Source organism: Chenopodium quinoa, unplaced genomic scaffold, assembly GCF_001683475.1.
Source record: "Chenopodium quinoa cultivar QQ74 unplaced genomic scaffold, ASM168347v1, whole genome shotgun sequence".
Taxonomy (NCBI): Eukaryota; Viridiplantae; Streptophyta; class Magnoliopsida; order Caryophyllales; family Amaranthaceae; genus Chenopodium; species Chenopodium quinoa.
The window spans coordinates 1,526-73,614 of record NW_018744907.1 but is presented as its reverse complement, the minus strand read 5'-3'; the positions used below and the strand labels follow the sequence as shown (position 1 = coordinate 73,614).

At 36.4% G+C, this 72,089-nt stretch overlaps 2 protein-coding genes and 2 long non-coding RNA genes across 5 annotated transcripts; 2 read left to right on the top strand and 2 right to left on the bottom strand.

Moving 5' to 3' along the window:
* Window positions 1–29,159: 29,159 nt before the first annotated feature.
* Window positions 29,160–30,236, bottom strand: LOC110706149. The gene is made up of 2 exons (XR_002508244.1): window positions 29,985–30,236; window positions 29,160–29,425 (listed from the first exon to the last, which is right to left on the bottom strand). It is a non-coding gene; the product is annotated as an uncharacterized LOC110706149 (long non-coding RNA).
* A 2,721-nt stretch (window positions 30,237–32,957) lies between these two features.
* LOC110706153 (splicing factor 3A subunit 2-like) lies at window positions 32,958–39,698 on the top strand. The gene is made up of 7 exons (XM_021884058.1): window positions 32,958–33,157; window positions 33,247–33,416; window positions 38,034–38,110; window positions 38,209–38,274; window positions 38,358–38,432; window positions 38,537–38,611; window positions 39,106–39,698. The coding sequence occupies exons 1-7, from the start codon at window positions 33,006–33,008 to the stop codon at window positions 39,508–39,510; spliced, it is 1,020 nt and encodes a 339-aa protein (XP_021739750.1). The 5' UTR covers window positions 32,958–33,005; the 3' UTR covers window positions 39,511–39,698.
* Window positions 39,699–41,765: 2,067 nt separating this feature from the next.
* Window positions 41,766–48,120, top strand: LOC110706152 (ras-related protein RABC2a-like). Its single transcript, XM_021884056.1, has 6 exons — window positions 41,766–42,366; window positions 43,256–43,324; window positions 43,943–44,008; window positions 44,714–44,835; window positions 45,343–45,471; window positions 47,634–48,120. Exons 1-6 carry the CDS (start codon window positions 42,222–42,224, stop codon window positions 47,745–47,747), a joined length of 645 nt encoding a protein of 214 aa, XP_021739748.1. The 5' UTR covers window positions 41,766–42,221; the 3' UTR covers window positions 47,748–48,120.
* Window positions 48,121–67,335: 19,215 nt separating this feature from the next.
* LOC110706151 lies at window positions 67,336–71,245 on the bottom strand. Of its 2 annotated transcripts, none has more exons than XR_002508245.1 (5): window positions 71,201–71,245; window positions 70,995–71,093; window positions 69,440–69,529; window positions 69,096–69,180; window positions 67,336–67,447 (listed from the first exon to the last, which is right to left on the bottom strand). It is a non-coding gene; the product is annotated as an uncharacterized LOC110706151 (long non-coding RNA). The 2 variants fall into 2 exon arrangements; XR_002508246.1 differs by lacking the exon at window positions 67,336–67,447 and adding an exon at window positions 68,306–68,598.
* Between the last annotated feature and the right edge of the window lie 844 nt (window positions 71,246–72,089).

The window sequence follows — 72,089 nt, the reverse complement described above, 5'->3', positions numbered from 1 at the left end:
ATGACTTGAAATTGTAGCTATAAGCTATGTGACATGATACTTTGGTTTTTAATGAATCTGGAACCTGTCTTGGTTTAATTGTTTCATTGTCGTGAATCATGTGGATTTGTTAGTTATTTATCATGTGTTTGAATCTATTACTCTTTATGAGTGGTAAGTTTTACCAGTTAGATTGTGCTAGGATGAGCTTGTCTCTTAATGTCATTTGTCCAGTTGTTTTCTGAGCAGGGATTGATGAAGGTTCTTAAGTGAGTTAAGACCTTTAGCCCAGTGGCTCTTGAAACAGGATTGATAATGACACCAAAAGGGTTGAACTTTTGTTCTTAATGTTCTAATTCCATTGCATGTAATTCTCTGGTTTGTAAGGTGCTTAAATGTGTTTAAGCCTACTGGGAAAGACCTTTGAATTTGCTAGGAATGTGTGTGTATAACACATAGGTTGAAACACCTACGTGAGTACGAGGGGTGGCCTCCTTCAAGGGAAGACTGGAGTATAGTTTTTCTGAAGTACTCATGAGAGCCCAAGTGTTGGCCAAGATTGGCAGAGTTGCTTAAGCTCTAAAGTCAAGGTATGTGTATGCAAGGTCCCTTCCTCGCTCCTAGGAGTTAAAAATCTTAGGATGTCATGTTTTTAATTAATTCCTTTATTGTTATGGTTTATCATCTACTACCTACAAAGTTAAACCCAAGTAATTGAATTCCTTTACTTTTTTTTATTTTTATTTTTTTTATAAAGTAAATCTACTATAATATGAGTGATCTCATTTTCAACTTTATTTCCTTTTTTGTTACAACATAATATTATATATATATATATATATATATATATATATATATATATATATATATATATTTGGCACTCACGAAAAAAAATGGATTATTACATACCCACTTACAATTGCAGGCATAAAATATATTGCCATACATAATTTATATTAGTAATAGTATGTGTAAATATATTCATCCTGACACTGCACACAAAATGTTTATAATTTATTTAATTACTAAGTATAACATATAGTTGTCTCACATTCGTAAATCATCTTGATCTGATTCAATAAACTTACTTAGTAAATAATTCAAGAGTGCATCGAAAAAGCTTCCATTGTGCCCCTTTTTGCCAAATGATTGATTTTGTACAATGATCATCTGATCGTAGTCTAACATTGATATTTTTATTATTTGTCATTTATCTATTTATAATTTAGTAGTTTCACTTATCTTTCAACTATTATATTTGATAATTCGTTCATTAATTGTTACTTTCTCTTCTAAGATACATGTGTTGTCATAATTTTTTTTTTTTTTTATATAATAAAGGATCTATCACTAAATTAAACAATCTTAGATTCTATGTATTAGTATATGCAATATTAATTTTATATATTAATACAAAGATATATGCGATAAATATATACATTATTAGGGTGGTGTGCTCTAAAAGATAACGTAAATAAAGTCAAAATGTGTCAATTATTATAGAGATGGGGCATTATGAAATACTCATTAGTAATCGTAAAATACTTCGTATCTAACATCACATAAAAAAAAAAGGACAAGTAAAAAACTTTCAAGCACTAGTAGAAAAATACAAAAAGGCAACCCCCAAAAGGCACTGGTTCAGGCCAAACCGGTGCCAAATACCTGCCAAAAATGGGCGGAATTTCAGACCAAGAACAATGGCACCGGTTCAGCTCAAACCGGTGCCAAAAATACAAAGGGCACCAGTTTGAACCGGTGCCACTAAACCGGTTCATCTATATAATTTTTTTTTAAAAAAAACCGCCCCATATAAACCCAAGAAAACCCTAATCTCCCTCACTTCCTCAGCCGCTCCTCCTTCTCTTTCTCTCTCCTCCTCTTTCTCTCTCCTCCTTCTATCTCTGTTCGATCTCATCTCCTTCGATCTCATCTCCTTCTCTCTCTCTTTCTCCTCTTTCGTTCTTCCTAGATTATCCTCCCCTTCTCACTCGTTTCCACCACCAAAGGCCACCACCTAAGAGGCGAAGACCACCACCAAGACCAACAACCAAGACCACCGTTTCGTTCTTCCCAAATTAATCGAGTTCTGGGTTAATTTTCGATTTTATTTTCGATTTTTGTTGGTTAATTAATCGAGTTCTGGGTTATGGCTAGCATTTCAATTTTTCTTGGTTAATTTTCGATTAAAATAATCGTTATTTTGGGTTCATACATGCGTTTTTGGGGTTGTTTTCTGGGTTTTGTTTTTAGATTTTGAATTTTTTTCGATTTCAAGTTTTTTTTTCTGTGTTTTTTCGATTTAAATTTTTCCTGGGTTTGAGTATTTTTTCAATTTTTGGGATTATTATTTATTTTTCGATTTTGATTCATTTTTCGATTATTATTTGTTTTTTCGATTTCTGGGTTAATTTTCGATTTTTTTTTCGATTTTCTGGGTTTTAATTTAATTTTTTCTTCATTTTCTGGATTTTCTGGATTTTCTTGGTTTTAACTAATTTTCGATTTTAATTTTTTCGATTTTCTGGGTTTTAATTTTTTTTCTATTTTAATTTTTTCGATTTTTTTTTAATTTTCTGGGTTTTTAACTAATTTTCGCAACTATTACATTTTAATTGGATTTGTTGGATGAACTAATTGGCGCAGGTATACTATTTGCTTTGCAAGCCCAAAATATTGCACATAATTCGAAGAATCAAGAATCAAGGATCAAAAATATTGATTTACATGTTTGGGTTTTTTTTTTATTGTGATGTTGTAATATTTTTTTTTTATTTATATTGTAGTTCTTTTTTATTTATTTATATTGTAGTTCTTTTTTATTTATTTATATGTTGTAATTGTTTAATTTTATAATTCGTATATTGTAATTTTTTCTTGATTATATACTGTAAATTTCGGTTATATTCTCAATGATATTCGATTAATATGTTGTTGTTTTTATTTATTTTAGTCAATTTAATTTTTAAGTGAAAAATGACAACAAAAAAAAAAAAATTATTGTTGGGGGGTTTTTGGCACCGGTTAACCGGTGCCAAAAACTTTGAAATAATTTCATGTGGGCCTTTTTGGCACCGGTTAACCGGTGCCAATTTCGATTTTTGGCACCGGTTTGAACCGGTGCCTTTTTAAACCCCTTTTTGGCACCCCCCAAATTGGCACCGGTTCAAACCGGTGCCTTAGGCCGGGTTTGAACCGGTGTCAAATTCATTTTTTCACGTAGTGAAGTGCTTACCTCAAACACGAATAAAAAATCGTGTTCACTAACTTGCGATCAATTTTACAGAGTATTATTATGTAATACACAACATAATATAAAGATGGGAGAGGATACAGAGGATAAGCATTACCGAAATCAAAAGATTTATAAGAGTTTAAAAGATAGAGATGAAGAGTAGGGGGGGGACACGGAGGGTGTTATCCTAAAAGGTTGCGCAGTGACATAACCTATTAAATACATAACTTACTTTTGACGACATGTACAAGTATAATGCATATGAAGTAACTAAAAATCGATACTCCCTCTGTACTTAAATAATAAGTGAATTGAAACGTTTTAAATATTTAATTTAATTCACTTTGACTAATGTTTGTGATTTATACATAAGAATAAATATAATATTGTAGGTATTTGTTAGAATCATCTCATTGAATAGGTTATTAATATGCAATCACTAGTAGAAAAAACATTATGGGAAGCGGTTCAAAACCCCAAATGGGAAGCGGTTTTGAACCGCATGGGTTTAGGGGGCTTCCCAATTGCCATGTAAATGGCAAGCGGTTCATAACCGCTTACCATTTGGGGGGTATGGCAAGCGGTTTGGCGCCAAAACCGCTTGCCATTTGCACTGCACATAACATTATGTCCAGTGCAAATGGCAAGCGGTTTTGGCGCCAAACCGCTTCCCATTTGTAATTTTTTTTTATATATAATAATTAATAATAATAATATTACTAGTGACCTGTTTTGATATGCACATTAATCTGTAATTTAAAAATTATTATTATTATTATTAATTAATATTAATAATTAATAATAATTAATTAAAAATATTACAAATTTTGGAATAATAATAATTCAATAAAAATAAAATGCATAATAATAATAAGATATATAAAACTTATAAATAATGTATAGTACAAATTACAAATAAGTAATATAATGTACATATGGATTTAATTAAAAAAGATATAGTAACTAAATATTAATTGTTCATAAATTAAAAAAAAAAAAATCAATCTCATTCATTATCTAACTAACACATATATATTATATATTCTACCTAGATGCCATCAAATGTCACAAAAAAAATCCCACATGTCGCGAATTTCATCAACTTCTTCCTTTGTCAAAGGGTCTTCCCTTTGAATCTTACAAACCTTTGAAAAGAAAAAAATACCAAACATTAAACATAATCATTCATATATTACATAAAATTCAAACTAATAATTTAAAAATAATAATGTATATATGTTAAATATTTCAAACATCGTTCAAACTTGCCCGATTTAGCATTCTACTAAGTTTTAGGACGGCTTTTACCAAAAATCGCCTATTTCACTACTACTTTGCCCGTTTTCTACATTTCTTATCTAATGAGCTATTAAGCTATCATAACATGTCAATTACAACTAGTCTTAGGTGTCTAATGTTTGAAATCATAGCAAATTAGCATTCTACTAAGTTTTAGGACGACTTTTACCCGAAATCACCTATTTCACTACTACTTTGCCCGTTTTTTACATTTCTTATCTAATGAGCTATTTATCTATCATAACATGTCAATTAAAACTAGTCTTAGTTGTCTAATGTTTGAAATCATAGCAAATTAGCATTCTACTAAGTTTTAGGACGACTTTTACCCGAAATCGCCTATTTCACCACTACTTTGCCCGTTTTCTACATTTCTTATCTAATGAGCTATTTATCTGTCATAACATGTCAATTACAACTAGTCTTAGGTGTCTAATGTTTGAAATCATAGCAAATTAGCATTCTACTAAGTTTTAGGACGACTTTTACCCGAAATCGCCTATTTCACTACTACTTTGCCCATTTTCTACATTTCTTATCTAATGAGCTATTTATCTATCATAACATGTCAATTACAACTAGTCTTAGGTTTCTAATGTTTGAAATCATAGAAAATTAGCATTCTACTAAGTTTTAGCATTCTACTAATATTTTTATTTAATTAGTTGAAGTTTTGCATTGACATACATGCAAAAGAGAATCGTTTCACTTACTTATATACGGAGAGCGTAAATTCATAAAAGCCTCTCTCCTCCTTCTTCTCTCCAAACCCTAGCCTCCAATCCTCCATTGTTGAATTTTGAAGGGTTTCCATCGATTTTTCGACCTCTTTTCGAAATACAAGGTTTATCTCCTCTTTTCAGGGGAGAAATTTCTTAGTTATAAATCCATGATATTATATCTAATGGATTGTCGTGAAATTATTTCTTTGGTGAAAAAGTTATCAAGTTTTCAAATGCAGACAGATGAATCAGAAGAAAAAATTCTCACGGCTACAAAGGATCTAAATTGTCCCTCCAACAAGGCTGTATTTTCCAGCGATATAAGCGGGAGATGTTCCACAGTGCAAGATCTACTCGTCGGTCGTAGTTTTTATGATGGAAAATTTTATTTGATTTAATATCTTATGTATTTGTTAAAGTCGAATCTCTATTGTAGATGCCGTATGACTTTTAATTAATGAAATATTTTTGCTATTCCAAAAAAAAAACGAAGAGAGTAGTATAAGGTTTATTCAAAAAAAAAAATTACAAAATGGTGCTCCATCCGTTTCGTAATAATCGCAACACTTTTCTTTTACATACGTTTCATAATAATTGCAAAACTTCTAATTTGGTAAGGGTCTACCACTATTTTATTATTTTTCTCTTCCACTAACTCCCACTTGCATAAATATTTTATTATTTCTCTCTCCTACTAACCCAACGTACACTACTTTTGAACGATTAACTAGTGAGTGGCCCGGGCGATGCCTCGGGTTGCTACCTTTGTTATCGTGCTATTGTACTGAGATTTTTTTTAAAGGATTTTGAAATATAAAATCAACATATTGAATGTGTTTTTTTTTCTTCTAATAATTGAATTATGTGGTTTAAACTTATATACATTTCTTTTTCATATCTATAACATGTTTGATGATGGGCTAAGATGGTTAGATAGCCAACTTTTTCATAAGTGGTTGAGTGTTCGAATCCCCTTAACCTTATATTTTTATATGAAGTAAAATGGTTACTTAGGTAACGTGATGTGGCATCATGAAATGCTTGTAAATGACGTGGCGTAATTTAAAAGGATTTACGTGCCACATGGACGTTTTATAAACGCCTTTTAATATATTAGTATAGATTTACGTACCACATGGACGTTTTATAAACACCTTTTAATATATTACTATAGATGTATATAATCATCAACATGTAATATATTAATAAATTGTTTATATTAGTAATAAATAAAATCAACATTGAGGCAAATTAAATGAGAACATGTATATAATTAATATTGGTAAATTAAAATGGATAATATAGTGTTTCTTTTTAAATATAATTTTTCTAATGTTAAATTAAAGATATTTGCATCCATTAAACGTAAATGAGAAAATAATTGTGAATTAAGGGAAGTAGTATTTATCTACATATCTATATCCAATTTTAATTATATCTGTTGATGTGAAATTAGAGATATATACATTAATAAATGTAAATGGCCGGGAAATTAATTGTGAGTCAACACAACAATTTTTCGGGTTTGGTCAAGAGGGACAAAAGAGAAATGCTTTCCATAAGTCAAAAGCGGCGACATGAAACCAATCTGAAAGCGACTTATTTAGATAAAGTAGTCAAATTATGTTTATCTTACATGTACTTAGTTTTGATAGATTTAGTGAACAACAAGAAATTGACATGAGACCAAACGAGAACATGACACAAATTTTTGTCAGTCGTACTCAAAAGTAAAAGGTTAATTTTTTCTTATGATAACAAAACATAAAAAAAAAATTACGTTATTTTTTATAATGTTTAGGGTAAAAATACCCTAGACACGTGGACCAACGAGAGGAGGCCACGTGTCGAGTTCAGGATGGCCCACTTGGCTTAATATCCTATTGACACATGACCCCCTTAGATACATCCCTGAAATGGCGGCCTTCAAGGGCCCAAATCCCAGGAAGCGCCGTAAAACGGCGCAGCCCACTGAAATCTAGGTCAAGTGACCTAGATAGGGGCACGTCCTCCAATGATCATATAAATAGGGAGATATTTCCCCATTTTGGGGACATATTCAATCATTTATTACACCTACATTCTCTCTCATCAGAGAAACACCTGAGCTTGGAATCCAAGCAGATCCCCACCTAAATTTCCGTACTCTTTATTTCCTTTCAAGTTACTAACTTGACCTTCGGAGGCGGAGCTCCAACCACCCAGAGTCTCCGTTTTTTTACAGGTACAACTCAATCGGACCAGAGTTCGTGACGTAACTCTCCCAAGGGACAAAAACACCCAAAACATTTGGCGCCGTCTGTGGGGAGAGTACCTCGAAGATGGCTCAAGAGTCTGTACCACCCCCTAAGCATCTGGGCGATGACCTGGAAGTTTTTACGGACCAGGAGGATGAAGATCCTCAATTTGAAACCTATGCAGCCGATGATGGCTCTCTAATAACTAAGCGCATCCGACACAGAGACACTCTGGAGCAGGGTGCCACCCAGGCGGGTACAAATCGACCCCCTGGGCAGCCGGAAAGGGAAACCCATAAGGCAGGTGGATCAGCTCCCGTCACCCGAGACGAACTCATGAGGTTCATGACAAGTTTCAAGGGTGAAATCAAAAATCTGATCACTCAGATCCGAACTGGCCCAAGTAGGGAAGACTCCTCTGGAAAAGGGGAAGTCAGTCAGAGATCGGCAGCCAACTCCTCATCCAAAGGAGAAGGCATCCGGGACCATTGATTGGTCCAAAATTCTTCTTCCTAAGAGGAATACCAATAACACCCGCCGGACTCAACAGCCGGTGGGAAGCAAAAAAATCAACTCTTGATGCCCGGGAGATCATCAACCGGAAGAGAAATCAACAGTTGTCTGAGTCGGCTTCTACGTCGAATTTTCCAGACAGCTTCAACAATACTTCTTCAGGGAATGCACTTTTCTTGCATGAGAGTTAGACAGGCGGTAATACTGTCCACTCTGGCCCTCAGATGATCGGGACTGCACCGTATGTACCTTCTCAGGTCTACGGCCAGTACCCACCTTACTATATGCAGCCGACCTTCTTTGGAGGTCAGGCAGCAAATCATAATGTCCAGCCACTGGACTGACAGCTCCGTCTGCTTCGCTTGGGTGAACAACCTTCTGCGTTCACTCGAGAGATAACCGAGGCGGCACAACCGGCCAAGGTTAAGAATGTATTGGTAGGTACCTATGATGGTACCGCCAACCCGGAAGATCACCTCATGGCTTACACCAACCTCATGTACTTACAAGGGTTGGATGATGCCACTTGGTGTCGATGCTTCCCGGCTACGTTGAAGGGCATTGCCCAACAATGGTTTGGCAATTTGCCAGCCGGGTGCATTGATAGTTTCAGGAAGCTTGCCTTCCTATTTGCTTCCAACTTCTCAATGAACATCCCTTCTAAGAAAACAAGCCTTGACTTGAGCACCATTAAGCATGGGGAGAGAGAAGGGCTGCGCTCCTATGTTGGGCGGTTCATTCTGATTAGAATTCGGATTCAAGGACTGTCTGATGAGGTAGCTTTTATAGACTTTTTCAAGGGTCTGAGAGACGGGTCGACTTTTAAGTTCGACCTAGTCAGAAAAGGGGCTTTCACTTTACAGGTGGCCCTGAGGGAGGCGGAAAGCTATATTCAAGCAACCGACCTCTGTACCCCTGGTAATTAGTCGGACTCCAAGAAGTCTGACAAACAGAAAGACAGCCGGCCTGCTCAGCCGACCAAAAAGAAAGAAGAGAGCAAGAAAAGAAAAGAAGTCTGGGCGGTTAGTGACTCTGATCAGCCATCCCAGAAGAAGAAGAAAGAATTTAAACCGTACGTCCCTAAGTACGAGTTTAACAAGGACTGGAACTCCATCCTCATGGAAATTAAGGACCAGTTGTCCCTAGAGAAGCCGAATCCAATGAAAAGTTCCATTCAATCAAGGAACAAAAACAAATTCTGCCAATATCATGAGGAAGTTGGCCATGACACCAACGACTGCTTCAGCCTTCAACGGGGGTTGGATCGTCTGGATGACAAGGGGATGTTAAAGTCCTAAATTTCTAAGTCCAAAGGGACTAATAAGAAGAATCTAGGGCAGTCGTCTAAGACCTCCCAGCCTGCTAGTATTTCGGACACTGACAAGGAACCGGTCTACACAATAGCAGGCGGGTTCTCATGCGGTGGCCCTACCATCCGGGGCACCAAGAGCCATCTGCGAAAGATGGACAAAGATGATGATGAGCAGGCGTCTGCAAGATCCTCCTTCCCAAACGTCCTGATCACTGAGAAGGACAGGGGCAGCATCCGCTGTCCGCATGATGACCCGGTCGTCATTGAATGTAAGGTTGCCAACCAGCTGGTTGGACGGATCCTTATTGACACCGGAAACTCATCAGACATCATCAGCCTCCGGTGCCTGCAAAAGCTGAAATACAATGACAGCAGCATGCATCCGATTTCCCACCCCTTGGTTGGTTTTGGGGGTGGAATGGTTTACCCAGTCGGAAGGGTTGATTTACCAATCCGGCTGGGTGAGAAAGGAAAAGAGCGACACCTGGTTGTCAAGTTCTTGATCGTTGAGGAGCTGACCGCCTACAACATTATTTTGGGCCGACCAACCCTCAACGAAGCCAAGGCCGTAATCATCCCTTCCCTCATGCTCATCAAGTATGAGAGGGATGACGGCTCTGTTGGTTCCTTGAATGGGGATCAGAAGAAGGCCCGGGAATGCTATCTCTCAGCCGTCAAAGATAATGTGGCCCCAGCCGGCCAGGAACCAATAGACCTTGACAATGTCAAGGATGCCGACCCAGTACCAGCCCCACCAGCAGCTGGGAAGAAAAGAAAGGCACCTCAGCTGGTGGAGGTGAAGAAAGAGAAAAAATAGCAATCACTGACCGGTGAACGGTCAGATGAGCTCCGTCCCTAACCGGCTGGAGAGCATGTTGATATACCTCTGGACGACAGCCGTCCAGAGCGTACTGTGAAGGTTGGGACGGTTGCTTATGCTAAGTTGGGTGCAGACTTGCACCTTCTGCTGAAAGAATTCAAAGACATTTTTGCCTTTGAAGTGGAAGAGATGCCAGGCGTCATCCCGGATCTTGCTGTCCACAAACTCGCCGTGGACCCTAAAAAGAAGCCCATCTGGAAAAAGAAAAGAAATCATGGCGAGGAAAGAAGTCAGGCGGCAGCTGCCGAAGTTAAAAAGCTGTTGGACGCTGGGTTCATTCGGCCATGTAATTTCCCCTACTGGGTGGAGAATGTTGTGCTTGTAAAGAAGCCGAATGGTACCTGGCGTATGTGTGTTCATTACACAGACCTCAACAAGGCATGTCCCAAAGACAGTTATCCGCTTCCTAAGATCGACAGTCCGGTTGATTCGACAGTCGGGCATGCCTTGATGAGTTTTATGGATGCCTACTCCGCCTTCCATCAAATACCCCTGTGGAAGAAAGATCAAGAAAAGACGGTCTTCGTCACTAATCAGGGGTTATTCTGTTACACTGTGATGTCGTTTGGCTTGAAAAATGCGTCGGCTACATTCCAACGGATGATTAATACAGTCTTTATTAATCAAATTAGGAGGAATGTAGAGGCGTACATTGATGACATGATAGTCAAATCCAAGCAGCAGGCGGATCACCTTGCTGATCTCCGAGAAACCTTCACCACACTTAGGCGGCACAAGGTTATGTTAAATCCTAAGAAATGCGTCTTTGGTGTTGAATCTGGAAAGTTTCTCGGATTCCTGATTGATCAAAGGGGGATAGAGGCTAACCCCGAGAAGATACAAGCGGTAATTGACATGAAGTCACCCAGCACTGTCAAGGAAGCGCAAAGACTAACCGGTTTCCTGGCGGCATTGGGGAGGTTCCTCAGCCGGTCAGGTTACAAATGCCTTTACTTCTTCCAAGCAATCAGGAAGAAGACCAGATTTGAGTGGGGGGTGATGCTGAGGCGGCTTTTCAACGGCTAAAAGAACACTTGCACTCTTTGCCAAGACTTGTTAGTCCACTGCCTAAAGAGGTGTTATACATGTACCTAGCCGTTTCAGATCATGCCATCAGTGTTGTTCTCCTTGCTGAGAGAGACGGCGTTCAGCTCCCGGTCTATTTCATTAGCCATGTTCTAAAAAATGCTGAGCTCCGGTACCCCATGGTAGAAAAATTTGGCCTTGCCCTGTATATGGCTTTCAAGAAATTGAAACCGTATTTTCTGGCTCATCCGGTGGTGTAGGGAATAGTTTCAAGCCTTTAAAAATCCCACTAGCTTGAACCCCACTGTGATCATACACTAAAGTACGGTGGCGTCCAAAAGGGAAGAAGATAAAGCAAAAGAGTCGCCAACAAGTTTTTAAGGAACTTGTAAACCGTTCACGAGGTGAAGGTTACACCCCTTAACGATCCAAGAGATCGCCAACTCCATAAGGTCATGAACCAAATAAGGGTTCGGGGATGAAGGTACAAATCCAACCTAAAAGAGACTGAACCTGCCCCAATAATAGGCCTCTACTTTATTCTGATCGTATTCATGTGCGCTTTCTGATTAACATGCAATCAATAGGATTAACCCTAAACCTGTTTAAACTATGTTGGTTGAATTTAATGCACAAATAAACTATTATTGGTGATCACTTGAATTATAATCACAATTAACCTAACAAGATTATTAAATATCTTATTAAGCGTGATTGCAAATACCAATTCCCTTTAACCTGCAATAAAAGGTGATCAAGCAATAAAGAATAAATAATATGCATATTAAGCAACATAATAAATAATAATAATAAATCATAATCATAATAATCATAAATATTAGGGAGAATATAGATAGGAAGCATCGTACTTTATCGTACTTAATATTAAAAGTACCCTAGACATGATACTAGGAATATCATAAATAACAATCTAAGCATGATATCTACATCATAAATCAATTAAACCATTAAAGTACTTACTTGGATGCCTCGTACCTCTTTCTAATAACAAAATACACACGTTAGTAACTTCAAGGAAAAATAATAATCAAAATAATTAAATTAAATAATTGAAAGAGAAATTTGGGACCAAACCCTCAGAAATTAAAACCTTTTACGTCTAGGGCGAAGGCAACTTCGAATATGGCTAGGTGTTTCTAGATCTTGTGAATGCGGAATTTTGTGTTAAAAAGCAAGGAAGAAAGAATACTAAAGAATTAATGTTATTGAAAGTTGATGAATGAATGATGTAGATGATGAATGGAGAAAGTTGATTATTGGTGATGAAGATAGTTGATGAAAAATTAAGAATAAAAAGAATTGGTGGACGATAGATGTAGATGATGATTGGTAATTGATAGTTGGTAGATGATGAATGAAGAGAATTAATGAATGATAATTGATGACGAAAACGGAGTTTATGATACGATATTTATAGAGAAAAACATCCAAAAAAGATAATTTATCAAAACAGAGTCTGAAGATCGAAAAACCAACTTGGCGCCAGCCCTGGCTCATTGGCGCCGGGACCAGTGGCTAGCGTCAGGCGCCAATGGCTGGCGTCTGGCGCCAATCCTGATTCCAGGCGCCAAGGCCTGGGGTTGGACCCCTGTAGGGAATAATTTCAAGCCTTAAAAATCCCACTAGCTTGAACCCCACTGTGATCATACACTAAAGTACGGTGGCGTCCAAAAGGGAAGAAGATAGAGCAAAAGAGTCGCCAACAAGTTTTTAAGGAACTTGTAAACCGTTCACGAGGTGAAGGTTACACCCACTAACGATCCAAGAGATCGTCAACTCCATAAGGTCATGAACCAAATAAGGGTTCGGGGATAATGGTACAAATCCAACCTAAAAAAGATTGAACCTGCCCTAATAATAGGCCTCTACTTTATTCTGCTCGTATTCATGTGCGCTTTCTGACTAACATACAATCAATAGGATTAACCCTAAACCTGTTTAATCTATGTTGGTTGAATTTAATGCACAAATAAACTATTATTGGCGATCACTTGAATTATAATCACAATTAACCTAACAAGATTATTAATATCTTATCAAGCGTGATTGCAAATACCAATTCCCTTTAACCTGCAATAAAAGGTGATCAAGCAATAACAATATATAATAATACACATCAAGCAACATAATAAATATCATCATCAATAATAATAATATTACTAATCATAATCATAATCATCATAATCATGTTAAAGCACAGCAAGATCCTAGGCATGATACTAATAAGATTAATAACAAACCCTATCATGTCACTAAGCAATAAAAATCAAATCTTTAGCCCTAACATGATACTAACAATCATAAATATTAGGAAGAGAATAAAAGGCATCATAGAAATCATATTTGATATTAAAATTAACCTAGACATGATAATAGGAATATCATAATAACAATATAAACATGATTTCTACATCATAATATCAATTAATTAATTAAAGAACTTACTTTGATGCCTCGTACCTCTTTCTAATAACAAAATACACACGTTAGTAACTTCAAGGAAAATAATAAACAAAGCAATTAAATTAAATAATTGAAAGAGAAATTTGGGACCAAACCCTCAGAAATTAAAACCTTTCACGTCTAGGGCGAAGGCAACTTCGAATATGGCTAGGTGTATCAAGATCTTGTGAATGCGGAATTTGTGTTAAAGAATAAAGTTTAAAAAGAATGAATGAAAGATTAATGATTCATAAACTAATTTGTTGACGATTAAAGATTGTAGATTATGAATGAAAACGGAATTTATTAAAACATAAGAATAAAAGAAGTGGTGAATGATAGATGATAATCCGTCCCTCAAAACGGAGTTTTTGATACGATATTTATAGAGAAAATCAGCCAAAAAAGATAATTTATCAAAACAGAGTCTGAAGATCGCAAAAACAACTTGGCGCCAGCCCTGGCTCATTGGCGCCAGGACCAGTGGCAAGCGCCAGGCGCCAATGGCTGGCGTCTGGCGCCAAGGCCTGGGGTTGGACGCCAAACCAGCTTTTAACACGTTTTCGAAAATCTGATAATTTTACCGTACTGGAAGACAAAATAATATAATTTCAGTCGAAAATGCTATTTGATCTAATTAAAACTCTAAAGAATCCTAATTGAATTAAGAATGATAAGAACCTTCTAGAATGTTCTAGAAGACCAAAATCATTCCTAATTACATTAGGAATGATAAATCATATCCCCTAGATCATTGGGCCGTACTTAAAACTCAAACTGGACCCAGTTTAGTAAATTAGCCATAAATTCCTTAATATTCATCGGAATTGGGCTTATAATATATCGTTGGAAAGGTCTTTGCAAGCCCCATCTAACTGTACTACTATTGGACCCATATCATGGACCAACCAAACTGGATTGGTTGTTTTCTTAAAATAAAGTTTTCAAAAACAGAGAGAAGAGAAAATAAAAGAAATAAAACTTTCCGCAACACTAGACCTTTCCACACTTTAGTTTCATTCGATTATGATTCGGCGTGAAAGGCACTCATCACTGGGTTTGGTTTTGGGGAGACACAAATGGGAGTCTACAACGCCAAACCGGATTTCAACGCGTTTTCGAAAATCTGATAATTTTATTGTACTGGAAGATAAAATAATATAATTTCAGTCGAAAATGCTATTTGATCTAATTAAAATTCTGAAGAATCCTAATTGAATTAAGAATGATAAGACCTTCTACAATGTTCTAGAAGACCAAAACCATTCCTAATTACATTAGAAATGATAAATCATATTAGGCCCTCCCCTAGATCATTGGGTCGTACTTAAAGCTCAAACCGGGCCCAGTTTAGTAAATTGGCCATAAATTCCTCAATATTCATCGGAATTGGGCTTATAATATATCGTTGGAAAGGTCTTTGCAAACCCCATCCAACTACACCACTATTGGACCCATATCATGGACCAACCAAACTAGATTATCTGTTTTCTTAAAATAAAGTTTTCAAAACAGAGAGAAGAGAAAAGAAAAGAAATAAAACTTTCCGCAACACTAGACCTTTCCACACTTTCGTTTCATTCGATTATGATTCGACGTGAAAGGTACTCATCACTGGGTTTGGTTTTGGGGAGACACAAATGGGTATCTACAAGTGGTAATTTACACCGATCAGCCCCTCAAGCGGCCAATGTCTACCTTGGAGTCATCCGGCAGAATGTTGAAATGGGCTATTGAAATGCAAAGTCTTGAAATCACTTTTGAACTTAGAAAGGCAGTGAAAGGTCAGGCGTTTGCCGACTTCATTGTTGAAATGACACGACCGGTGCAACCGGATAACATTGACCAGGTTTGGAAAGTGTATTTAGACGGAAGCTCAACGAAGAACGGCTGCGGTGCAGGAATTATATATGAGTCCCCTGATGGGGAAAAATTTGAATATGCACTGCGGTTTAAGTTTCAAGCCTCAAATAACGAGGCAGAGTACGAAGCCCTGCTATCCGGAATCCGCATGTGTAAGGCAGCAGGGGCAACTAAAATTGACGCCTACTCTGATTCACAGTTGGTCGTTAGCTAGTATGAGGGAAAATATGAGGCAACTCATCCGTCTATGATCAAATACCTTCAGGCAGTCAAAGAAGAGGCTGGGGCACTTGAGGAATTCCATCTGAATCAAGTGCCTAGGTCGGATAACAATCAGGCGGATGCGTTGTCCAAATTGGCTTCATCCGCCTGCTGTGATACGCCTCGGTCGATCTTTTGGGAAGTTCTTGAAAAGAGAAGCATATATGAAGAGCCCATTGGAATTCTTGACCGAATCTCTACCTGGATGGATGGCATTCGGGCATATTTAGCAGACGACATACTCCCTGATTCACCACAGGAAGCAACCGTTATTGAAGAAGCGAGCAGCAAACTTCGAGTTGAGAAACGGAGAGCTCTTCAAGGCGGGTTTCCTTAAACCTCTATTGAAGTGTGTTACCCCAGATAAGGGAAAAGAAGTTCTCGAAGAATTGCATGTTGGGTACTGTGCCTCTCATATAGGCGGCACGTCCCTAGCCGTCAGAGCCAGGCGACATTACTTTTGGCCTACTCTTAAAGCAGACGCAAAAGAGTTGGTGAAGAGATGTGATAAATGCCAGAGGTTTGGCAAACTTATTCACCACTCGGTTACTGACCTGACGGCAATCCACAGCCCAGTCCCATTTGCTAAATGGGGAATGGATATCTTGGGTCCTTATACGCCTGCTCCAGGCGGAAAGCGCTACATTTTGGTGGCTGTGGATTATTTCACCAAATAGGTAGAAGCTGAGCCGGTTAAGAACATCAAGACAAAGGATGTCATCTCTTTCATCTGGAAGAACATCATCACCCGGTTTGGGGTACCTATGTCTATGGTGTTTGATAATGGTCCTCAGTTTAAAACCCCTCTTCTCAAGACTTGGTTGGGAGATCAGGGTATCTCACATTGTTTTGCATCAGTCGACCGACCCCAAGCAAACGGCCAGGTTGAAGCCTTCAACAAACTCATCTTAGACGCCATAAAAAAGAAAATTAAAAGAGCCGGTGGCTTATGGGCAGAAGAGTTAATTCATGTCCTATGGGCCATCCGGACTACTGCTAAAGGGGCAACCGGAGAAACCCCATTTCTTATGGTATACGGTGCTGAAGCCGTCTTGCCCATTGAACACTACGAGCCAACTCTCAGAGTCATGCTTTATGATGGAGAGGAAAATTGGGAGGCCATGCGGCTGGCATTGGACTCCCTCCTGGAACGCAAGGGCAACGCTGCCCTGCGCCATGAGATATACCGTCTGAGCATGACCAGAGCCTACAATAAGAAAGTGCACAAGCGTCCTTTGAAAGTTGACGACTTTGTGTTGCGAAAAATGGAAGCAATCGGTAGGGCCAATGAGGCTGGGAAGTTAACCCCTAATTGGGAAGGCCCCTACCGAATTTATGAAGAAGTCAGGGATGGCACCTACCATCTGGAAACCCCAGATGGTCGGCGTCTGCCTAGAACTTAGAATGTAGATAACTTAAAAAGTACTACTTCGGAGAAATGTAAATTTTTGTACACAGTAAGTCAATTAATGAGAATTCAGATTTTGATTGCAAAATTATTTTGCCATTTTTATTGTTTGTCCGCCTGGGTAACACTCAGACGGACCCTTTGTTTAACTAACTAAGTTTGATACTTAGTTCAATTTAATGTTATAATTGCTTGTTTGCCTGGGTAAAACTCAGATGGACTCTTTCTTTAAATAACTAAGTTTGATACTTAGTGTAATTTAATAATTGCTAGTCCGCCTGGGTAAAACTCAGACAGACTCTTTGTTTAATTAACTACGTTAGATACTTAGTGTAATTTAATAATTTCTTGTTGATAATTTGTATATTGAGCGTGTTTTTAGAGTTCATTTAGGTAGTTTTCAAGCTTAGATTAATTGTTCATAGCTTATTTTAGCTTGTTTTGATTTGGTTGTGATCATGTTGTGCTTTTATTTGTAGTTTCGTTGTTTTTGATGTATTTCAGGATGAACGAGACTAATTTGGATGGTCACAAGAGTTTGTTAAGATGGAAGAGTGATGATACCCGTGTCCGCCCTGGCAGGGCAACATTGCCCTGGCAGCCAGGGCAAAGGAAGGAGAAGAGAAGAGAAAAGTAGTACATAGATGTATCTTACCCCCATCGCCCTGGAGGGCAACATTGCCCTGGCAGCCAGGGTGAAGAAGAAAAGAAGTGAAGATTTCAACTCCTATCCGCCTGGACCGGGCGGGCAGAGTATTGTGCGAGGAGGCGAGTTTGTGTGTCGCGCCCGACCAGGCAGAGTTTCGCGAAGCCCGTTTTCTTATTTTTCGGGATTTCTTATATAGGGGATATAAATGCCCATTTTAAACCCCGATTAAACACACTTAGTTATTATTTTGCAGCTTTTAAACATTCATTAGAACCCTAATATTCTCTCTAGATCTAGATTACATTTCACTTTCAAGTTTTAATCTTTATTCATCAACAATTGGTACTTTTCTTCATTCAAGTATTTGGTATTCATCTTTACTTTCTCTTTTACTTTTAATTGCCTATTAATCATGTTTTCTTCATTGATTATTGTTTTTGCTTTCATTAATATGTGTGAGTAGTTTCTTTATTCCAAGATCTAGCAGAACCCGATTATGATTAATGCATGATTTAATTCTTTAAATTCTCTAATAATAATTGTAATTGATATGCTTAGTTGATTATGCTTATGCCAATACTAGATTAGGGATAATTGGTATTGTTATTAATCCTTTGTTTTAATCGCAACGGGAGTTGGGTTTTGACGGATTTGAATAGATCAATTAAGGGTTTGAAGTTCATCACGGGAGTAGTTGAATGGATGATTAGGAAGTTAGAGTAATGTGCTTAAGGTCTTTAATTTACATGAATCCACGGAAGTAGGCTTGATTGTGATTAGAGAAGCCATTGATAACTCGGGAGAGACCATTGGTATTATTCATGGATTACTTTTCCTCTTTAATCAATTAGATTACGTGTTAGGGGTAGAACGACTATTGCATTAATTGTATTCGTGGTGAAGCTTGATCTTGGATGTTTTTAGCATTGATTTGTCATATTATTTTGATTTAATCGTTTTAATTAGTTCTTTAGTTATTGATTCTCATTCATTTGATTTGGTTACTTGCTTAGTAATTGCTTGAGTCTATTTAATTAGTTGAACCATAGTCTCTTGGGATCCGACCCTTGCTTTCCCGTCTACATAGTAGTGGTCTAGTTAGGTTTATTTTTGTTAGGTACGCGACACGCCTATCACTTGTCCGCCTGGGTAATACTCAGACGGACTATTCGTTCAACCAACTAAGTTCGATATTTAGTGTAAATTCAATGTTGTAATAATGCTCGGCCAATGGTCCGATTAAAAACTAAACACAAAAATGCTTAGTGGCTATACAACCGGTCTCAAACAAGACCAAAGGACAATATGGCCGAATGGTTTCTTATTTTATAAAACCGCCTGTCCCAACATGGACAAAGGCGTCCGGCGACACCCCTCCGGGTGCAATCGTCGCAGAGAACAGACTATTCGTCGGTTCTACGTACCTATGCAGATGGCGAAAATTGAACGACCAAATTGGTCAGCTCATAGCCGTATGACAAGAATAATCTATGAAGAACGATTAAGTTACCGAATACAGGATGCCCTGGGGCATCAGTCAGTCACCGGTTGAAGTTTTCACTTAGGTTATTTATTCCAAAGTTGCACTCACTCTCCCTACTGGGGAAAAATATTTTGTGTAATGGCTATGTGTTAACCCCAGACGGAATATAACCGCCTAGGTAAGAAGCTCAAAGCACCCGCTCTAATGGCCGGCTGTACACTTGGTTTGGGGCAATCACCATTGTGATTGATTGGCATAAAAACACTCCATACTTCTCCTAATATCAAGTGTTTTCAAGCCAATCAATCAATTTGAAATAAAACCAACCACACAGCCGCCCAGGGGCCAGGGCACCCGGATTGCAAATTGTCGCATGCTTTGTTAAGTTCGGAAAAGTATTAAAGAATTGCAAACAGACGCAAAATTCAAATTGAAAAACTCAAACACAAACAATTATAAACAACCGACTGAGTCAGAATACTTCATTAAATATTTAAAATGGCTCAAAGGCCAGAAGTTGTGTTAACCGGAGTTACACCCGGTGAAGAAATAAAAAATAAATTGTTAACCCAACCCCATGGTTGGTAAAGATACAACAAAACACGGCATACAATCCGGTAAAGAAACAGAATGGCATACTGCAGCAGAAAGTTGGGAGGCCCGCCTATGGCTGAGGTGGATGTTGCTGCTCCGGCTGAGTTTGGCTGGTTTGGCCCTCATTTCGCTCATCCGCCGCCGGCTCCTCGTTATGATAGACTTCATATCCCTACTCAGCAGCCCAATCTTTAAAGCGAGGCGGTGGAGCATCACCCAGTAGCTGGGCATCATACACCTCAGTGGCGTAATCATACCTTAGCTTATAGACCTCAAAGTTTATATTTGGGTAGAGGAGGCTCCAAGTGATCTTCAGCCGGGCCAGATTATCACGCTCATTCTCCTCCGTCGGCCGCTTTTGCTCTTGGGCTAGCTCGTCCAACTGCTTGTTTCGCAGATTGACAAGCTCAACCCCCAGGCGGGAAACGTCTGCTCGAAGTTGAGTGTTTTCTTGATCAGCCTCTTCTAATGCCTTGAGCTCAGACTTGGCATCCTTCAGTTTCTGATCAAGATCATCAGCCGGGCGGTTAGCTTCGTCGTTCGCAGCCGTCAAACTCCGGATCAGCTCTTCCTGTTTCAACTCTACTGCTTTAATATTTAAATCACACATATAATTAGCATATTCATCAGAGTTAAGGTTTTCAAGGGCCCTCCGTTTGGCGTCATTTACCTCTTCTTGTTTCCGCCTAAAGGGGCCCCGGGGGCCATCCACTCTCAGCATCACCTGAGAAAAGAGCAGCCGGATTATGATAAGCTTAGTTCAAATAAAGGAAACGTATTGGGGTTGTGGGATTTTTTACCTCAGCCAGTTGGCCCATTATCCGATCGAAGTCCACCACCTGCAGGTCAGGTATGGAGTTCTTCTCCGACCGGGTGAGGGTCCTCACCATCCGTTTGGTGAAACCCGCAAGATCCAGCTCGCCGGATGTCAGATATGCACCAAAAGTAGTACTCTGTGAGTAAGAGGCAGCATAGGTGGCACTCATCCGTTGCCGGCTACTGATTGAACCCCCAGAGGGTCTACCTTAGTCTTGACTCTCATAAAGTCAAGTGGCCAAGGTATTTCAATCCTTCCCTTACCTTGGGTATCCGGATGGGGCGCAGGCTTCTGCTCCTCCCCAGTTGTTGTCGCACCGTCTGCAACATTAGGTGGCTCGCCACCCTTCGATGCCGTAGAGGCATCCGGCGCTTTCTGCTGAAAGCGTTCTGAGCTTTCGCTCAAAATCTTCATCGCAGCAGGCGATTTGCCTCTGGTCGTTGGACGATCGGATTTGGAAGAATAATGTGTCTGGGGAGGGGGATCCTTCCTGGCGGCCTTCGCAGCCGGAGCTTTCTCCAGATCATCTCCTTGCCTTTTGAGAAGCTTGGAGAAGGATCGTGGAATTCGCTTTGTAGAGTCATGAGAAATGAACAAGGGTAAGTATACCCAACCGACAAATTATTTTTTAAAAATAAAAAAAAAATGGATGAATGAAAATGTATACACATAAAAAGTCAGGCGGTCTTACCCCGCCTTTCTTAGAGTCCTTGGCTTCGACGGCTGCTTTCTTGGCGAGTGCAGCCTCTTTGCGCAGCAGCGCCGCCGACTTAGCCGGTGTCTTTGTCGGGTCGACCATTTTCAAGGCGTCGGCTGCATGAACAGAATTCAAGGTTAGAAGAAATTATGGCAAGTTTGCAATAAAAATAAAAATAACAAACACTCCGGATGTAAGGTATTCTACCCTTGGGAAACGGTACTCAGCCCGCAGGCGGACAAGAAGCACTCATCCTTGAAGAAATACGGATGGGGGATCCAGTTCTTGGGAACTATAATGTGAGTCCCATCCCCCATGGGCTTGGTGGTTGTTTCAAAAAGTCTCGGCTCTATTATTTGCTCCCGGGCCTTAGTAGATAGCGCCGGGAAAGGGCACTTCCTTCCTAAAAGAGCCGGCTCAGTGTTGTACCGGCGCAGTGTCCGGTTATGTCTCAAAGTATGGGAAGAAATCAAGTAAAACTTGTCTTTCCACCCGGACCATTTGGACACCTTGTCCAAAGTCATCAAATATTGGGGCAAGGTAGTCAGAGTATACCATGCCCCATGGCCGCCTGGGGCCTTGCTCAAATAATGCATGTGAGCGAAGGCGGAGAAGCTTGGATTTATATTCTGGAGCTCGCAGGCGGCGATGTAACTAAGAATATTCACCCATGAATTGGGGGTGAGCTGCCAAACCCCTACATCGTACCCCTTTAGGATTTTCCTAATCCCGGGGTGGAGGGGGAACCGAAGGCCGGCTTCAATGACCACCTCGTAGCAGACGAAGTAATGGTCTACATTATCAATATCGTCTCTCCAGGCCATTACAGCGTTAGCCGGTGGAACGATGATGTCCCAGCCCTTTCCAAAGGGGTGCTTTTCCTTAAAAGCCCTAAAGCCGCTCTTAAGTAGGGCGATGTTACCCGGCAGCATCCTAGTCCGTTTGGGGTTGGGTAGGTCGACGACCTTAGGCGGCTGCTGATAGTCAGCCGCAAAGTTATCTTGGTCAGAGCCTGAAGATCCGACCCTTGACCCTTCGCCGGCTTCATTAGAGGAGGCGGCTCCCTCGCCATCTACCTCTCGTACCCCCGAGCTCCCGGAAGTAGAGGGAGCCTCTTCATCAGATCCACTCTCCTCCAAATCCCTCTGTTCCCCGTCGGGAACAACCTCATCGGCTTGCACTTCTATAGTGCGCCGGCTCCTAGACCTTTTGGTCGTCTATTTCGTTCTGGCCATTGTGTCCTGCACAGACACAGAGAGGGAGGAATTCGGAGATGAGCATATCGGTTCTGACAGTCCAGAAAAGGCACCCCCTGTTCTAGACTCAGCCGTTCCGGGGGACCGACTGAGTGTCCTAGGCAGTGCCGAGTGAGTGGATTGAGAATTCATCTATATTTTCTAAGAAACTATGTATACAGGCGGAGAAAGAATTGTATACAAGTTGAAAAAGAGGAAAGCTAAAATGGTACAGGCGGTTACCTTACTTTTACTCTGAAAAATCTGAAAACCGCTACAACCGGTAAACCGGGTGTTGAACTTCTAGCACACGGAAACTTGAAACTGCTTTGATGCAGACGGAGGTAGAGAATCTCTCTTTTTCTCTCTCTCTAAAAAGTCAAATGTGAATAAGGTGAAGAAAAAGGGGGAGGTAAATTTCTATTTATAGAAGGTGAAAACGGGGGAAATCCTTGTTTGAAATTCAAATTTTACTACCCGTTACCGTTCCCCTTTAATAGGTGGACACGTGTCACAGGCCTCACGTGATATGCACGTGAGCCCTGTGAGGGGAAAATGTTTAGGGTAAAAATACCCTAGACACGTGGACCAATGATAGGAGGCCACGTGTCGAGTTCAGGATGGCCCACGTGGCTTAATATCCTCTTGACACATGGCCCCCTTGGATACATCCCTGAAATGGCGGCCTTCAAGGGCCCAAATCCCAGGAAGCGCCGTAAAATGGCGCAGCCCACTGAAATCTAGGTCAAGTGACCTAGATAGGGGCACGTCCTCCAATGACCCTATAAATAGGGAGATATTTCCCCATTTTGGGGACATATTCAATCATTTATTACACCTACATTCTCTCTCATCAGAGAAACACCTGAGCTTGGAATCCAAGCAGATCCCCACCTAAATTTTCGTACTCTTTATTTCCTTTCAAGTTACTAACTTGACCTTCGGAGGCGGAGCTCCAACTACCCGGAGTCTCCGTTGTTTTGCAGGTACAACTCAGCCGAACCAGACTTCGTGACGTAACTCTCCTTAGGGACAAAAACACCCAAAACCGATAAAATTATAGAGCAATACAAAATTGACACGAGAACAAATACGAACATGTCACAAATTTTTGCTAGACTTACTCGAAAACCAAAAGGTATAGGCAAAAAGGATGAAGCTTAAAAAAAAAGAAAAAAATGTGATGCAATTAAATAAGGGAAATTCCCTGTTTCTCATGGTGAGAAACGAAATTTGTTTCTCATGGGAGCATTTTCATGAATAAATCAACAACTTTTTCATTATTGTGGGCTCCACAGTTGAATAAAATTGTTGGTTTATTTACGAAAATGTCATGTGAGAAACAAAATCATGAGAGAATGGGGCATCCTCGTTAAATACTACGTAAATAAGAATACAAAACAAGCAAATTGACATGGGGTGTCAGGTGTGGCTCTATTTCTCACCCACCAAACTAAAAAAAAAAAGGGAAAGAATTATGAGAATTGGGACATAGAGGGAATTATATGAAAATAGATTACTGTAACAATACCCTTTAAGCCCAAAGCATGTTTTCTCTTTTAGAATGTTATAGGTGTATGCAGTAATTGTAGAGAGATATAATATTAAGATAAAACAAAGTTTTAAAAAAAATCAGGTGTACAATAATTATTATACATTCATTATAAAAATAACATAGAGTGAAAATTACCCCTAAAATGAATAAAAGTTATCCATATGCATAAAAGTAACCCATTACAAATAAAAATTATCTACACTTTATTAGTAAATAATTACATTTTAAATGACTAAAATTAATTATTAGTGATTGAATGTAATTAAATCACCTTTATAAAACTTTTTTGTTGTCTATTTATATAAAAATTATATTAGGTTTATAGTTATCCAAAAAAAAAAAGCTACAAGTTACCCTTATATTGCTCGATATACACTAATATTAATGTAAACCGGGTGTATACAAAAGTTTTTGTAATTTTTATGAATAACATAGGAACATTTATATTCCCAAAAAAAAATGTTCTTTTACATATTTGCCCCTATTTGATTTCAAAAGCCTTAAAACAGTCTCATGAATTCTCTAAATTGATTAATATTTTATATATAAATAAATAGTTTTATTTCAATAATTAAATCCATCTTTTACTCTCTTCATTTCTTTTTGTTTTTCCTATTTGTAATTAAAGAGGCTTTTAATTAATTTTACTGGAGTACAAGAATTATGTAATTGTGAGATGTCTTGTTTAATTTAATCAATCTGTCCCAATACTTAAAATTTATTAGACATTTATTTTTGTAGAACTCGATATTTTTTTTATGTTCTCTTGCTAAACAAAAAAGTAGATTTACTAAAATCTTGAACATTGCACAGCTACATAACATATAATCCATTAATCACCTATATACCTGTAGACACCAAATTTTGATCCCCTATTTTCCATAAATTTTTTTTAACTTTCAATTAACTAATAAATTTCGTGTAATTTCATAATTATGATAACAAATTTAATTTTGCTAACGACAACCGCAATAATTAGACATAAGAGACAAATTCAAGTAGTGTTTATTTATAATTTTGGAGTATACAAAACCCTTACAATTTGTACTCCTAATTTACGAACAAAACACGAGGTTAATTTGTAGCACAACTCGAACCTTGTACACTTCGTGCCGGAAACTTCAAGTCGTCATTTATTCATGATTATGAAACTCATTAACGCCATTAGTAGCACCACTAACGCCATAATCAAAGCTAAATATAAATTTTGCACTCGAAAATGCTCGTCGAACGGAGATGGGGCTTGACGGTTTTGGTTACCGGGAGCCATGGAAACCGAAGAGGAAAAGGCAAGGGGTGTGTTTTTTTTTGGGTAAAGGGTGATTTCGGATAAGGGAAATCTCCCTTATAGGGGATAAATCTTATCCGTATTCTTATCATATCCCAATTGTGTAACCGCTTAGTCTATAATAGTAGTAAGTGTATCTTTTACAAATAAAATAAAATAAAAACAATGTTGTTACCACTGACGTATGTAATAATTATGTCGTTTGACATATCCTAGTCAAGAGTATCAAATATTAACCCTTTAATCTGTACAATTTTAAAACTGTGATCGTTTTTATAGTATCACTCTCTAAACCCGGATGAAGTTTAGCACTACTGATTTCATGTATCCTATTGTTATTATTACTCTAATATTTTCAATCACCTTTTAATATATAATTAATTAATGAAAAAAAAAAAAGAATTTAAAAATGTGCATGAAAATATGCATGCATACAATTACCAATGCTAAAGTCACGGTTTAATAACAATGATAAGATAATAATAAATGACAATCACTAAAACACAAAACATGCATGTAATGCATGCATGGTAATTGGCAATTGCCATAAGTCACGGCTCCCTTTGTATTTTTTTTTTTTTATTATTATAACTTGTTTTAGTTCCACCATTTTGCATTGCTTTGTTAATAACGTAATACTACTACTTCATATTTCATCTTCTTCCTTCCTTTCAACTTCCCACCAAAACACCATTACCATTGTACCTTCATGAGTCATATTTTCTCTGTTTCATACAATAAAAAATAACAAGTGTAAGTATGCATGCTATTTCTCGTCATGGTTATTGCAATGACGTCAATATTTGACATTGAAAGAGTGACTCTAAGCAAAGATACCTCTGCCATTACCACTCATTTGATATGTCAAATCTCTGCAGAAAAAGAAAACGGTAAGCCATGTTGGTAATTTAGCAACGAAAATCAGAAAATAGTGTGATATGACAATACGTTGTATCACTGAGTTGTGTTTCTTCCCAAACGGTAAGGTGATATGACTACCCACAATCAATAGCAAACAACATTTTTCTCCTTGTTATTTTCTGATAAGTTGGTTTTGCAATAGTGTGATTCTGCTAATGGTAAGTCTGAAATACGAAGAGTAAGCACAAGGAAATACACTATTCAAATGGAAGTAGTACCAATTAACCATTGTATTAAAATTATATTGGTACTTTTAATTATTTTAAGTCATTAATAATATTGTCTTTTGTTCAGTCAATAGTATTTAAGTTTTACATAAAGTAGTAGGCTATTCTATTTGTCCTCTACCTCATTAAGACGAATTTTGGTTACAATTTCTACCTAACTCTTGTATTCGTAGGTATTTATTTTGTATAACAGTATATTCTTTGTATTTTGTATTTTAGCTCCCATTTGCTCCCATATATATACCACCCCACTCTTCACAAGAAAAAACGGAAAAAAAGATCGAAGAGAACAACTAAAAAAAAAAAAAAAAAACTCATAAAAGAAGTCTAAATTATTTCAGCACTATTATTAGATTAAAAAAAGTAATAAAATTTTTTTATTTTCGGTATATATATATATATATATATATATATATATATATATATATATATATATATATATATATATATATATTGTAGAAAGACTTGGCCTAAAATTAAATCGATCATTTTAACATTACCTTGATTAATTCCTCAAGATAGCTACTCAAAGCCAAAGGTAATATCTTCTTTCTTTTTATTTGTGATTTCATATTGTTTTTTACATACATTTACTAACTTTTCTACTTTTGTGTGTTCCATAACCTCATAGGGCATTATATGTGCCAATTTCCTAATTTGGAAACCAAGTAGAATTTGACTGACCGCGAGTAAGTTTGAGAGTGAGTATACATGGTTTGTTTGATTTTTTTCTTGTATGTATCATCATTATGTAGAGTATGAAATGGAAGTAATGATAATTGTACAAAATGCATAAGGAATCTCCAAAGAATGAATGATGGAATTCTAGCAAGATAGCAATTTCGACCACTTTATTTTTTATTATGTAAAAAATCGTTTTTCATAATAAAATTAAGAAATAAAATGTTTACAGTAACTTTATGTATTTAGGAGTGTATGAGACTTGGAATTTTATAAAAATAAATTTTAACCAACCCACAAAAAATCAGACATTAAGGCTTAGTAATACCATAAATTTCTTACTACAGGTCTGTCCATTCTCCAATTTCGACCAACATTCTTTTTTAGGGGTGAAAGTTCGGTTTGCGGTTTGGATTATAGCCAAAACGGAATCCAATCCGAATTAATTTGGTTTCGAAAATCTCAATCCGAATCCAAACCGAATTAATTTGGTTTCGAAAATCTCAATCCGAATCCAAACCGAATTAAAATTCAATCCAATCCAATCCAAACCGAATTAATTCGGTTTTTCAAATTAGAATCCAATCCAAACCGAAATTTGTTCCCTTCTTTTGCAACATTCAAATCTGAAACTCGAACTTCACCCTGAAAATTCCTACAATCATTCCATGTTAACTACATTCTTTGTGAGAGAGTAAGATATTGAGAAATGAGAATTGAGAATTAGGTTCTTTTTTTAAGTTTATATATGAAAGGGGAAAGTGGTTGGATACTTTGAAAAAGAAAATGGGTTTAAAGTATTGGGTCGAAATTCAGTTTGTAATTCGATTTTCGGTTTTTTTAAACCCCAAACCGAATCCAATCTGTAATCTATATTTTTTAATTTTTCCAATCCGATCCAATCCGAATTCAAAAAAATACAAACCGAATTACTAATTTGGTTTGGTTTTCGGTTTGGTTCGATTTTAATCCGAATTACTTTCACCCCTATTCTTTTTTAATAATAAAATTTGAATTGACTACCTAGAAATTAGGTTCCTTAAGCTTTATAAATTGCGGTCACATGTTCTCATAGGATGAATACTCTATTTTTAATGATTTTGACAATACTAGGTATTAAAATGTCAAACTGATTAGAGGCTTTTTTCCCAACCAAGAATACTTTTTTTATTTGGCAAATCAAATGACTTCTAAAAAAGGAGAATTTTCTACAGAGCATCTGAATGTTTGTCCTTAACATACCATTAAAAGGATCATGCTAATTTCGAAGTACTTTGACCATTATCACCCAATTCCCCATGAACGTCCCAAACCGGAGTGTTGTTACAGAAAATTCATTATCATTCATTTCAACCGTTGGATGAATCCCAATTTTTTATATGTTATAGAAGACTTGTGTACCTTTCCAAAGACCTATCATATGCGCAAATTCGATCGTTAAAACATGAGTTATGGTGTCCGAAATATTAGAGACACTTTAAACCCTTACGATATTTAAGGAAGAATAGAATGAACATTATTATATAATTTGTGTCACCCTATTATATATACCTCTGGTATTTTTTTAAAAAAAATATTTTAATTTAAGTCATTTGAGGAAGCTATAATGCCTCAAGTTGATATTAATTAGGGGTGAAAGTTCGGATTTCGGTTTGGATTATTGGCCAAACCGAATCCAAACCGAATTATTTCGGTTTTGGATTTTTGGAACCGAATCCAACCGAATATGGATTGGATCCAATCCAATCCAAACTGAAATAATTGGGTTTTCAGAAATGAATCCAATCCAAAACGAATATTTGTTGGGCTGTCTATTTGGGCCTAAAAAATTGGGCCTATTGTTTTGGCCCTTAAAATAGCTTAATATTTGCCAAAATTAGGATATAGCATAATAGAAAAAAAAAAAAAAAAAAAGACCAGCCATTAGAATAAATTTTCAAATTACAAAAGTCTTAAAAATGCAATAAAATTCAACTAATAAATTCAACATGGCACATGGCAGCTTCAACATAGCAACAGATTCAACATAATGGCGGCAGCTTCGGCATCTTCAACTCTTCAAACCTTCAAAGAGTTTATACTGCATAGAACATACATGTCACTAAGGCATTGATATTTGAAAGATTTACTATGGCCATATATAGAGAAGTAAAAAAGCTTGAATACATCAAACTTAAATTCATATAAACACCTAAGAACAACATATAATACAACAAACTTAAAAATCAGAACAACATATAATCTAACTTAAAGTTCCAAACTTAAAATACAGAACAACCCAACCAAAACAATTAAATTAAAGTATTAATTATGATATATAACAATAACAGCAAATTTGGGACTAATAAAAAACAGAAAATCAATCAACAAAATTAAGGCTCATAAATCAATTGAACATAACAGAACATCATATATGCATGCTTTTCGAACCGAACACAACTATTCACTAACTCAAACATAATATAACAAAATATCATTATAGTATTCACCAATTGACAAAGAAAGTTAGAAACAAAGGAATATCACCAAGTCGAACAGAATATAACATCAAATTCCCAATTCAAACAGAATAAAACATCAAATTCACCAATATAATTCGAAGAGAAGCAGGAAAAGAGGAATGAAATAAGAATTCTTACCTTTGAGTGACTGAGAGAGGTAGTGGCGGAGGAAGGTGGTGGCGCGCCGCGGATTTGAGGGAGTACGAACACCGGATCTGACGGAAGGAACTGAGATACGAACAAGGAAACACCGGAACTGAAGGAATGAACTGAGATATGGTGGTCGGAGTGAGGTGATGAGGGACGAACTGAGGAACTGAAGGGTTTTGGTGAGGAACTGAGGAATGAAGATGGGCGAAAGTCAGAAAAAATGAAGGAGGAAATTAGGGTTTGCTATATATATGTAGGGGAATTGGACTGGAAATCTCGATGGGCTTAAATATTTCGGTTTTCAGTTTTTTGGCACCGAATCCAAACCGAAAAAACTGATCCGAATTTCTAGTTCGGTTCGGTTTTCGGTTTTTGTCCAAACTACTTCCACCCCTAATATTAATCCAAAAAAGAGACACATATGTATCACTTTAAGACTAACACTTTTATTTAAAAAAGGTTTTCTTCATCCTATGGCTATATGAAAGGAGCATTTTAAATAATTCATTTAGTTTGGAATAGAATGTCTTATACTTTTTAAATAAATCTAGTTTAAGTTTTAATTCCATCACCGTTCGGAAGAGCAAAATTTCCTTATGCGTTTCTTAATAAAGAGACAACTAACTTTTAATTAAGCAAAATATGGTCTTGCATGCTTGTATCATTTCATTAATAAAATAAATCTTTCGAGTTATGGTTTATGGCTTATATTTAAATAAGAGGGTAAAATTGAATATTCAATCATGATAGGTTATAAGATGATCTATTTGCTGCAATTATCTCTGATAGATCGCTTACGTAATCTAACATGATTAAGGTTTTCAATATATACTACCTATCATTTAGATTTAAGCCATATGGAATGTCCATTCTGCATAAGTTAATTTCATACAATTCAAATACATTTCCTTCGTATTCTTCTCGATTCATACCATATAAAATTCCCTTTTTAGCACACTCAAATAAGCCCACACAATCTCTTTTTAGAAGTTGGTCAACTCTAAATAAAGTCGTTAATTGAAACGCATTTTACAAACAAAATCATTCTCCTCAAAGAAACTCCTATGGTGTCGCTGATTCTAGTGACTTCCTCAAACTTGATAAATTGACCTCCATCTTGAAAGCAAAATTGCTCAGCCTCATTCAAATGACCCTATACGGATCGACCACCTCTCCCAAAAAAAATAAAATATAAACCATCTTGAAACCTCTTATGAAATTTTGACCATGTATAAATGGACGTTCGTAAGAACTACGTAGGGTTTGATCCGGGAGTGGATTCAAATCCCACAATGAACGGTACGTAGGACAACTTTAATGCTCAAACCCACCATATATTTAATTCACTTTTATTTTAAATTTGAGTGTGACTGACAATGTGGAAATTTTCATGTTTTTGTGCATTAGTTTAAGGAAAAGTATGTGAATAATCATAACTAATTAACAACGTACTAGTAAGAGCCTGTTCGTCAGAACAGAGGAAGAGACGAGTTCCAAACGTTCGATCTTCCTAACTTATACCCCGTACCTAGATCTCTAATTTTTCTAAGACCATACTTATATAGTGCCTCACCTAATGGAGTCAATGTCGTTTTCTATTTTCTATTTGAAAACGATCATAAACAAAAAGAACGTTTCTATTCGGGCAAAAATAGAGTGGCGACTCTAATTTTTTTAGTCAAATTATCGACTTATGTGGGATTTTGACTTCTAATTTTAATTAGTCAAAAAAATGGGTACCACAATACCAATAGTTAAAGTAAATTATCATGCAAATAGGCACTGGACGTCTGGACGTACATAAAAAAAAAACCTTAATAATTCTTCTCAATGGACCTAAGTTACATAGACACTTCATCGGTTCATCCGACTGTTGTGTCTGTGTCATTACTGTCATACTATTATATGGGTTGTTCAACCCTTTTTTTTTTTTTAAATAAGAACATTTTAGTAAACTAAGAAAAATAAAAAAATGTTAAATAATATGGGTGTTAATATGATATGTATGATCTAATGAAATGACGAAATGCCAAATACACACTGTATGGTTAAATTATTTTTCATTAAATATATTACTCTCTCCGTTTCCGAAAAACCGACCCTTTTGGGTTGATTTCGCGGGTATTAAGAAAGTTAAATAAAAAGAAATTAAATTATATTGGAAAATTAAATTTACATGGGGTTTATAAAAAGTAGAGAGAGAAAGTAAAAATAGTAAATGAAAAAACAAAATTTAATATGAGAAAGCTAATTTTGCACAACTTTTGTTGTAAATTGGTGGGTATTTTAATGCAAATAAGTTGATTATTTTGGGACTAAAATTAGGCCAAAAGGGTCGAACTTTTGGAACGGAGGGAATATATAAACTGTAACAAAAAAAAAGGGTGGAAGAATAATCAAAACTTATTAATTTATATTTTATATATTAAAAGGTGTTCCTTTTAAAGGAATGGTGCCACGTGACACTCTTCAAAGTATGTGTGTCTATGTCCGTCATCATCCAACATATATGCGCAACGTAAGCTAGCCACTTCATTTAACAAAACAAAATATACTTTTAACCAGATTCGAACCCATAACCCCTATATATGTAATATATATGTAATATATTTACCATCTCAACTCTCAACTAACTATTATTAATGTTTCTAGTTTTGCATAATGTTATAATATTCCTTTCATTTATTAAGTAAATTAGAGGTAATATAATTCATTTATTTTTCACAAAATTAAAATATAAATACATATGATGTAAAAATAAAAAGTGATATCTAAGACAATGCCCGAACTACTAGACACTAACTACATAAATAGTCCAACATAATTGTTAAATTAAAGCAAGAAGTACACAAGTTAGTTAGCAGCTAGGGCATCACTTGGAGTACACAATAGTTTTTTTTTAAAAAAAAACTAAAAAAAGCATACAGTGAGAAATTATCACCTTTAAAAGAGATTATAAGTTTGGACAATTAGGATTACTCGTAGAAGAAGTGAAGGAAGGGAAGAAAGATGGACAGAGAGTGGGGATCGAAGCCAGGAAGCGGTGGCGCCGCCACTTCTCAGAATGAAGCCATCGACCGTCGCGAACGTCTCCGTCGTCTCGCCCTCGAGACCATCGATCTCGCCAAAGACCCTTATTTCATGCGCAATCATCTCGGCAGGTTTCTTCTCTTCTTCCTTCTTCTTCATTACCTATTTCAAAACCTTCAAATTTCCTATTTTAATGGCGGATTCTTTGATTTTTCAACAGTTACGAGTGTAAGCTGTGTTTGACATTGCACAACAATGAGGGTAACTACTTGGCTCATACCCAAGGAAAGCGGCATCAGACTAATTTGGCTAAGAGAGCTGCGCGTGAGGCTAAGGAGGCTCCTGCTCAACCTCAGCCTAATAAACGCAAAGTTAATCTTCGTAAAACTGGTTCGTTTCTTTCTTTCTCTCTTTTCTTTTTTCTAATTTCTGTCATTTTTCCTAATTGTGGTTTTATTTGTGGACCTGATTAAATTAAGCAGATTGTTGGATTTGTCTTTTTGTAATGGTTTAGTTGTTGTTTAAGATGATTAATGGAAGATTGGTGATATATGGTGAATTGGGTAGTTGTTAATTTTGTTTAATTTTTCGGGTTGTGAAGCGAGGTTTGAAGTTTAGCTTAGAGAGTTGAATGTAATTACTTTGTAAGGGAATTTCTTCGAGGAATTTTGTTGGAGAGAAAGGATTTAGAGAAGTTTTTTAGGGTTTTTCAGGCTCTATTTTTGTTGATACTGATTTATAAGAGAAAACTTTGCTTGAACCTCTTTGAAGGAAGGGAAAGGGTTTATGTTTGGGAGGCAAGGGAAGAGTTTTCGAGGGTTTTGCTTCTGGTTGATTCTTAAAGGGATTGGGTTCACTCTTTGGTTGATGCATTTTCACATTTGTCAGGCACTCAGGCAGCATTGGGGATTGGACTTTCTTGAGTATAGTTATGGTAAAAGCATTACTAGCAACGGAGTATTATTTATCTGTGTTACTCTAACTTGTCAATGTTGGTGTCATAGCCATGTCTTACAATTGGACAAAGATAAGGGTATGGATTCCATACCCAACACTTACCTTAGTCACCTTACAATTGGACACTTGATGAGTTAATGATATACTGTAAGGCACAAGACGAGATTAATGGAAAAGTAGCAGTATAGAAGAGTGCAATCAGTTTATATGAAATAGACCTACTATTCCGGGAATGATAGAGGTCCAGGGTTGTGTTGGAATTTTATATTCATGTATCTACACAGATTTAGTAAAAAAAAAAAGAAAGTCAGCGTCCATGTTTTGGGTTCCAAACTCATAATATTATCAGCTCCATGTTTTTATATATTTTAAGAAATGGAAATGCTTTTAAAATCCTTTTAGATATTATCTTACTGCAGTAGTACTTGCTTTCTTGCTGAAAAGAACACCTGTGTTGTGTCCTAAGCAATATCTTGAGGAAGTTTTGTCTACTTGATTGCTCAGATATGTATTGGACATTCATATCCATGTCTTAAGCAACATATGTTTTCATGATATATGGGTGGTCCTTTTCAACCCTATCTGTTCATTTTATCTTCAGTAATAAGTACCCAAACCCATGTTTGTAGTCTCTCAATACTTTATCCCCTATAATTCTTTAGCCTCGCTTGAAATTCTAGGAAAAGTAAACCCCGGCTATTCTCTTCATGGTGGTGGTCTAATGAGTGAAACACATGGAAATACACAGTGGAATAAATCTACTCTATGAGAATATTAATTGGGGAAATTGATTTGGCCAAAGGGGCAAAGATTCATCATAGGAATACCTTTTTTTGAAAAGTTTATTAAGGAAACGGAGAACAAGAAGTCAACAATATGAGAGTAGTTTTCTTAGCTTCTAGTTTTGTTGTGGTTGGATAATCCTCCTTATCTATTGCCTCTGATGTAGTTCTTAATATTTACTATTTGTACACAAATTTAGGCAGTTGGAGATTTAGAGAGAGAGAGAGAGAGAGAGTGTTGATGTGGTAAATGGGTAGGTGCTGGATTATAAAGTTAAAGATTGGAAAAAAAAAAATCAAAGAGGAAAAAGTTGGGGACCGAAGGTTAATTAAATTTTAAAGATCAAAGACTTGATATGTGAGAAAAGAGGGAGGTGGCATTGGGCAGAAAGTACCAAGTGGAGAAAAGTAGACCTATTAGACTAAAAATTTAGTAGCAGGTAGGATTTGGATCAGACCAAGACAGGGGCTGTGTAAGTGTGTAGGGTCTAGGTTCGACTCGACTCCTATCCGGACCCGGACTATTTTTCATGGACTCAGACTAGGAATTCCTTTTATCGGATTCAGATTGAACCTGTTTCTTCCTAACCGGTCAAATTTGAATTAAATTGAAAAATTGCCGTCCCTAGGGGTAAGGGTAGTACAAGGGGTTTGACAAAAATGGGATAAAGTGAAAGGGGCCAAGAACTTTAGAAACGGAAAGTTTAACAGCTTTTAAAAACGAAAGTATTGTATGTGTTGGATCTTGGTAACTTTCAGAACACATGTCACCAGATTTGGTAATGCGATGTCTGTGACATTGTGTGTGCGTGTGTGTATGTGTGTTTTTCTCCTTTCTGTAGTTAGATTACTGTTTGATATTGTTATTGCATCAACTATATGTTTCCTGCTTTATATGTGTTAACAATAGAGTTTTGTCATGAGCTAGGGTTAACTGTCTGTCTATGTTCTGTTACTTGTAGCAATTCTGATACTTTTGCTAAAATTTTGTTGAGACGTTATCAACTTCTGATAATTTTTACTTAAACTGTTTGTCTATGTTTTGTTACTTGAAGCAACTTCTGATACATGCTAAAAATGGGTCATGGGTAGAGAATTTCGTTTTCAATAATGAAAGCATAATGTTGGCATCTTGTTTCTAGTCTGCAATTATATTATGATACACTATTATTATATCAATAACCAATCATGGGGAAGAACATTTAGCCGAAGTAGGATCAATAAACTGGTGTCCTATGGGGATTTTGAGTGGGAAGTAGTCTAGTATTCCTGTAAATGTAACAACTTACGAGTCTTTTGTGATTTTACTCTGGAATCCAGAGCATCGTTGGTGACATCATTAATTAAATTTTGAAATTTATTAGCAATAGGTAAATCAAATATTGTCATACGATCGTATCCAATTTTTGGGTAGTAGATAGATAATTTATAGGTATCATGTAGCATTTAGCCGCATCAAAGAAGATTTATAAATCAGGATATGAGGTTATTCATCAATTTCAGGCTTTCAGCCAACTGGCTTTCCTTGATATCCTTCGTTCCAGGATGGACTTGGACCTTACTTCTATAGTTGTAGCTATTGTTGCAAAATGATTGTCACTGTTAGAAAAATTTAAAAAGTGTGTGAGTTAAAAAGCATGGGTTTTATAATAAACTCTTGACACTGTGAATTCAGTGACTCTTTTTACCCTTATGTATTTGGAGTTAACTGAAGAAGAATTTATAACTGAGAGAGGGGGAACTGAGAGATAGGTATTAAAAGGCTGGGAATCGAGAGATACTTAGATTTACTTATTTTTTTTTAGTGTTTTATAGTTTATGGCTAATTGTTGATGTCTGTGTCGTCTTAAGTGAGGCTTCATGATGCCTGGGAAACGGTGATTCAGCATATTACATGAGCTAATTATTGGCACAGGTCTATGATTGTTACACTTTGTAAACTTTTTACTTTGATTCGAATAATTGATTATGTTGTTATCTTGAGGTCTGTCATAATTCATGTGTCTGTTTGAGTTGGAAGAATGGTCATTCAAGTTCTTGTGAATCTACATGGTTTTTTAAGGAGAGTGGAGCCCTTCCCCTGTAGCTTTATGCTGTTAGCTGTACTGTGATGTGTGATGCTGTGATCTTCATATTATAGTGTCCAACTAGCTATATTATTGAAAACTTTTAACCACAACTGTGAAGCGCAGTTCTTCCTCAATTGGTCCATCATGTTCTCTATTTGGCGATAACACGCCCTTTCAAATTTAAAATTATGGTTTTTCTGGAAAGATGCTTATGTAGAAAGGTTTTTGCTAATTTTTTCATCTCTATTTTGAGTAGCAATATCTGAGGTTGAATGATGCTTGTAACATTGTCTATTTGTTTCACTTTTATGGGCATTATTATGTTTAGAGTCAGATATGCATGTGCTTGGCATTCATGCTTATATTTTTGTACGTGGTTCCTTTTTTGAAAAGATGCTTGTATTTTGTTGTCCTTACATATTAATTGTTTGCACTATTATTTTTTAAACAGTATATTATTTGAAATCCAAAGCAGAATCCAAAGCAGAACATATGTTTTTATACTTAATGTTGAAATCTGATGCCTTAATTTGCCATGTGTCTTTGCTTATTGGAAAGACCATATTACACTTCTGTCCTTGGAAAATGTTAGCATCCTATTCTCGAAACTAAGGATTTATTTGATACAAACAAAATACCTTTTGTAGTAGTATTTGTGTGGTTGGGCCCTTCTCTCCCTTTATCCATCACCCTGTTCAAGTCATGTACTTCGTATGTTGAAAGTCTTATTATGCTGTGACAACTTTTCACGCATCCAAAATAGTACACGCGACTATTATATCTGGATGGAGGGAATATAGCTATGTTACATTTTAATTTAAACTGCTATTAAGTGCAAAGGGACTACAGAAGTTTAATACCGATTTAAGCTTAGCATATTGGAGTTATTTGCATGCCTACTAAAAACTTGGGCAACTAATTTGAGGCCTTCGTTTCTTCAGCTGTATTGGTTAAAGTGACTATGTTGAATATACATAAGCTTGTTGGTACTCATATTTATCCTAAAGCTTGTGGGTTGTTAGGATTGTTGATTTCGGTCTTTCTTTTCTTGTAGGGGAAACCTAATGCGGCCTCCTGCGTAACTTTTTTGCTAGTGTTTTATGTGGAACTGGTAGTGCTTAGTAGCATTCTCTTCGGTTGATTAATGGTTTTGTACCATATGTAATTGTCTAAAGTTTTTTTTTCTCTCATTCTTGTAGTCAAGATTGGCCGACCTGGGTACCGAGTAACTAAGCAATTTGATCCCGAGACAAAGCAGAGGTCTCTTCTTTTCCAGGTACTTGCTAAATTCATGCTTGCTATTAGCAGAATTTACTTATGGACCTAGTACTCTGCTATAAATTTAGATACTGATATCTTTCTATGTGATTGCAGATAGAGTATCCTGAGATTGAGGACAACTCAAAGCCAAGGCACCGGTTTATGTCTTCCTTTGAGCAGGTAAGTTTCAATATGTTGGAAATTTTGAACTCTACAGATTTTTCAATTGTTGCTTATCTTAATGTTGTTTACTTCTTGAATAGAGGGTTGAAGCTTTTGACAAACGGTTCCAATATCTCATGTTTGCTGCAGAGCCTTATGAAATTATAGCTTTCAAGGTAAATTTTATATGACGTGTAATCTTTGTCAAACCATACAAATTACAAAGTAAAACTCGTAGTAATCTTGATGTCTTATTTATATTAATTGCTTGTGCATTCAGGTTCCTAGCACAGAGATTGACAAGTCTACCTCCAAATTCTTCTCACATTGGGATCCCGACTCCAAGATGTTCACGGTATGCCATAAATTCTTGCATCATACTTCCTTTGTTTCATATTCGTCGACACATTTCTTTTAGGGGCTTTAGGCGCGTTTGTCAATGCATAATTGCAAATGTGAATAACTTTGATTAGATACAACAACAATAATAAAAATTGGGTATTCTGTATTTGGAAAATAGATGTTGAGACGATTATGAAAAGATCTCGCATAATGTGTTATCTTAAATATAAATCACAAAAGGGGGTTAAAGTTAATTATATGAATAGTGACCTAAGTAAAACCGTGTCAACTAAAAAGAAACGGAAGACGTACTTAGTATTAACTTTTAAATTCTTTTCACTTTGATATTCTTCTTCGAAGATGTTCACGAGATCACAAGATGCCATTTCTTGCATTATAGCAACTAGCAAGTATAATTGGGAAACAGTACGTCCAAACCAACATTGCGGTTATCTCAATTCTCAAATTTGTTCTGAATTTTGAGCTTATTCTTGTGCAATTTTGCAGTTGCAGTTATATTTCAAGGCCAAGCCACCAGAGGGGAGCAAACCACAACCTCCTCCAGCACCAAATGGCACTTCTGCTCCTGGGGTCCCACCAAGGCCTCTTGCCCCACCTCCGCATGCTCCTCCACCTCCACCCCCGCAGGGACCTCCACCCCCACAAGGACCTCCACCCAGTGCTCCATCTGGAAATCCTCCAAGAATGCCGCCACCTCCTCCACCGCCATCAATGGGCAATGGTCCGAGGCCCTTGCCTCCTGGTGCTCCTCCAGCTCCACCACCTCCCCCAACTGGGAGTGCAGGAATGTCAAACTTCTCGATGGGGAACCAACCGCCTCCTCCACCCCAAGGTTTCCCTGGTCAACAGATGCAAGCTCCACCACCCCCACCTCCCAACATGGGCCAGTAATTGAATCTACAGTAGTTTTGGTCTGGGAATTTTGTACTAGATTCGAAGTTGTTTTCATGATAGCCTTGTATAAGATTGTACTATTATAGGTTCGTTAAACATTGGGATAAATATCATTATTAACAATCTTTTGAGAAGGATGGACGATTTTTTTTTTTCTTTCCGTAATTACACTGCCAATTATCCTTTGTTATTGCTTGCAATTTTTCCTCTTGTTTGTTGTGTGTGTGCCGCTATGCGCTTAACTTCGTACATCATCATGGGGTGGAATGGCGAACCCACCAGAACAGTGGCTTGGCCCTTTGTTGCCATGAAAAACGTTGCAAATTCACTTATTCACGAAAGGCCAGAGAGTTTGGAAGGGGTTGACTTGGAAAATATATTTAGTCCTACACTCCCTACTGCTATGAAAGGGGAAAAAAATGATTTTAAATCTAACTACAAAAGTACAAAGTATTTGAAATAATGATATACCCACATTTAAAATACTACTTTCGGATCTTATTATATGCAACTTTGGAATTTTTTATATCTCATAAATAATACGCCCAAAGTTGCATATACTCGCAACTTAAGGGTATTATTTGTGAGATATAAAATATTCCAAAGTTGCGAGTAATATGGACCGGAGGTAGTAATATAGTCCGGAGGTTGTACAACTACTTCCGTTCTTGAAAGTAATTTACCCTTGCTATATGTGCAAACTCTAACAATCTTTAGCAATTACTCCCTCTATTTTTAAATACTTGTTTCACTTTTCTTTTTCGACCGTTTTTAAATGTTTGCTCCATTTCTTTATTTGGAAAGCTCTTACAATATTTAATTAATTTCTCACAACAAGTGGACCTAACATTATTAATTTAATATTCTCTCTCCTTCATTTCTTTCAACTACTTTTGTTTTTTTTTACAATTTTCTATTCTTCCACTAACCCCACTACTTCTATATTTTATTACTTTCTCCAAATTTTTCCTATAACTCCGCGCACGGAGAAAAAATAGAACAAGTATTTAAAAATAGAGAGAGTAAAATCTAAGTTTCATATTACAAAAATTATACACCGTAAATGTTACTGGAAAATCAAAGTAAATTTTGAGAAAAATTTAATAGAATTTCATATAACTATATTTTAAAATATGTGCCAATCATAATTAATTCAAAGCTTTCTAACTTTGAACACATAATTCAAAATGTGAAGATCTTTTAGGATTATATCAAAAAAGAAGATCTTTTAGGAACATATAAAATTAAGTAACTGCTTTAAAAGGAAATAAATTTGTAACTACTTGTAAGAAATAAGGTGAAATGTTATCCGTAATCCATAATCTATTTTTCTATTCTTCTTTTCCTATACGAAGTATTTTCTAATTTCCAAAATAAATTTTCAAAATAAGGTTAGGACAAAAAGAATTCAAAATTTAAAATTTATTATAAATTTCTAACCACAAAGGAGGGAAAAATGAAAAAATATCTGAAAACGGAACATCCTAAATGGGCCAATGAAGATGAAATTGACCCCATAAACAGCTTGTACTTAACTTGTTAAAAATTAAGAAGTCTACTTATGATGACAGCATTGCCTAACTCATTCAAACACCTGGATTATCCAAAGTGCATGCTTCACCTGCTCCTTTTTAGTCATTCGTATGATTACTTAGCTCATTCCTCAAACCTGTCGATTGCAAAATCTTCATTATCTGTTTTTGGTTTAATTTTGCTTTCTTTTCATAATCTGTATTTATTTATGTAGTATAATGATGTCTGGCTACAGGTACATTGTTGTGACGGAGTACAGTACACGTATTTTTATCACATTAACTTTATGGAGAATTTGGTTAGGTCGGGTCAATTTCGAATGTAATCTCTTCTTTCTACAGTAGTTAGTATAAAAATGTTTCATTAGGTTTTCACCTTTTAATTTATGCAATATTTGACCATCTGTTAATTTAGGTGCAATCACAGAAAAAACCAAAAAAGAACACATGATATTCAATTGAATCAACTCCTAAGTAAATAACAAATAAGACAATTTTAGTGGGATGATGTAGTAATTCGGGTTTAGTTCAACTAACTACGGAACACCTTTTAGGATGAAAATTCTAAGGTAATCACTCCTATAATTTTGATCATCTTAAGCCATCCTGTTACTATATAATCCACAATTTAATTTAAATTAACCCTCTCCAAATCCAATCTTATTGTCATCAAGTAAAAGGAATCTAAATTCTAGAAAACTCAAATATAGAAACCTATAAGGCTAGAGTATTCCTAAACACTCCCCCCAATCCCCATTTTAAGCTTGGAAGTTGAAACCTAAGTAGTCCAAACGTCAAAATCAAATAAGCAGTAAATAAAAGAAACTCCAAACGACCAAACAAAAAAGACCCCGCCTCGAAAATAACGGGTTTTGAATTTTGCACCGTAACAATTAACACCTTCCCTCCTTCCTTCATCTTCCTCTGTCTCTTCCTTGTTCAGATACCAGCTGCTTTTCTTCCAAACACGCCACGTCACCACTCTTTCTCTCTCCTCTTCTCAACTTAACAGAACTACAAAGCAACGAATTTCCCGTTTTTAATTTATAAAATAAAATAACATTCTTCTTCTTTATTTTTTTTTAAAGTTGATCTTTTTGTTGCAATAAAAGCAGAAGTCTGAATTTCTCAGCAACAAAGAAGAAGAGCAAAAGGAGAGAGAAAATTAAAATAAAAATGGGTTCAAGTTCGAATAATAGTGGAAGTAGTAATTATGATTTATCATTCAAAGTTTTGTTAATCGGTGATTCTGGAGTTGGCAAAAGTAGTCTGCTTGTTTCTTTCATTTCGAATTCTACTCACGATCAATCTCCTACTATTGGTAATTTCCCTTTTTGATTTTTTAAATTTGAATTTTGATTTAAATCAAACTCACCGACAATTGGAGTTTTTCTTATTTATTTTTGTGGATCTGGATTTTGTGTTTGAAGGTTTGAATTATTGAGATGATTGGTTGTTTTTTGGTATAGTTTTTCCAGATAATTTACTCAATAAAATAGTACAACTTTCGTTAATTGTTCGCTTTCATCAAAATTTTTATATGTAATATTATTTAATTTAATTTGAGTAGATAGTTTTACCTACTTAGTCAAATCGAAATAGAAAGCGCAACTAACATAAAGAGGGTCGAAGTAGTTTATTAATGTTGTTTGATTGATGAGTATAAAATATCTAAGGTTGTATGATAGATAGTGTATATAGTTTTTTCTTAATAAGCCCAATTTTCATGAAATTATGGAAATTTATTTATTTATTTATTTTTGAAACAATGGAAATTTAATTGAAGACCAATAATCTAATAATTTACGACTACTTCAGATTTTTATATATTTTTTCTTCCAATTTCGAGTTTTGTGTGATCAACAACGGATGTAATCTTGGTTTCTTGGTGTAAACCGTTGCTAATTCGTAGGTGTAATGTGCACCCGCGTACCTCTACCTGCACGAGTGTATTTTACTTTATTTTTTCGAACCCAAATTAAGCTATCTTTGAATACACTCGTGATTTATAACAATGATAAATGGTTACGGAAATAGGTATCTTGTATTTAGTCAATTGAACTGCAATCGCGACCAATATCATAATTTTGGTTGAGGGAAAACCAAGTGGGATAGATTTTAATGAACAATGTGTCTTTCTTTTTATTGACAATTTGCCATTGCCATTATGATTTGCTTGCTAAGTTTGGTTGTTGATTCACTTTTTGTAGGGGTTGATTTTAAGATCAAGACGCTCACTGTTGGTGGGAAGAAGTTGAAACTTACAATATGGGATACTGGTAAGTGGTAACTAGTTGCACAATGCACTTCTTTCTTACTCCATATCTTAAGGTTCATCTGTTTTTTATATCTCGATTATATGGACATAAGAATGTAGTAACTAGAGAGAAAGATATCACTTAATTTAGACTTTTAAACTGCATGATTGGGTGTTGACTGGTTGTTGAAGCTTTGTAAAACTATATCCCCAAACAACACATGTAAATAATGAAATTGCCCTACATTGATACAATAAGAGAGAGTTTATTACTTTATAAGGCTAATGGACTACTCTGATTATAGCCCTATAATTTTAAGGTGGAACCTATTTGGACTTGTTTAGTGGTTTGTATATGATGATGGGTGCAGTCCAGGCCCATATTTGTGAAGTGGACTCAATTCTGGGCCATCTTACATCGAGAAAAGCTGTTGATCGTAAAATGAGATGAGTTTTAGTTTTAGGATTGTGAATTTTATTCTTTATCTGCTTATAGTCTCTAGCCATCCCTTATCTTAATGTACATGCATTTTATCGTTTGCTCCGTGATTACTCTTTGTTGAAAATTTATCGCAAACTCCAACGTTGAACTATTCTTCAATTTGGAAGAGCATTACTAATAATATGTATGCCTTTGCAGCTGGTCAGGAGAGGTTCAGAACACTGACAAGCTCCTACTATAGAGGTGCCCAAGGGATTATTCTTGGTATGTTCTATTTCGGAATGTATGATCATTTGACCAACTAGTTTATTGAGATTATAGTCATTGTTATAAGTAGTTACAAGAAGCCAATAGGTCATGATTCTATTTCCCATTAGATGAGGGTTTTTTTTTTCTTTTTTTTTTTTTTGGGGGGGGGGGGGGGTTGTTAGATTAATCCATTTCGAATTGTTGTTAGGCACACCTCTCTATCAAGAGTCATTTAGCTTTTTTTTAAAGTATATTTGTTTTGCCAAATATTTAATGTAAAGTAGTGCTCGTTGGCTGGTGTTATATTGTATTAGATTTTAGGGACTCGATTATAGGAATGATACTTTCTTCTCTCCAGGCCTCTCTTCTCATCACTCACATTTTAGCTTTTCATGAATCCAAATTTATGCAAGTGTTCACACTGTATTCAGAACATGCAATTGGGTTTATATCTGATCTTATGTCTACTTATCCATATGTTGCTATAGCGAGCATGGAAAAGGTACATAGCTGAATAGTATATGCTTCAGCAGAGTGTTTGCACTTTGTTGTCAGTGCAAAAAATTAGCTAACCATTAATTCTAGCATCATCCATTTCATAAGCACTGCTTGACAAAACCATTTCTTATCACCGCTGGCTGATTTTTCATGTAGAACATTTTCATATCCTCCTTTTGACTTTTTCCCCCTTTTAACGTCTTTACCTTTTTGTCATTTTAGTGTATGATGTCACAAGAAGAGAAACTTTTACCAACTTGTCTGATGTTTGGGCTAAAGAAGTTGAGCTTTACTCCACTAATCAAGATTGTGTCAAGATGCTCGTGGGAAATAAAGTTGACAAGGTATATCCTGTTTATCCATACTTCTATGCATTCTTGAATTTTTTTTGTTCATTTTTGTAATATTAGGGCTTGTACTGCAGCATTTACAAAACATACATTAGATTTTACTAAGTGCTTGATCTCTCCTAGCCAAGACTCTATTTTCTGATGAATCTTATTCGAGTAAAGTAAAAGCTTAGTCTTTTTATGCTAACATAGCTGTTTCCTATTCTACATTGGAGGCTAGTGCAGTTGTTGATATTGTTGATGATTTGGTATTTCATTAGCATCATAAGTTGTGTGGCATTGAGATTGATCTTTAGGACTTTTTTGAATTAACAATTCAAAGGAAGACTTCTGAATTTGATATTATCGGTCCTTTTTAGAAGTGGACGAAATTGTTTTATAAATTAAATCCATTCATTTACTAGAAGTAGAGTTTTTCCTGCCCCAAAATGGTATTTCCTTTGAAAGGTTGATGCTTATTAGATATTAGGAACTCACTGTTCTTGCTGATTTTTACTTTAGGATTCGGAAAGAGCTGTGACTAGGGAAGAAGGGATTGCTCTTGCACAACAGTTAGGTAGTTTATTTCTTGAATGCAGCGCCAAAACTCGAGAAAATGTGGAACAGTGCTTTGAAGAGCTTGCTTTGAAGGTAATATATTTTCTAATCTTAAAAGTGTTTCTGTTTTTAAGTGCCGTAGTGTAGGTCTTTTGGACTTGATAGTGTGTCTCAAAATATTGAAATTATTAGTTTGTGCTTAAAATTCATATGTATATATCATGAATATAAGATGGCCTACTGTCTTTCGGTAATTGTACAATTGCTGGTGGTTCCACTTACATTTGATATTCCATGGTTATAGATCAAGCTTGGAAATTTTGGTGCTCTAAAGTCGGGAATTTGTCATGTTTAGTGTTTGTTTGGTTGGATACATGCACTTATATATATCCTATTTTCTCTTAGGAAGTTTAGTGCTTTAGGTTAGGAATTGATCATGTTTACTGTTTTTTAGTTAGATACATTTACACCCCCAGAAAGTCCCGCTATCCATGGGAGGTGTTTAATAGTTGGATGGTCTGCTTAATTAGGCACGTGGGAGGAGGAGGAGGAGGAAGGAAGGGGTGGGGGGGGGGGGTAGGGGACTTGCGAAGCAACTTTGCACATATTCAGAGTAACTATTTGCAAAGTTCAAATCCCCACATTCCAGCTTAGCTTATTTCTCTGTTATTTAGTATAACAAGTTTCATATAGAGGGGTATGTAGAGGAATTAAATTTTTTTGAGTGGATAGAGACTTGTAAAATAGAAACTAGCTCAAGATCTAGCTTGTACAAACTCTTTTAACTTTCTTACTCACTCTTCTAGCATAAATCAACCCGAAGCCTTGCCCATATAATTGTCCATATAAGCACAGGACTTGGAACAATTGTGCCTTCACTTACTCTTCTAATCCTTTGCATAAAACTACCATGTAAATGCACATAAAACCTTGACTTAACCTTGTTGTTAATAGTTTGTCACTTCAAAATGCCCCAAATAACCTCATGTGATTGTGTATTATTGCAATATTCAAGTCACAACTCTACCAAAATGGTCACTTGAAATCTGTCTGTCAATTGTAGGGTAGAGGAATTTAGCTTTGTGTTAAAATTATGATGTATAGAAACTGAATAAGGGTCGGCAAAAGTTGTAATTACATTTAACATTAATCATGGTGTGTCAACATGGAAAAAGCAATACAAAACTGGTATTAGGGGCTTATTTGTAAAGTTAATAGTATGTAAGATGGCTGCTAAAATTTCTATAATTTTGGCTACTTAACTCTGTTATCTCTCCTTTATTTGTCCTAGAAAAAAGGGGGTGATGCTCAAGATCTATACTTAGATTAAAAATGTCTTACTTACTCTTTCATAACATAATAATTCTAACATAGTAATTAGAAGATACGCTAGAAGTTCTTCTGGTTTAGAATCGTACAATTTTAAGTCATGCGGAGTTGACTGTTTTAAGAATATCAATTTCTTATAACTTTTACTGTTAATATGCAATTACTCTGTATAAGATTTTAATGATCAAAGACTTACATTGGGCAAACGTGCATAGTTAACATAAGAACTTTTAGAGGTGGAGTGTTATATACACAGAAGAAAAAACAATTAATAGGGGCATGACTGCATGAGTCAACATGTCAAGGAAGAGGGTATGAAGTAATTTATTTTTTCTAATTCTCTTTCCATATTTGGTAAGTTTAGATACTTTGGCTGAAGCTGAAACTAAGCATTTTACAAAACTTGACATAGTATAAAACTTTAGGTTACCAAAGTATAAAACTTTAGGTTAATTGTTTTTATGGTGCGTACATGATTATTTCTGATTTTGGTTCATTTATGCTGTAAATACAATGTGAGTTTTCCATTTAAATTTTACATGAAAAGTTGATTGGAGGCTTAGCCCTCATAGCAGTAATGTTGGCAACATGCTCTAGACCTCTAGTCAAATGATTCGGGTATTAGCAGTGTTACTTCTACCAAATTACTCAAGACCTTGTGGAGCGTGAATGGGTGGGGAGATTAGCAAAGGAGAAGGCGAGGGATGGGCTTAGGGCAGCATTTTCCTCCTAAAATGTGTCAGCATTCGAAAAGTTTGATTTGTTAAATGGATCTCTTCATTTATCCTCTTCCCGTATCCCACCCAATAGGGAAACTTTTAAGGAACAAGTTCTAACCAGTATGAAGTATATATTAACAAATTTACTGTAACTTGTATGGAACTAGAGGAATCAGGATAAATTTGACTTTGCTGACTATTTTACAGATTATGGAAGTTCCAAGTCTCTTGGAGGAAGGGTCAAATGTGGGAAAAAGGAATGTCTTAAAACAGAAGCAAGATCAAAGAGCGTCTCCTCCAGGTGGTGGTTGTTGCGCTTGAACAGCCACTGCGACTCCATATACTTCAAAGGAGACCTGAACCGCAGTTGCAACTTCATTATTGGTAGAAGTTATAACATGTTGCGGTCAAATTATGTACATGATAATTCTTTTTTTTTCGCTTTTCTGCTGTTCCGTGTGTTTTATTCTGCGTTTAGCTGTGTATCCGTCATTCATAGGAATTAGAGCTGTTACAAGTTTGTGTATAATAATAGTAGACTTTCTTAGGCATGGCTTCTCTCATCTACTTGGATTTGATTGTCACTTTGCTTGCTTCGTGAGCTATACATCAGCAATAAGTTTATGTATCGTTGGTAAGTTAAGAGTTTAATCATGCTATAATATCCATCAAGGGATAGATTGAAGTCTATTAAGATTGATCATTAAACAAAAGCAACTACTTTCACACAAACTCTTAAGATTTGAACGCATTCTTCTCTTTAAAGCACAACCTTTTGCCTACCGACTTTCTGTCGAATCGATCTTTATAGGAATATGGTTCTCTCTTCTCTTGTTCAGCGCTATTGACTTAAAATGATATTATTTTCAATGTTTTATTATTTTGTTTCTTTTAAATTCCACTTTTTTTGTCCAACTTTTTTGAAAAAATCACCTTTTATATATATATATATATATTTTTTTTTTTATTTACTAAGCTACTTTTTTAAGTACCTAAATTCTTGATTACATCACTCCCATTTCAAATTTTGACAAAAAATTTAACTTGTGTCTTTCGCTCCTAAATCATGTATTTTTTCACCCTTAAAAATATTTGACTCTTCCCTCTATATAAATGCATGACTAAATTGAGTAAAGCTCTAAAAATTCAAACCTAATTTTGCTACAAAAATTAAATTGTAGTATTTGTTTATTCTCAAACCCTAAATTGAGGTAATAGAAGTGGTGGTTGAGATGGAAGGGAAGGTTTTGCTATGGTTGATGATTTGGAAGTGGATGGCTGAGATACAATCAGTTAGATTTGAAATAGGGGTGATGCAATAAAAAATTTAGATACTTAAAAGGTGGTTTAGTAAATAAAAAAAAATACAACAATTACCACACATAAACACTTTCTCTCTCTAGAAGAGAGTTTCTCACTCTAAAAATAGAGCTTTTAGTTATTTTTATTAGAATTTCGGTTTAGCGGTGGCAGCCTCCAATTATTTTTAGCTAATTACAATAAAAACGCCTTCTCGTTTATTGCGGTAAGCCGAGCCAACGGATTTTGCTTTCTAACTTCCCTTGGCCCTATGTTGCCATTTGACAATTCCTATTGATGCCTTTATTAAAGCCCAGACTGATCTGCAACAACAAGCACGACCTCGAATTGAGAAATTAGACTTTGAAATCACTGGTATCAAGGAAGCTACCTCGCCTTCTCCGACCGAGACTATGTCTAATAGCGCCGTTATTTTTACAATGATTGATAAATTGAGGGTGGGACTTGTCCATTGATTAAGACAATCCCAAACCCCACCCCGTTGAGAAGTGCAAGGTTCGCCGTACACCAAAATCAATCTCCATTTTCCATTAATAACATCATTGAAGTTTATTACAAGGAAATTGACACAAGTAAAAACTACATCAAAAAGGGATTTATCTTTACATCCCAACCAAAGACCACCACTAAGACCCCTAGAGTCTACACCTTTTAAATAAATTAAAACCTAAACTTCTTAAGCGATTAAAAACTAAATCCGAACTACTTTTCGTTTCCGCTAAAAAGATGAAGTCCGGACAAAAGACCCAACAAGCCTTCTAAGTTTTGGAATTATCGGTGTTGTTGGACTTTTAATACCCCGACAATTCTATAATAGCCCAATCACTGAGGAGGAGGTGGTTGAATTGGGTCAACCACCGCAAGCCCATCACCTGTGTAAGTAAGAGTAATACAAGCATCAAAATCAAAAGACAAAGTAGGGCCAAACCCATTCTTGGATGTTGACGGCCCAACATCTGAAGGACCACCATAGTCAAGGCCCTTCCCTTTCTTCTTTTTCCTAGTCAAGAGAGAATCAGCATCATCCTCAATTTCTTCTATAAATTGAATTGAGACAAGGTCCAAATCTGAGATTGCTTTCCTTTTGAGAGGGTAGTGTTCCGACTTGAACCTCCTCTTATCCTTCCTTTTCTTGAAACACTTGTTTCTCATCTTCTTCCCGCTTCTGTCCTTTTCACCCCACCTAGTAAAAATAACGGCGCTATTAGACATAGTCTCGATCGGAGAAGGCGAGGTGTACAGCGAACCTTGCACTTCTCAACGGGGTGGGGTTTGGGATTGTCTTATGCAAAAAGGTCGGAAGGTATTTAAAGCTTGTAATGTAAGGCTAGGGTAAAGGGTAGGATAAATTTAGGAAAATGTGAGAGAAAAGTCATGCTTAAGGGAGTCATATCCTAATAAAACCCAAGGTCAAAAACAAGTAATGACCAAAACATCTCCAATCACAACTTAACTCCACAAAAATTCACCAAGCAATCCCATACATAACAACAATTCCAACACTTACATATTCACTTATTTTTTTTTTTTTTTTTTTTTTTTTTCAAACTTGAACTTTTTTTTCTTGAGCAACCTTCACATAGAACATTTGAACATTTGAAACAATTTTTTTCTTTGCACTTTTTTTCTATTTATCTCACATTGGAAATTTTCAACTTTGAAACACAAACCATCTATATTTTTTCCAATCATAAAAATAAAGAACAATCACTCTTCTTTTATTCCCACATTGTGCAAATAGAGTGCACACCACAACTCCCTCACCTCACCAACTAATAGCTCCCCCAAGCCAAGCTTGGGACTAGTAACCAATGGGGCTCATATAGGCTTGTAATGTGGCTAAATAATCAATAAAAAGGGCACAATCAACAACATGGGTAGCAAGAAGGGAACAAATGTATCTAATATCGTCTGAAAGCTACCTAAGAGAACAAATGCCTTCGTCCACCTCAATGTGCATAATATTGAGCCATACAAACATTCTAATAGTTGCAAACCAATACTCAAATTCCTTGACATACCAGGAACTATCACACAATTCCTAACCAAATCAACTAGTCAAGCACTATATTCACAAATAGTTGGAAAAATTGACGCATGTTTAGGCATCCAAACAAATAAACTTCAAATCATGATCAACATATTCACAAAGCTCATTATCATATACCAAGAATCAAAACAATATTTTCCAAGTATGAGACACAGGGAAGCATGATTTACAATTCATTGGAACATATTTTTTTTTCAATTTTTTTTTTTGTATTTTTTTTCATAAAGGAAAGCAATAAAGACTACACTAGAAAGCAATAAAATCTATACTAGAAAGCAATAAATAGAGAAAAGAGAGAAAGAGTTACCATATGTACAAGATATCTCCCCCCAAGCCAAATCAAGCAATGCCCTCATTGACTTGGGAGTGTAGCTAGGAGAAGTTACTCCTTATCATCATCCTCTTCCATCCTTTGATAGACTCTTCCATAGCTCGAGACAGCACCTCCATGGCTCGTACCGACACCACCATAGCCCGAACCACCTGCAAAGTAGTTAGGGTCTACATTTCCCCCCATCCCCCCAAAAGGAGCATCGGCCCCATAACCATGGACTGAAGAGTAGTCCATATAAGTACCAAAGACTCCTATCTAGAGTGCCTAACCTAGAGTCTAGGTTTTGCACCATGCCCTCCACTCTCCCTTTCCCTGTCTCAATACGGTCAAGTTGGCTCCGAAAAGCCGAAAAGTCATAAGGGGCATGGGGGTCGATGTTACAATCGACGGAGGAGGTGGGTATGCCATATGTGTAGGGTTGGGGTGGTGGTTGGTATTGGGGTGAATGGTGGGGTTGTGGTGAAAGGTGAGCCTCTTGAACCTCGCCTTGACCGTTTAACTCGAAAGTGTAGGAAGGCTTCCCCTTCTCAAATTTGGTCAAGGCGGGGTTGGGTAGCGTAAAAGCTTGGTCTCTCCTACCCGATTCCCGGTGGACTATCCACCATGTCTCACCTCCCATAGGTTGCACCCAGTTAAGGCCCCCTAAGTATGTTAGGTCCATAAGGGTCAAACCCTCCACTTTCCTATGCCCGGTCGGGGTCCATCCTAGGTGTTTTACTGCTATATGGGTCACCAACCCCCCAAAATAGATAGGCGCTCTAGACCTATCCCCTCGGCCGCATTTGCCGCCCTTTGAAAATGCTAGGCTATCCTATGCGGTATGTTTAGTTTTTCAGCATTGGGGATCATATAGGAAGCCAACAATTCAAGTTCATCCCTCCTAACGTTTGCCGGTTCGTGCCTCCCAAAGATTGTGAGGCCGGAAAACCTTTGCCAAAACTTTGGGACGGGATGTTGAATCCACGTCCCTTTGGCATGTTGGAGGTTAAGTAAACCCTCCCCGGTGAGTCTTTTATAGACCACGCCAATGTGGTCTTGGGAGGGTTCAATAGGTTTATCCGATTTAAGCTCAAACAATTTACCAAATTCTTTTAAAGTTAAACGCACATCATTGTTTAGCAATCGGAATTGGAAATAAGTGATCAAAGCATTAGTTTTAATAACATTGAAGCTAGAAACAAATTCTAAAGTCAAATAATCATAGGTGTCATAATGCATTTGAAAGAATCCACTCATTCCTATACCTTTGAACAATTTCTCTACCGGTTTATCAATTCCTAGCCTAGACAAAGTAGGATGATGTACAAATCGAGTAGAAATTACCTGCCTCTGGATGAGGTTAAGCATACTAGCTCGTTGTTCGGTTGAGGTGATGACAACTTCCTCCCATCTCGGAATTTGAAGCTCCGGGTCGACCATAGTTTGCTGTTGTTGCCTCGAACCTTTGAAGCTTTCTCTCTCTAAGGGTTTTGAGAAATCTTGAGAGAAAGTGGTAGAAATTTAGTGGAGAATTAAAGGAAGGTGTAAGGATGAAGAATATGTGAAAATTTTGGAGTTTTGATGGATGAATTTGAGGAGATTTGAAAGGAAAGTGAGTTTGAAGGTTTGAAAATGGAGGTTTTAGAGAGAGAAAGTGTGAATGAAGATGAAGAAGTAAGAAGGAAAAAGAAAAGAAAGGAGGAGAAAAGAATTTAAGCCCGGCCTAAGAAATAGGCGCGCCCGATCGGGCGAAGGTATGTTTTTCTGAAGTGTGAAGTACGCGCCCGATCGGCGAACTCCGCTCGATCGGGCGCGAACTCAAACATGAATTTCGCCATTTTTCTCGCCCGATCGGGCGAGCTTCGTCCGACATTTCTTTTTACTTCACTCGATTTCTCCAAAAATCAGCCCGATCGGGCGAATTTTCCTTGATTTTCCTTCCTTTCTTGCGCGACTGATCGGGCGAGCCTCGCCCGATCGGGCAAAATAAAGCTCCGATAAAACTCAAATTGCGCGCCCAATCGGGACTCCTTGCCTGATCGGGCACATATTTGCTCGATATGGACCCTTAGGTGCGCGCCCGATCAGGCCCGTACCCAAATCGGATGGTTCTTCTCTTTGAACTTTTACTCTTTAAAACTCCTTACTTTATGATCTAATAACTGTACAAAAACACTTATGAAAAGGTAAAATTGCACTCTCCTCACCTCTCTAAAAAAAATAAAAATAAAATAAAGGGAAAACTAGTCTAGAAAGCAAGAAATACAGGTTGCCTCCCACAAAGCGCTGGTTTATCTAGGTCCCGCACGACCCTCTTACCAAGTACAAGAACTAGGACCCTTGGCCTAACGCTTGGTCGGGTGGTTTCTCACCCGGTCGAGCGGTGTTTAGGCCACGACGCGGCTTCTTGACATACCCTGTGGGACGCCAATTCACTTTATCTGGTGGATCCTCCTTGACTTGGATTGGGGGCTCTTCAATGCTACGCACTAAAGATTTCTCTTCGATCGATGGTTGATTCAAATTGTCACTACATTTAGCACTTGCAACTCGATCTGGCGGAACACTTATTGTAGGCTCAATTACCATAGCTTGCTTGTTTAATTCCACCTTCTCATCCTCAAAGCCAAGACCGATAGTGTAGAGGGCTCTTTCTATTGCATCAACTTCCTTCTGCCATTTGTCTATCTCATTTGTAAAGGATGCAACACAAGATATCGCCTCCAAGGGATCTTTTACAAGAGCTTGGGGCTTGTTAGAATAATTTTGAACCACATCAACACTAAAACACTCTCCTCCGTCATAGGGCTTTTAAGGGTATTATTAAGATTAAAAACAATTTTATTGTCCCCTACTGATAGTGTCAATTTGCCACATCTTACATCTGTAATTGCTCCTGCAGTGTTAAGGAATGGTCTACCCAAAATAATTGGGGTTTGCGTATCCTCGGCCATATTAAGAACAACAAAATCAACAAGTATATAAAATTTACCTACTCTAACAGGAACATCCTCTAAAACACCTAAGGGGTATTTAAAAGAAAGGTCGGCCATTTGTAGAGTAATATTAGTAGCTTTTAATTTACCCATATTTAGTTTGGAACACACAGATAATGGCATAACATTAACGCTTGCGCCCAGATCGCACAATGCATTATCAATCATTAGATTGTCAATATTACAAGGGATAGAAAAACTACCCGGATCTTTTAATTTAGGCGGAGATTTATTTTGGAGTACGACACTACACTCTGCAGTGAAAGCTACTGCCTCTACCTCACTAATAGACCTTTTTTCTTGTCAATATTTCCTTCATAAATTTTGCATATGCAGGAATTTTTGTAATTAATTCAGTGAAGGGAACTGTTACCTGCAAATCTTTTACCATCTCCAAAAACTTACCAAACTGCTTGTCCAAGTTTGTTTTCAAGTGACGATTGGGGAATGGAAGTTTGATAACTGGCTTTGGAGCATTATTGCTCTTATTTGGAGTGGCCACCTTCCCTGGAGTCGTACCCTACAATGTAAAATCAGATGTATTAGTATTACTCTTTAGCCCTGCAGGGCTATTAGCTACATTGTCAGGTTTAACAGAATCAAGATTAACATTATTTATTAAAACAGGTTCATCATCTCTGGGCATAGGGGGCCCTTCATAGTTTGAACCACTCCTTAGAGTAATTGCATAGACTTAATCCGTAGGCCTGGTCGGCTGTGCTGGCAGGGCTCCCTGTTGACGGGCTTGCAGAGTAGCGGAAATTTGCGCAATCTGATTATCTACAATTTTATTGTGTGCTAGGATCGAATCAATTTGGGCATCTCTACTCTCCATGTGCTTCTGCATATTAGCAAGCATCGCTCTAATTTCTACCAAAGCAGGGTCGGAAGATGAGGAGGGTTGTTGTGGTTGGTTCTTCTGGTCAGCATTGGGGTGGTAATATTTATGCTATTGTTGTTGTGGCACCTGTGATTCTTGTGGTGGTGGATTTTGAACATTGGTGCTCCGGTAGGAAAGGTACGGATGATTCCGGTACCCAGGATTGTAGGTGTTGGAGTGTGGGTTGTTCTACCTATAAGCTTGAAAGGCATTGACTTGCTCCACGAAACTCCTGCAATCTTGCTCCCAATGACCTGCAATTCCACAGTTTTCACAGAAAGCCTCATTAGCATTATTATTAATTACAGAAACATTAGCTACATTTGCAGTACTAAGATTATCTAATTTCTGGCAGATAGAGGTTAATTGAGCTTGCAAAAAGGATACATAGTCAAAACTATGCTTCCCCTTGTTAGCAAAGCCTCTAGGATTCTCATATTGGGAATTATGTATCGCCATATCTTCGATAACTTGACCTGCATCATCCACATTAAGGTTCATAAACCTCCCACTAGCTGCAGAATCCAATATTATTCTAGATGAATTTCCAATCCCATTGTAAAAGGCTTGGATCAACTGCCATTGTGCCAGATTATGGTGGGGGCATTCTCTTTGTAGGTCCTTGAACCTCTCCCAAGCCTCATATAAAGTTTCATCGGCTTCTTGGGCAAAGTTCTGAATTGCGCTCCGTAGTATGGCTGCTCTCTCTGCAGGATAATATTTGTTATAAAAATTCAAAACAAGAGTTTCCCAGTCAGTTATACCAAGTGCAGTTCTATTTAATCCATTAAACCATAATTTGGCTTTTCCTGTTAAAGAAAAAGGAAAGAGAATCTCCCTGATTTGGTCTTGTGTGACCCCAGCTTGCCTGATGGTATAACAATACTGACAGTAGTCTGCAATATGAAGATTTGGGTCTTCACCCTTAGCTCCACTAAATTGCGTCCTTTCTATCATCGTTATAAATTGGGGTTTAATCTCAAACTGTACCCCATCGAGAGCTGGAGTGGGAGTAAGGTGTGGAAAATCTGTAAGCTTTGGTTGTGAATAATCACTAAGATTCTTTAATTTGGAGTCGTCATCTCTAATTTTGGATCTAAAGATACCTCTGAATCGCTAGAATCAGTTGGAGGGTCTCGGTGATTATTATTATCACCAGAACTCGCCAGAATTTGCATGTAAAAATTCTTCTGTCTATGGAAGGATCATTCGATCTCAGGATCGAATGGGATGTAACCTGATCTGGAATACCTGGGCATAAACAAAGAACTAAAAGCAAATATGAGACTTGCCTCAAAGAACTAACGTTCTCTGAGACAAAAAAAAAACCTAGACTACAAAAATAATCAGAAATAAAAATTAAACCGTTTCCCTGGCAACGAGGCCAAATTTTGTCAGGCTAAAGTCGTATCACCTAGTCAAAAGTAATTCCTGAAACCACTAACTAAAATAGATAGGGAAGTAGGGTCAAATCCACAAGGAAACGAGTCTTTTTATTCCTAACTAATTAATATAATCTAGATTATAGAGTAACAAATTATTATTATCGAAGGGAAACTAAACTACTAAGAGTAAAAGTAGAAAAGAATAAAAGTAGGAGGAGAAAAAATGAATAAAAGACCTAGGGCATAGGTTTACCAATAAATAATATTCCAAGGTAAAACATAATAATCAATCATCAATTAATCAGATCATAAAGGGCTTTCACTACGAATTACAATCACAGAATTAATCAACCGGTATTAAATCTCATCTCTCGAATCTCGACTTAACCATTTATAAATTAACCTGCCTATTGAAACTATACCTAAACATCAATTCTCATCTCTCGAATCTCGAATCAATATTGTCAAACTCATGCATAAAAGATCAGGCCTAATCTAGTCACAGAGCACTAAATCAATCAATAGGAAATTAATCTAGCATTGATAATTAACAACAATAAATTACCCCTTCATATTATTTATGGATCCCCATAAACCCTAGAAAAAAAACTACTCAAACATAACTAAATCTAAACTAATCAAAACAATAAAATAAGACATGATGTAAGAATTAAAGAAAATAACTGAAATTAAAAAAGAAGAAATTGTTACCAAAAGTAATCTGGATTAAGGAATGGAATTAAGAACAAAGTTGAGAGAATTTTAGATTCTAAGTAGAGAGAGAAATTCTAAAAAAAGAAGGTAATCAAAATTACGTACAAAAATCGTACTTAAACATCCCTAAAACAAATCCTAATTGAAAACTAAAATCTCGGCAATCAGGTGCCTCCAAAAACACGCGCCCGATCGGGCCCGCCTTTTTTTCAAGGTTCTCCTAGGCAACCGCACCCGATCGGGTGCGCCTTTTGTTGGTGCCCTCTTCTGCGCGTCCGCCTGATCGGCTGCAAGCTTGCCCGATCAGGCCCGGTCTCTTCCTTGAGGCTTGGACTTCGATTGGGCTTGATTCTTTGGCCCAATCCGGATTTCCTCTTCGGGTCTTGAATACTCAGTCCAAATGCCCCGGTATCACACACCGAGCCCTTAATCACCGGTTCGATGGCTCTAACCGGTCCTGGGCTATAGAAACTGGTCGTGCTTCTCCAATGTTCGTAGTTGCTCCATAATATCTCGGGAAAATGCTCCAAAAGTGCAAATCCCTACAAAAGTCAACCAAATCTACGAAAACACTAGAAAACACCAATTAGTAATAAAAGTGGACACATCACAACTCAACTAATATTAGAGGTTCAAGCATCTTCAACGAATGGAAGGAACAAAATAATTTTCATGATTTGATCTTCCAAGGGCCTAGATACACTTGGTCAAACGGAAGGGAGGGTGATGAACTAGTCCTTGAAAGACTAGACAAAGGTTACACCAATGCTACATGGCTAAATCTCTTCCCTCACTCGATCATAACACACCAACCGAACCAAATATCCGACCACGCCCCAATTTTTTTTCACACAAAACAGCCACCAATTAAAAGAAAGAGTGTGTACAAACTGGAAAGATGGAGTCTAAATTACTCAAATTGCCTAGAGGTGTAAAAACTGGGATAAGAATCAAAGGGGGTCCCCGAAGTTTAAATTAGCAAGGAAAATTCATCAAGAAAAACTGGGAATCAAACGCTGGACTCTTGACAAGCGGTGCGAATGGAATGGCGAGTGGGATAAGTTTGAAAATGACCTCCTTGAGGCACAATTACTCCTGGAAAACGAAGGCAACTCGGAGGATTTTCTTTGGATAAGAAGAAAAATGAGGGAGTACTCGAAATGTTAGAGCAATTGAAGTAATTAGCAAGAACAATTAAGAAATTTAATGGTAAAAGAGACAAGAAATTGGAAGGTGGGGAAATCCTTCAAGCAATTACTTGAAGACTATAAAACCCACCCAAGAACAAGGAGAATGTTTGTATTTATTTCAATTAGTGTTTACAAGAGTAATCTCTCACTAATTTCCACTCTAAAGCACAAGGGTTTCAAGAACAAGAACCCTAGCTCTAATTGTGTTTCACTCAATTTTGGGGATAATGAACAAAATAACCCCAAATGGGTATTTATACCCACGACCAATCGGGACAGAGTATCAGGTAGGCAGGGCGTGCCAAGAATGGCACGGAAGTGCTAGCCCAGATAAATCAGACCAAAAGCTACTGGTCGTCTGGAACTGGAGCTGCACGGACGTGCCAAGTTTGGCACGGACGTGTATCCCCTATTCGGGTCAGCACAGATAGCTCGTACTAAAACAACTGTAACTTCCTCGTTTCTCATTGGAATTAAGATTATGACCTATCATTGGAAAGATATTGAAACAAGCTTTCACCTCCAAGTTGAATCACCTCAAAAATCCAAGTAGTTTGAGAGATATTCCCAGTTAAAGGTGACCCATCCAATGCTTCCTTGTTTAACACAAGTAATTCATCCCCTTAGCTTATATGTCAAGCCTCGATTGATTCTCGAGTCACACTCCAACACAAAAAATATGGCGATCTACTGGACGCAATGCGCAAAACTTAATTGGAATTATGAGGGTGACACCTGCTCTAGGTACTTCTTCAATTTCGTAAAAGGGAGGAAGGCTAGGAACAAATTGGAAGCGATCAAAGATAATAATGGTGATTGGATAACAGATGAAGAAAAAGTTGAAGAAATTGCGGTTTCCTACTTCCAGGTGATTTACGGCAGGGACAATCAATCTTCTTCTACAGTTAGAGATGATTAATCAAGGAATTAGGGGCATTACAACTAAGCTCTCTGAAGACCAGAAGGATATGCTTGCTAGACCATACACAAGAAGGGAAATCAAGAACGCCTTGTTTGCAATGAAGCCATGGAAAGCTCCGGGTCCGAATGGGGTTCCAGTAGGGTTTTATCAGAAAAATTGGAATTGGATACAGGATTATGTTATTGGAGCGGTTCAATCGACTTTATCTTCAGGTAACATCCTAAGAGAATTCAATTTCACTAATATTGCACTTATACGAAAATGTAATAACCCGGATTCAATGGATAAACTAAGACCTATTGGGTTATGCAATGTTATTTATAAGATTATCTCTAAATGCATTACTAATAGACTTAGGAAGGTGATCAATGCTTTGGTTAGTCAATTTCAGAACGCTTTCATCCCGGGTAGGGTTATCTCGGATAATATCCTGCTGGATCATGAACTTTTAGAAAATATTAGGAAGTCAAAGAAAGGAAAAAGAGGCAAAATTTCAATCAAAACTGATATGAGTAAGGCGTATGATAAGATCAAGTGGGACTTTCTAGAAAGAGTCTTGTGTAAATTTGATTTTCCAAGTCCGATGGTTAAAACCATTATGAACTGTGTGAAGTTTGTCTCCTTCTCTGTGATTATTAATGGTTGTGCACAAAAATCCTTTAGTCCAGAGTGTGAGCTACGATAGGGGGATCCTCTGTCTCCATATTTGTTCATTTTATGTATGGAAGAGTTGTCTGGTTTAATTAGGAGTGAAGAGGATGCAGAGAGGATTGTAGGCCTCAGAGTGGCTCAAAGAGCACCAAAGATTAGCCACTTGTTTTTTTGCAGATGACTCGGCTTTCTTTCTGCAAGGTAAAGAAAGTAACGAATTGGCTCTAAAGAATATCCTTGACACTTATTGTAAGGCATCTGGCCAGGTGATAAGTCAGAGCAAGTTGGTGCTCCTGGCTAGCCCAAACTCAAAGGAGGAGGATGTAGATAATTTTAGTGAAATCTTGGGCATTAGTAGGAGTAGCAAGTTTGGTGTCTATTTGGGTATCCCAACCGATTTTGGCACCACAAAAAAAGAAATTTTTGGGTTCATGGTGGACAAAGTTAAAGAAATATTGAATGCTTGGAACTCCCTGTTCCTTTCTCATGCTGGAAGGCTTACTCTCATCAAATCTGTATTCTCTAGTTTAGGGACCTATTTCCTTTCAGTCTTCAAATGTCCTATGGGAATACTAAAAAAAATCAACAGTATAATTGCAAAATTTTGGTGGCTTGGTAATAAGGATTGTAAAGGGGTGTATTGGAGGAACTGGAAGCACCACACAGCTGAAAGGAGGATGGGGGCTTGGGTATCCTCGATGCAAGGTTCTTTAATCAAGCTTTACTGGCAAAGCAAGGTTGGCGCATAATCATGAACACCGAGTCCCTTATAAGCAAAGTTTTTCGTGCTAAATATGGTATTGAGAAGATGACTCTTTTTGGAAGTAGCTGGCTTGGCAATACCACAAGCTCTTGGGGATGGAAAGGTATTGAATGGGGTCTACAGGTGCTTAAGAAGGTCTGCTCCTAGTCTATAGGGGATGGGTACACTGCTAAAATTCACCACCCTTGGAATCATGGGAAGGTGCCGGGATGGAATGGTTATTATGTTCCCAATAATGCTAATGTGGCTTCTTTGCTTACAAAAAGCGGCTGCTGGAATATGGAAGCATGTAACATGATTTTTGATAGAGATACAGTTGACAAAATCATGACTATCACCCCTATGGAGGCTGGCTTCGAGGACCTTATAATCTGGGAAGGGGATAGGAATGGCAATTTGTAACACCCCCGATTTACTAGCTAATAATAAACAATAAATTAAAGGAAAATAAATAAGCTTTGAATAAATTGCGGAATCATACACCTAAATTAGAGGTATTACCGCCACACTCGACAATATGTCTAGTGTTAAGGCTTATAAAAATCTCAATGATTACAACCCATGATTATATCTCATTCTTAACCCATGATTATTATCCTTTTACCAACATGCCAAGTACTAAGGTATATAACGCTGAGCCTCAAACCAAGCAAAAAAATAATAATTCTCAACCTTTTGATCTCATACATCGATCAAATAATAATTCACAAATTAATTTATAATATCTCAATAATTGCACATGTTCCCAAATAACAAAACAATTTGATTCATAAATATCTCAACTCTTAAGGTAATAATACTAGCACCCAAAATTAATTAATTCTCAACCCAAAATAATACTCTGCACTAATAACCCTAAACCTCGATAAAACAATACTCCCTATAGAAACAACATTAAAATCCTAAAAACAATCAATCATAAACAATAAAAGTAATACGAATCAATCATATACATATACAAACTTGATCACACGAATTACAATTATAAAATTTACACATAATAATAATACAAAGTACAATCAACAAACAAATTGTAACCAAACAATTCTAATAATTTAATACAATCACAGTATAATCAAGCAAACTCCAAAATATCGATAGTGTGATTACCTTTCCAACGAATATTAAAACAATGAGACAATACACAGTTGATAACCGCACGCAAATTGTGGAGTGAAGGAATGATGAGAAAATTAATTAAATCAATCATCTTACACCACTCGAAACTCACGACAACTGATAAGGGAAAAGGTAATGGTGTCATTGGTGTGATCTTGTGACATTTGTATCAAGAATGAATAGTAAAAGGGTTGATGATAAAATAGTGATCTCATAATTGAAGAATAATATGAGATCGACAAAACATATTAAAGAGGATGCTAATTTAATGAATTAATGAGAAGGCTTAATAATAAGGACTTAAGGTCTGCTTGTTCCAACGCAGAGGAACCAAACGACAAAAGGGATGAAAATAATGAACCAACAGAACATTTATAATAGTTAGGGTTAGGAATATTTATAGGGTTTAAGAATATTTATGTACGCTTAAAATTGTAGAGTCCTATTTAAAATTAAAATAGGGTTTTAAACCTTTCCGAACTCTAAAATAAAAAAATAAATAAAAAATAAAATAAATGAGATTAAGAAAGTTTTTTAATAAATAAAAAATAACTATTTTTTATAAAATATAATATATAAAATCATAAAATATTCGGGTATTACACAATTACTCTGTGAAGAGTGGTTATAAAATTCTTTTTGCTAAGAATGCAAAGGGCGAATGCCGAATGGTACTCAAAACCAGCAGGGTATTACTAATAGCATCAACTGGAAGAATTTCTGGAAATTTCCAGGAAGTCCGAGGCAGAAAATCTTACTTTGGAAGATTCTCCAAGGTGCCTTACCGGTGGAAGTGAGAGGAAAAAGAGAGGACTAGGCACTTCTCACCACTGTGTTCTGTGCTATGTGGGAAATGAGAATGAGCTAGGCCATCTGGAAACTCTGGAACATCTATTTCGGGACTGTACTTTTGCTAGTCATGTTTTGGAAGGGCTGCAGTTTGGGCATCAATGTAGCTTACTAGATCAATATTCCTATAGCCACTTTGGATCCACAATTGGCAAAGAATTTTGTGTGACAAGGCAAGGGGGTTGGAGGAGAGTTACTCCGTTTTCCTTACTGGATTAGAAAACATCTGGGGAGCGAGGAACAACTTGGTCTTCAAGGGTAACAAACAAAACGCTTGGGCAACAGTTAAACTCATGGAACATAAGGCAAGATCATATAGGAACAGCAGCAGCAGGGATGTGGGATGTTATTGCAGGTGCAGATGATGACTTTCCATCAGGCTTTGAGGCAATGATTAATAGCAGGAAGTCACATCAGCTCGAGGAAAGAATAATTCTAATTGCAGAGAGTTGTGAGTGTGTCACTGCTACCCTTGATATTCAGCATTTTAAGTGCAGGAGCAGGACACAATGGACCTGGAAGCTCACAAGACCTGGTGAGAGCAATATCAATGTTGAGGGGCACGTGCAGTAGGGCTTTTCAAGCAGTATGGTGGATGCTATGCTAGGTGGAGTTACTACAGCCCTGAGACAGCAACTGTGGCATATAGAGACAAATGCTCCAAGCAGCAATCCTGCCAAGTGGTTACAGGGAGACTCTGCAGGAGCCTTTCATTTTCGTTACAAAATTCACAGAATTAAAAATCTGCTTCCAAATTTTCATTGTTTTAGTATTAATAACTGTAAGCATAACTGTAAGCTTAATGGGGTCTAATACCTTTTTATCGGCTGTCAAAAAATAAATAAATAAATAAAAAACATAAAAGGTGATTTTTTTAAAAACGGTTGGACAAAAAAATAGTTTATAACAATTTTTACCTTTATTTGATTATTAGTAATTTAATATTAAACTAGTTTTATGCTCAAACCATGCCTCGGTTAGTTGATTGATTTTTAGAATAAAACTTTTTTGGCTAAATGTCTTATTTTAACACAAACTCGGTCTATTTTTAATGTTTGTTCTATTTTTTGCACACTTTTCAATGCAATATTGTAACTATTACTTCCTCTGTTCCTTTTCTATTGACACAATTTTGACTTTGTGCACTATTCACTTAACTTATTTTGACTCTATGTATGATTTAGTGCAAAAATATACTCCGTGTTTTAATAAGTGTTATATTTTGACTTTTTTTTCACTATTCACATAATGAGTTTGACTTGATTAATTTTACTAATATATAAAAAAACCAATGTTATTGTATAATACATTGTTAGATTCGTTATAACGAATAATTTCATAATATTAGTTTTCTTATAATTTTATTAACATATGGTTAGATAAATTAATGGTCAAAGTCCTGTCTCGACATGCGTGTTTGGTCAAAATGTAATACTTATTAAAACACGAAGGGAGTATATAGTTATGTGGGGCGATTTGTCTCAACATGTAAATTGGTCCCACATGACTTTACAATATTAGCCCCAACATGAGCAGGCAAAATGACGAGTATACGCCTATATTAACAAAAGATGTTAATACAGGATATCAACATGAAATTTAAATAAATATCAAATTTTTATTATTTTGCTAATACAAAATTTAAGATATTTACATTTAAAAGTATTTGTTGGCAAACTTGCTTAATGGTTAACAAATATGAAATGGAGGTTATATAATTTCAGTACATATTACAAAAAATTCTAAAATATTTATTTGAAAATTAAAATCCCTGACAAATTCATCAAGATTTCAATGTTTCGAAGAAAATAAGACATTAGAGTACATTATGGCTGTAGTATGAAATTATGATATACTCCGTCCCCGAAAGAACGACCATTTTGGGTTGATTTTGCAGGTATTGATAAAGTTAAATAAAAAAAAGTAAAAGTACATTAGAAAGATAAATTTATATGGGTTTACAAAAAAATAGAGAGAGATAATAAAAGTACATGGGAAAACAAAATTTTAAATGGGGAAGCTAATTTTGCACAAATATTATTGCAAATTGGTGAATATTTTAATGCTTTTTTTTTAAGAAGAATATTATCATTAATAAATAACCATACGACATCTACAACAATAATAAAGATTTGTAAACCACAAATCTAGAGAAAATAACATGACTTTTACAATCAAAATCATAACTAATTTGCATATCGGGCATAGCTCACACTCCACCGCTTCAAACTTGACGCGCGAGTAGTGATTTTCGATGTCTTTGCATCTTTCCAAGTAGAGACCTTCGCAATCTGCGCTAATGTTTTGATCGTAGAGTTGATGACGAACCCTAAACCCATATGAATCCAAATCACCTTCTCAATTATTATTAAAACCCTAAAAATAAAATTCTCATCCATAGACGAGAATCAAAATCCCAAAAAATTGGGAAAACCCCAAAAAAAATTGGGACAGACTCTCACAAACGGAGAGTAAAAACAAAGCAAAACAAATCAAATAACAAAAAAGCAAATTAAATTGAAGAAAAGGGTCGGAAATAGTCTAATTTCCGAAGAAATTAGACTATTTCCGGCCTGAACGACCAAGAAAATTAAAACCCTAAAGAGAAGAGAGAGAAGAGAGAAAGAGAGAAGAGAGAAGAGAGAAAAGAGAGAAGAGGGAGACAGGTTTGGGGTATTTAATACTAATTGGTAATTCTTTTTGGGACTAAAATTAGGCCAAATGGGTCGTTTTTTCGGGGACGGAGGGAGTATGAAAATTTTATTTAATTAAATACGTACTCCCCCCGTTCCCAAAATTTCGACCCTTTTGGCCTAATTTTAGTCCTAAAATGATCGACCCATTTGCATTAAAATACCCACCAATTTACAACAATATTTGTGCAAAATTAGCTCTCATATAAAATTTGTTTTTTCATGTATTTTTAATACTTTATCTTTCTACTTTTTTACAAACCCAATGTAAATTTATCTTTCCAATATGTTTTATTTTCTTTTTATTTAAGTTTCTTAATAACCGCGAAATCATCCCAAAAGGGTCGAAGTTTTGGGGACGGAGGGAGTAGTCCATTTTATTTAATAATGTTTAAAAAAAAAATCGAGCCCATAAGAATATCTTTTAAGAGGAAAAATTGGTAAATGGTGTTAGATTTTTTTAGTAAGTTCTCCGTATTTTAGAGTTGTGCCTCACTGCTGCGTTTTAATAGCGAAGAAAAAAAAAAAAAAAAAAAAAAAAAAAAAAAACCTCTATTTGTTTAAATCGTAAGCTCAATAATGCTAATTGTGGGCGATCCTTCAAGATTGTTAAGAGATGCTATTAATAACTCGAACTTCCTTAAAGAGGATTACACCCAGTGGACGCTAACAAACTTAGAGGCTATCTATGGATTCCAGAAAAATCCAACTAATCGAAGTTGGAATCGCTATTTGGTGGATTTAGAGATGGTGCAACTGCACGTGTTTGTGCATCATTGCTTGGGTGTTCTCATTTACGAGCTCTCATATTTAAGAGTTAGCCTCTACAAAACCTTGAGTTTTCATAATCCTTATACGGTCCAAACGAGCCACTTCAATAGCAAACTAGAAATAATGGACACTAATGACTAAAATGAGACATACATTGACAGCTAAACCTAAACGAAATACAAAGATTAAACATTAAGCAAATCATCACATACCATCAGGTTATTTTCTTAGAAAATGCTGAAATCTCATAAAATTACACATTTTGGGACCAGCTGCTCCTAAAAGCCAAAGGCAACTCACCGGCAACCAAAGGAACAGAGAAGGCCACCAGCAAGCCACCGCTACGTTCTGTTTCAGACTTATTAGCAGGTGAGTAAGATAGTTGGGAGCTGAGTTAATCCTACTTTTCCATTGATCTCTCAACTAATATTAATTTCTTCTTTAAAAAAGAATCAAAAAATCATAAATTGTATACTCTAAATAAACCTCAATATAGGGGAACACAAATACAGAATAACATTAAGCCTTTCGTTTTTATTTTTCTCCTTTTAAAAAGGCAAACATTACACCTTTCTTAAGGCATAGCAACCTAAATAAAATATGGAACCTAGTTAGGTATATGACATCAGGACTAGTTTAGCTACAAGGGCGAACCCTTCAAGTTAAAATAGATGGTACTAGCAACAGACCAAATGGTCTCTTCTCTCTCTCTCAAAACTCCCCTTATCCAAAAAGGGCGAAAAAAAGTGATTAAAAATAAAAGAAAGACGTTATTTAGACAGGAGTCGCGGAACACGGAGAGAGAAGATAAGAGAGCTTATGATGACAATATACACAAATAACCTATTACTACATCTAATTTTTTAAGGACTACATCTTCTAACTACCTACGAAGATTCAATCCCTCAACTAACAATTATGTATAATAAAATACAAGCTACCAATATGCCTAATTACACAAACAATTGCTGCGAGGTCATCCAAATTAAATAACCATTGCTGGCAACACAAATTTCCAATTCACACTTCTCTGTGGTGGCGGCTTCCCTTTCTTCATGGCTCTGCTATCACTTTGAATCCTATCAGCATACATAGGTAAGCGAATGATCTCTCCTATCTCGTTTAACAGCACCTCCTCAGTTATATTGTCCTTTATACTTTTCATAACCTGCGAAATGCAGTAAAAAGGCATTACTATTACCGCATTGAGTTGGAAAAGTACAAAGAATTACCCCACGAAATGACATAATTAAGTTTAACATTTGTGCTGGACCTTCCTGTAGGTGTTTGAATTCATTTGGAGTGTTCTTATCAATCCTGACTCGCATGCAAACCCAGATGTTTTCCTCGGAATCAAACGAGCATTCGACAATCTTACCAGAGTAGGTAGAGGGATCCACATCATCTGCATGTAATCAAATTTGACTAACATTAAGAGTCTGCAAAAGCGTATGGAAGAAGATGAACTGAAAGTCACATCAGCACCTTATTAACTACCGAGACCACCAAATAACAAATCTATATAAAGGTGTGACGAGACACGAGAGGTAAATGCAACTGAAAGGATGTTGTGTCACCAAAAGCTCAGAGGATCAGATTGTCGGAGAAATCAATTACACAAATAAAATGTTTTTGCCAAAAAATTTAGTTTTAAAGTTTAAGATATTATTTCAAGTTGATGAATGTCTTTCCAACTCTATTGGTCGCATACAGTCCACATATATGTTTTGTAAATACTTAATTCAAATAAATGTCATAAAACTCTAGCCCATGATATTGAAACATTTTGATGTCCAAATTTTACCTACTTATATAAAGCTATTTAAGCAAAAACTAAAGTATAACACTTCCTCTGTTTTTTTTTTTACTTGCAACACACTTGGCACGCTATTTGAGGAGCTGAAACAGACAGATTAACCTATAAAATTTAAACCGCAACAACTTTACACTTCCTTCTTATCGGTGATAAAATTATTCCACAGTGTGTGGCAAAGTGGTTTGTTGCAAGTAAATAAAACGGAGGAAGTACTTGTCTAGGTATCTTATTCTCTCCATCCCCAACGGAACCAAAAACATGGGGAGATTATATACCAACAGTCAAAAGCACAGCCTAGTGCCCCTATATTTTGAAACTTGCATCCTCATCAAATTTATGTTATAAACTAGCAAAACCGGACCAGAAATTTAGGAAGAAAGTAATTTAAAATCTGGAATTACAAACAATGTAAAACATTCAAGATTGAGGGTTCATTCTCTCCTCAAATAACTAAATAATTCACCCAACAACATTCTTCATTGTTTTCCCCTCCAAATCTCCATGTTTCTAGAACTAAAAATTTCTTTGCTTTCTAATTACCCAGCACATTACATTACTTAGAACTGCATTCTAGATTTCTAGCTATAATAAGAACCTCTTTTCATACATTTGATTACAAATACAGCACGAACTCTCTTAATCCACTCGTTTAAATTGACTTTCACACAGTGCATCCCAGCAATGGTTAAGGGTTCCCACTTCCAAATTTCCTAGTTGATTCCTGCCTCTTCTTCCCGCGACTGCTTTACAAGGACTAGTTTCTAAAATACCCAAGCATCGTAACAAGTACAAATTCAAAATTTTCTAAAATTGCATTCAACCACAAACTGAAGCACGAACAAGTACAAATTCAAAATTTTCTAAAATTGCATTCAACCACAAACATAGGCTCCATATACTGCTTAACTAGTCCAAGTAATAGCACCAAAACAAAGGCTACTATGTTTCATTTCATGGAAATAGAATCCAACAAGTCAAGGTGGAAAAATAATTTAAAAACAACATAAACCAGAAGCACCAGAATCAATCTAAACATACTTCATTCACATATTCAGCTGCAACTATAAAGTAGTTTGGTTATTTGCAAACAAAAAAAATATGGTGAAAAGAGTCAGCTAAATACCACTGTGCAAACATTGGGGGGGGGGGAACAAAGGAATTTTTAATACTTCACAGATTAAAAAAAAAAATTGAAAATTTGCATAAATAAAAAGCTTTGTTAGATGAATATATATACCTCCAAATGTAACCCTGTTATTGTCCATCAATCGCTTTTTTCCTCGATCGTAAAGATAAAGGTTTTCAGTGCCGTCTTCTCCTATCTGCCAACAAAAGTTATCAAGAAACTTTCGATCATTAGCATATCCGTTAAAGAAACTGGGAATTCAAATGCGCCTTTGTTCAACTCGGAGTAAAATAATATTTTACTCAGTGTTGAATAGACGGATCACCTGAAATTCCTGCATTTAACAAGTAAAATATTTTGATTGAATGTGTTCCAAGAGAGATTTCATGCACACATATTGCCACATATACTATTGTTTCCTTTATAAAACAAAGGTAAAAGGCTCGAGACATTACCTCAAAGAGAAAATCAACTGAGTTCATTTCAGGATATTTCCACTTTAAGAGGCCTTGATGCGTCTTGGGAACGTAGGGATCATCCCACCCCTGATTATTAGAAGAACAGATGCATAATTATCATTTCAGGATTTTTAGGGAGAGGAGTCATCAGAAAAACAAAAAATGACAAATACTGAAATAGCTCCCATACATATGCGTAGAACTGTAGAAGATAGTGAGGCTAAAAGAAAAAACAGCAATCTCAAAGCATTAATAATAATATTTTGAAATTATAAATATTTATTTTTAATAAAAGAGAACTTTAGCATTGAAGTTCACAAAAAGAAAAATGAACCAAACCATACATTAAGCAGCCCACTCTATCCTAGGATCAGAATGACAGATAAATCCCTTTTGAATCTACCACAAACCTCATAATTAAAATCCACTGTCAAAGGCCAAAAATTAGAGCATGCACAATTGAAATGCACAAGTTACTAGCTCCAATAGTTCAAAAGAAACAAACCCAGCCGCAAAATACAAGAGCCATATTTTCTTTAATAATTTTAAGGCTTAGCCATGGCCACAATACAGACATGAGCTTATTATAAACAGTGGAATGAGAATGCAACCACCTCCAATTTCCCACTTCACAAGTGATATACCTCGAAACCCCTCCCCCCCCCCCCCCCCTCTCTCTATAAAAAAAAAAAAAAAAAAAAAAAAAAAAAAAAAAAACCCACAGCCGAACTGGAATAAATCAACAATTGATACATCACTGAAGCATACATTGACCTTTGCTTTAGAGAAAGAAATGCATCTTCAGATTTAAGGTTAATAATTGAAAAGTAGGTCTATTAATCAGGAAATAGGAGCAATAAGATGGATTTTTTCATGCAAGCCAATATAGTTGATGTCACAAGGAGAATAATCTCTGAATCACGTTACACATTTAGATACTTCTTGATATGGACTTTTCTCTCTGAAACTGATCATTACCCCTCTTTCGAAGAGTTAGGTGCAACCTTAATTCACACCAGACAGCTACAAACAAGGACAAAAAGGACAGGTTACCTAAGTGTGAAAGATGGTTTCATTAGCAGTTCATTCTATAAAAGAAGCTCCAGTTTTTATGGTGTCTTTATTGAAGCTATTCTAAAGCTGCAACTACAAGCTAGTTTCTGCACAAAGATTTTATATGCCGGATACAATTGCAAAATGGTAATAAAGCACTTTTGCTGTTAAATCAAATGATTTACAGCTATCATGGCCTAATACCACACGTCCACAATTGCAGAAAGATCAGAAACCTTGACATTGCAAATGTGATGCGGTTGTGCACTTGTGCTCGATCAAATACTCAGGTTCTCATAAGTAATTGACTTATCTTGATATAGAAAATAAATTGCTTCATAGATTGAGGACATGAGTTCTATACTCTTTGAACCAAATGGGAAAAAAAAATTTATAGGAAAAGTGATACCCTAAGGAAGCTAAAATCATTTATGTCAGCCCATACGCTCTTAAACAAAAAAATGGGTATATGTATACACTGTAAAATCAATCAGAGTACCTGAAAAACAAGACCATCAGCTTCATGTGAAAGGTTAGGGATAAATTCCTTCAAAAGCTTCCCAACTGTTGATAGCAACCAAAAGTCCTTCCTTCTAACCTGAAACATTTGGAATAGTATCATTATGAACAGGCATAAGAGGAGCCAAATACAGTATTAAACATACTGTGTTTCCTGATAGCGTCTAGAATGTCAATTGTACATACCCTGAATGGTTCTAGATCATATCTGTAAAGTGGTTTGCCATTTGTCCATATTCCCCGCTCTTTGATTACGTGGCTCAACAACCTCTTTCTCAATCAGTTTCCAACGCTCATAAAAAGGCCTCTGCAAGGTACACAATAATGAGAACCTTGTGAGCCATATATAGTCAGAATTATAAAGTTAGATAAATAGATCTTTTATCTCTGCTGTACAAAGGTTTAGATCTCAACAAACTTCAAAATGTTATTACACTGAACACCTAATGGATATAACTCCATGCATTACTGATTAGCATGGCTAAATACCAATGTGAATCGCATGTAGAATTGACCTGGTAGATGGGCTATTGGGCTGTTTGGGGCAGCAGGATTGCAAACACTCAAAATTGTTAGCAGGAGGGTCAAGTCATGGTCATGGTCATGGTCCTATGGGGAAGGGCTAAGGAGAACCTGATGCAGATCATTGATGGGCCATGTTTAAACTGTAGCTTTTTCATCAATGGGATGAAAAAAGCTGGTTATTAGTTTATTAATGCATTCCAATTTCATCTGAAGTGGCTGATAGTTGTAAGCCATAGTAAGCATATACAGTGGAAAGTAATTCAAATTTTAAAGCAAATCTATTTTTTTTTATATCCAAACTATCAGTAGGAGTAAATTAGCTAGATAGTTTTGTAGATAACTATATAAATAGGACAGGTTAGGAAGAGGGATATAAATCATGTGGGGTATTGTTAGAACCATATCAAAGTATATTTTCATAATATCAACTTTTTATAATTTTAAATTTTGACACAACAAAAACAAAGCCTTAATTCCAAAATGATTTAGGGTTGGCTAACATGAATCATAAGGAACCGTCCGAAAAGGAAAAATCATCGCAAAATAATAA

Bases quoted from the DNA above. Each gene is read 5' to 3' on its own strand.
- LOC110706152 (XM_021884056.1), top strand. From the start codon at position 42,222: ATGGGTTCAAGTTCGAATAATAGTGGAAGTAGTAATTATGATTTATCA. The intron at 42,367-43,255 runs GTAATTTCCCTT...CACTTTTTGTAG, and splicing joins CGATCAATCTCCTACTATTG to GGGTTGATTTTAAGATCAAG. The intron at 44,836-45,342 runs GTATATCCTGTT...TTTTTACTTTAG, and splicing joins TGGGAAATAAAGTTGACAAG to GATTCGGAAAGAGCTGTGAC.
- LOC110706153 (XM_021884058.1), top strand. From the start codon at position 33,006: ATGGACAGAGAGTGGGGATCGAAGCCAGGAAGCGGTGGCGCCGCCACT. The intron at 33,417-38,033 runs GTTCGTTTCTTT...TCATTCTTGTAG, and splicing joins AGTTAATCTTCGTAAAACTG to TCAAGATTGGCCGACCTGGG. The intron at 38,612-39,105 runs GTATGCCATAAA...GCAATTTTGCAG, and splicing joins CCGACTCCAAGATGTTCACG to TTGCAGTTATATTTCAAGGC.